The 72,089-nt window shown below is 44.9% G+C and overlaps 1 protein-coding gene across 4 annotated transcripts; it reads right to left on the bottom strand.

Annotated features, from left to right (window-relative positions):
• Positions 1–13,306: 13,306 nt before the first annotated feature.
• Positions 13,307–42,949, bottom strand: LOC306774048 (ras-related protein ralB-A-like). Of its 4 annotated transcripts, XM_079264028.1 has the most exons (6): positions 42,849–42,938; positions 41,948–42,107; positions 19,928–20,114; positions 19,639–19,847; positions 13,884–14,058; positions 13,307–13,811 (listed from the first exon to the last, which is right to left on the bottom strand). In XM_079264028.1, exons 3-6 carry the CDS (start codon positions 20,039–20,041, stop codon positions 13,707–13,709), a joined length of 603 nt encoding a protein of 200 aa, XP_079120154.1. In that variant the 5' UTR covers positions 20,042–20,114; positions 41,948–42,107; positions 42,849–42,938; the 3' UTR covers positions 13,307–13,706. The 4 variants fall into 4 exon arrangements, with proteins under 4 accessions (XP_079120154.1, XP_079120152.1, XP_079120155.1 ...); XM_079264026.1 differs by lacking the exon at positions 41,948–42,107 and having other exon boundaries at positions 42,849–42,949; XM_079264029.1 differs by lacking the exon at positions 41,948–42,107 and having other exon boundaries at positions 19,928–20,074; positions 42,849–42,941.
• Positions 42,950–72,089: the final 29,140 nt, after the last annotated feature.

Genomic DNA, 72,089 nt, shown 5'->3' with positions numbered 1-72,089 from the left:
GAGTCAGGTTGAAAGGAGTCGGACTGAAAGGAGTCAGGTTGAAAGGAGTCGGACTGAAACGAGTCGGAATGAAAGGAGTCAGGTTGAAAGGAGTCGGACTGAAAGGAGTCGGACTGAAAGGAGTCAGGTTGGAAGGAGTCAGGTTGAAAGGAGTCGGACTGAAACGAGTCAGACTGAAACGAGTCGGGTTGAAAGGAGTCAGACTGAAAGGAGTCAGTTTGAAAGGAGTCGGACTGAAAGGAGTCGGACTGAATGGAGTCGGACTGAATGGAGTCGGGTTGAAAGGAGTCGGACTGAAAGGAGTCGGACTGAAAGGAGTCAGGTTGAAAGGAGTCGGACTGAAAGGAGTCGGACTGAAAGGAGTCGGACTGAAACGAGTCAGGTTGAAAGGAGTCGGGTTGAAAGGAGTCAGGTTGAAAGGAGTCGGACTGAAAGGAGTCGGACTGAAAGGAGTCAGGTTGAAAGGAGTCAGGTTGAAAGGAGTCAGACTGAAAGGTGTCAGATTGAAAGGAGTCAGGTTGAAAAGAGTCAGACTGAAAGGAGTCAGGTTGAAAGGAGTCAGGTTGAAAGTAGTCAGGTTGAAAGGAGTCAGACTGAAAGGAGTCAGACTGAAAGGAGTCAGGTTGAAAGGAGTCGGACTGAAACGAGTCAGGTTGGAAGGAGTCAGGTTGAAAGGAGTCGGACTGAAAGGAGTCGAACTGAAAAGAGTCGGACTGAAACGAGACAGACTGAAACGAGTCGGGTTGAAAGGAGTCGGACTGAAACGAGTCGGACTGAAAGGAGTCGGACTGAAAGGAGTCAGACTGAAAGGAGTCAGACTGAAAGGAGTCGGACTGAAACGAGTCAGGTTGGAAGGAGTCAGGTTGGAAGGAGTCGGACTGAAAGGAGTCAGTTTGAAAGGAGTCAGGTTGAAAGGAGTCGGACTGAAAGGAGTCAGGTTGAAAGGAGTCGGACTGAAAGGAGTCAGACTGAAAGGAGTCAGACTGAAAGGAGTCGGACTGAAAGGAGTCAGACTGAAAGGAGTCAGGTTGAAAGGAGTCAGGTTGAAAGGAGTCAGGTTGAAAGGAGTCGGACTGAAAGGAGTCGGACTGAAAGGAGTCGGACTGAAACGAGTCAGGTTGAAAGGAGTCGGGTTGAAAGGAGTCGGACTGAAACGAATCAGAATGAAACGAGTCGGACTGAAACGAGTCAGGTTGGAAGGAGTCAGGATGAAAGGAGTCGGACTGAAAGGAGTCAGACTGAAACGAGTCGGACTGAAAGGAGTCAGGTTGAAAGGAGTCAGGTTGAAAGGAGTCAGGTTGAAAGGAGTCAGACTGAAAGGTGTCAGATTGAAAGGAGTCGGACTGAAAGGAGTCGGACTGAAAGGAGTCAGGTTGGAAGGAGTCAGGTTGAAAGGAGTCGGACTGAAACGAGTCAGACTGAAACGAGTCGGGTTGAAAGGAGTCAGACTGAAAGGAGTCAGTTTGAAAGGAGTCGGACTGAAAGGAGTCGGACTGAATGGAGTCGGACTGAATGGAGTCGGGTTGAAAGGAGTCGGACTGAAAGGAGTCGGACTGAAAGGAGTCAGGTTGAAAGGAGTCGGACTGAAAGGAGTCGGACTGAAAGGAGTCGGACTGAAAGGAGTCGGACTGAAACGAGTCAGGTTGAAAGGAGTCGGGTTGAAAGGAGTCAGGTTGAAAGGAGTCGGACTGAAAGGAGTCGGACTGAAAGGAGTCAGGTTGAAAGGAGTCAGGTTGAAAGGAGTCAGACTGAAAGGTGTCAGATTGAAAGGAGTCAGGTTGAAAAGAGTCAGACTGAAAGGAGTCAGGTTGAAAGGAGTCAGGTTGAAAGTAGTCAGGTTGAAAGGAGTCAGACTGAAAGGAGTCAGACTGAAAGGAGTCAGGTTGAAAGGAGTCGGACTGAAACGAGTCAGGTTGGAAGGAGTCAGGTTGAAAGGAGTCGGACTGAAAGGAGTCGAACTGAAAAGAGTCGGACTGAAACGAGAAAGACTGAAAGGAGTCGGGTTGAAAGGAGTCGGACTGAAACGAGTCGGACTGAAAGGAGTCGGACTGAAAGGAGTCAGACTGAAAGGAGTCAGACTGAAAGGAGTCGGACTGAAACGAGTCAGGTTGGAAGGAGTCAGGTTGGAAGGAGTCAGTTTGAAAGGAGTCAGGTTGAAAGGAGTCGGACTGAAAGGAGTCAGGTTGAAAGGAGTCGGACTGAAAGGAGTCAGACTGAAAGGAGTCGGACTGAAAGGAGTCAGGTTGAAAGGAGTCAGGTTGAAAGGAGTCAGACTGAAAGGAGCCGGACTGAAAGGAGTCGGACTGAAACGAGTCGGACTGAAAGGAGTCAGGTTGAAAGGAGTTAGACTGAAAGGAGTCAGACTGAAAGGAGTCGGACTGAAAGGAGTCAGGTTGAAAAGAGTCGGACTGAAAGGAGTCAGGTTGAAAGGAGTCGGACTGAAAGTAGTCAGGTTGAAAGGAGTCAGACTGAAAGGAGTCAGGTTGAAAGGAGTCGGACTGAAACGAGTCAGACTGAAACGAGTCGGGTTGAAAGGAGTCAGACTGAAAGGAGTCAGGTTGAAAGGAGTCGGACTGAATGGAGTCGGACTGAATGGAGTCGGACTGAAAGGAGTCGGACTGAAAGGAGTCAGGTTGAAAGGAGTCGGACTGAAAGTAGTCAGGTTGAAAGGAGTCAGACTGAAAGGAGTCAGGTTGAAAGGAGTCGGACTGAAACGAGTCAGACTGAAACGAGTCGGGTTGAAAGGAGTCAGACTGAAAGGAGTCAGGTTGAAAGGAGTCGGACTGAAAGGAGTCGGACTGAATGGAGTCGGACTGAAAGGAGTCGGATTGAAAGGAGTCGGATTGAAAGGAGTCAGGTTGAAAGGAGTCAGGTTGAAAGGAGTCAGGTTGAAAGGAGTCAGGTTGAAAGGAGTCGGACTGAAAGGAGTCGGACTGAAAGGAGTCGGACTGAAACGAGTCAGGTTGAAAGGAGTCGGGTTGAAAGGAGTCGGACTGAAACGAATCAGAATGAAACGAGTCGGACTGAAACGAGTCAGGTTGGAAGGAGTCAGGATGAAAGGAGTCGGACTGAAAGGAGTCAGACTGAAACGAGTCGGACTGAAAGGAGTCAGGTTGAAAGGAGTCAGGTTGAAAGGAGTCAGGTTGAAAGGAGTCGGACTGAAAGGAGTCGGACTGAAAGGAGTCGGACTGAAACGAGTCAGGTTGAAAGGAGTCGGGTTGAAAGGAGTCGGACTGAAACGAGTCAGACTGAAACGAGTCGGAATGAAAGGAGTCAGGTTGAAAGGAGTCGGACTGAAACGAGTCAGGTTGGAAGGAGTCAGGTTGAAAGGAGTCGGACTGAAAGGAGTCGAACTGAAACGAGTCGGACTGAAACGAGTCAGACTGAAACGAGTCGGACTGAAAGGAGTCGGACTGAAAGGAGTCGGACTGAAAGGAGTCAGGTTGAAAGGAGTCGGACTGAAAGGAGTCAGGTTGAAAGGAGTCGGACTGAAAGGAGTCAGGTTGAAAGGAGTCGGACTGAAACGAGTCGGAATGAAAGGAGTCAGGTTGAAAGGAGTCGGACTGAAAGGAGTCGGACTGAAAGGAGTCAGGTTGGAAGGAGTCAGGTTGAAAGGAGTCGGACTGAAACGAGTCAGACTGAAACGAGTCGGGTTGAAAGGAGTCAGACTGAAAGGAGTCAGTTTGAAAGGAGTCGGACTGAAAGGAGTCGGACTGAATGGAGTCGGACTGAATGGAGTCGGGTTGAAAGGAGTCGGACTGAAAGGAGTCGGACTGAAAGGAGTCAGGTTGAAAGGAGTCGGACTGAAAGGAGTCGGACTGAAAGGAGTCGGACTGAAACGAGTCAGGTTGAAAGGAGTCGGGTTGAAAGGAGTCAGGTTGAAAGGAGTCGGACTGAAAGGAGTCGGACTGAAAGGAGTCAGGTTGAAAGGAGTCAGGTTGAAAGGAGTCAGACTGAAAGGTGTCAGATTGAAAGGAGTCAGGTTGAAAAGAGTCAGACTGAAAGGAGTCAGGTTGAAAGGAGTCAGGTTGAAAGTAGTCAGGTTGAAAGGAGTCAGACTGAAAGGAGTCAGACTGAAAGGAGTCAGGTTGAAAGGAGTCGGACTGAAACGAGTCAGGTTGGAAGGAGTCAGGTTGAAAGGAGTCGGACTGAAAGGAGTCGAACTGAAAAGAGTCGGACTGAAACGAGACAGACTGAAACGAGTCGGGTTGAAAGGAGTCGGACTGAAACGAGTCGGACTGAAAGGAGTCGGACTGAAAGGAGTCAGACTGAAAGGAGTCAGACTGAAAGGAGTCGGACTGAAACGAGTCAGGTTGGAAGGAGTCAGGTTGGAAGGAGTCGGACTGAAAGGAGTCAGTTTGAAAGGAGTCAGGTTGAAAGGAGTCGGACTGAAAGGAGTCAGGTTGAAAGGAGTCGGACTGAAAGGAGTCAGACTGAAAGGAGTCAGACTGAAAGGAGTCGGACTGAAAGGAGTCAGACTGAAAGGAGTCAGGTTGAAAGGAGTCAGACTGAAAGGAGCCGGACTGAAAGGAGTCGGACTGAAACGAGTCGGACTGAAACGAGTCAGGTTGAAAGGAGTTAGACTGAAAGGAGTCAGACTGAAAGGAGTCGGACTGAAAGGAGTCGGACTGAAAGGAGTCGGACTGAAAGGAGTCAGGTTGGAAGGAGTCAGGTTGAAAGGAGTCGGACTGAAACGAGTCAGACTGAAACGAGTCGGGTTGAAAGGAGTCAGACTGAAAGGAGTCAGTTTGAAAGGAGTCGGACTGAAAGGAGTCGGACTGAATGGAGTCGGACTGAATGGAGTCGGGTTGAAAGGAGTCGGACTGAAAGGAGTCGGACTGAAAGGAGTCAGGTTGAAAGGAGTCGGACTGAAAGGAGTCGGACTGAAAGGAGTCGGACTGAAAGGAGTCGGACTGAAACGAGTCAGGTTGAAAGGAGTCGGGTTGAAAGGAGTCAGGTTGAAAGGAGTCGGACTGAAAGGAGTCGGACTGAAAGGAGTCAGGTTGAAAGGAGTCAGGTTGAAAGGAGTCAGACTGAAAGGTGTCAGATTGAAAGGAGTCAGGTTGAAAAGAGTCAGACTGAAAGGAGTCAGGTTGAAAGGAGTCAGGTTGAAAGTAGTCAGGTTGAAAGGAGTCAGACTGAAAGGAGTCAGACTGAAAGGAGTCAGGTTGAAAGGAGTCGGACTGAAACGAGTCAGGTTGAAAGGAGTCGGACTGAAAGGAGTCGAACTGAAAAGAGTCGGACTGAAACGAGAAAGACTGAAACGAGTCGGGTTGAAAGGAGTCGGACTGAAACGAGTCGGACTGAAAGGAGTCGGACTGAAAGGAGTCAGACTGAAAGGAGTCAGACTGAAAGGAGTCGGACTGAAACGAGTCAGGTTGGAAGGAGTCAGGTTGGAAGGAGTCAGTTTGAAAGGAGTCAGGTTGAAAGGAGTCGGACTGAAAGGAGTCAGGTTGAAAGGAGTCGGACTGAAAGGAGTCAGACTGAAAGGAGTCAGACTGAAAGGAGTCGGACTGAAAGGAGTCAGGTTGAAAGGAGTCAGGTTGAAAGGAGTCAGACTGAAAGGAGCCGGACTGAAAGGAGTCGGACTGAAACGAGTCGGACTGAAAGGAGTCAGGTTGAAAGGAGTTAGACTGAAAGGAGTCAGACTGAAAGGAGTCGGACTGAAAGGAGTCAGGTTGAAAAGAGTCGGACTGAAAGGAGTCAGGTTGAAAGGAGTCGGACTGAAAGTAGTCAGGTTGAAAGGAGTCAGACTGAAAGGAGTCAGGTTGAAAGGAGTCGGACTGAAACGAGTCAGACTGAAACGAGTCGGGTTGAAAGGAGTCAGACTGAAAGGAGTCAGGTTGAAAGGAGTCGGACTGAATGGAGTCGGACTGAATGGAGTCGGACTGAAAGGAGTCGGACTGAAAGGAGTCGGATTGAAAGGAGTCGGATTGAAAGGAGTAAGGTTGAAAGGAGTCAGGTTGAAAGGAGTCAGGTTGAAAGGAGTAGGTTGAAAGGAGTCAGGTTGAAAGGAGTCGGACTGAAAGGAGTCGGACTGAAAGGAGTCGGACTGAAACGAGTCAGGTTGAAAGGAGTCGGGTTGAAAGGAGTCGGACTGAAACGAATCAGACTGAAACGAGTCGGACTGAAACGAGTCAGGTTGGAAGGAGTCAGGATGAAAGGAGTCGGACTGAAAGGAGTCAGGTTGAAAGGAGTAGGTTGAAAGGAGTCAGGTTGAAAGGAGTCGGACTGAAAGGAGTCGGACTGAAAGGAGTCGGACTGAAAGGAGTCAGGTTGAAAGGAGTCGGGTTGAAAGGAGTCGGACTGAAACGAATCAGACTGAAACGAGTCGGACTGAAACGAGTCAGGTTGGAAGGAGTCAGGATGAAAGGAGTCGGACTGAAAGGAGTCAGACTGAAACGAGTCGGACTGAAAGGAGTCAGGTTGAAAAGAGTCGGACTGAAAGGAGTCAGGTTGAAAGGAGTCGGACTGAAAGGAGTCAGGTTGAAAGGAGTCGGACTGAAAGGAGTCAGGTTGAAAGGAGTCGGACTGAAAGGAGTCAGGTTGAAAGGAGTCGGACTGAAAGGAGTCAGGTTGAAAGGAGTCGGACTGAAAGGAGTCAGGTTGAAAGGAGTCAGACTGAAAGGAGTCAGACTGAAAGGAGTCAGACTGAAAGGAGTCGGAATTAAAGGAGTCGGAATGAAAGGAGTCGGACTGAAAAAAGTCGGACTGAAAGGAGTCAGGTTGAAAGGAGTCAGACTGAAAGGTGTCAGATTGAAAGGAGTCGGACTGAAAGGAGTCGGACTGAAAGGAGTCAGGTTGAAAGGAGTCAGGTTGAAAGGAGTCAGACTGAAAGGAGTAAGACTGAAAGGAGTCAGGTTGAAAGGAGTCGGACTGAAACGAGTCAGGTTGAAAGGAGTCGGACTGAAAGGAGTCGAACTGAAAAGAGTCGGACTGAAACGAGACAGACTGAAACGAGTCGGGTTGAAAGGAGTCAGACTGAAAGGAGTCGGACTGAAAGGAGTCGGACTGAAAGGAGTCGGACTGAAAGGAGTCAGACTGAAAGGAGTCGGACTGAAAGGAGTCAGACTGAAACGAGTCAGGTTGGAAGGAGTCGGACTGAAAGGAGTCAGTTTGAAAGGAGTCAGGTTGAAAGGAGTCAGGTTGAAAGGAGTCGGACTGAAAGGAGTCGGGTTGAAAGGAGTCGGACTGAAACGAGTCAGACTGAAAGGAGTCGGACTGAAAGGAGTCGGACTGAAAGGAGTCGGACTGAAAGGAGTCGGACTGAAAGGAGTCAGACTGAAAGGAGTCAGGTTGAAAGGAGTCAGACTGAAAGGAGCCGGACTGAAAGGAGCCGGACTGAAACGAGTCGGACTGAAACGAGTCGGACTGAAAGGAGTCAGGTTGAAAGGAGTCAGACTGAAAGGAGTCAGACTGAAAGGAGTCGGACTGAAACGAGTCAGGTTGAAAAGAGTCGGACTGAAAGGAGTCAGGTTGAAAGGAGTCGGACTGAAAGTAGTCAGGTTGAAAGGAGTCAGGCTGAAAGGAGTCAGGTTGAAAGGAGTCGGACTGAAACGAGTCAGACTGAAACGAGTCGGGTTGAAAGGAGTCAGACTGAAAGGAGTCAGGTTGAAAGGAGTCGGACTGAATGGAGTCGGACTGAATGGAGTCGGACTGAAAGGAGTCGGACTGAAAGGAGTCGGATTGAAAGGAGTCGGATTGAAAGGAGTCAGGTTGAAAGGAGTCAGGTTGAAAGGAGTCAGGTTGAAAGGAGTCAGGTTGAAAGGAGTCGGACTGAAAGGAGTCGGACTGAAACGAGTCAGGTTGAAAGGAGTCGGACTGAAACGAGTCGGAATGAAAGGAGTCAGGTTGAAAGGAGTCGGACTGAAAGGAGTAGGACTGAAAGGAGTCAGGTTGAAAGGAGTCGGACTGAAAGGAGTCGGACTGAAAGGAGTCAGGTTGGAAGGAGTCAGGTTGAAAGGAGTCGGACTGAAACGAGTCAGACTGAAACGAGTCGGGTTGAAAGGAGTCAGACTGAAAGGAGTCAGGTTGAAAGGAGTCGGACTGAAAGGAGTCGGACTGAATGGAGTCGGACTGAATGGAGTCGGATTGAAAGGAGTCGGACTGAAAGGAGTCGGACTGAAAGGAGTCAGGTTGAAAGGAGTCGGACTGAAAGGAGTCGGACTGAAAGGAGTCGGACTGAAACGAGTCGGACTGAAACGAGTCAGGTTGAAAGGAGTCGGGTTGAAAGGAGTCGGGTTGAAAGGAGTCAGGTTGAAAGGAGTCGGACTGAAAGGAGTCGGACTGAAAGGAGTCAGACTGAAAGGAGTCAGGTTGAAAGGAGTCAGGTTGAAAGGAGTCGAACTGAAACGAGTCAGGTTGGAAGGAGTCAGGTTGAAAGGAGTCGGACTGAAAGGAGTCGAACTGAAACGAGTCGGACTGAAACGAGTCGGACTGAAACGAGTCAGGTTGAAAAGAGTCGGACTGAAAGGAGTCAGGTTGAAAGGAGTCGGACTGAAAGGAGTCAGGTTGAAAGGAGTCGGACTGAAAGGAGTAAGGTTGAAAGGAGTCGGACTGAAAGGAGTCAGGTTGAAAGGAGTCGGACTGAAAGGAGTCAGGTTGAAAGGAGTCAGGTTGAAAGGAGTCGGACTGAAAGGAGTCAGAGTGAAAGGAGTCAGACTGAAAGGAGTCAGGTTGAAAGGAGTCAGACTGAAAGGAGCCGCACTGAAAGGAGCCGGACTGAAACGAGTCAGGTTGAAAAGAGTCGGACTGAAAGGAGTCAGGTTGAAAGGAGTCGGACTGAAAGTAGTCAGGTTGAAAGGAGTCAGACTGAAAGGAGTCAGGTTGAAAGGAGTCGGACTGAAACGAGTCAGACTGAAACGAGTCGGGTTGAAAGGAGTCAGACTGAAAGGAGTCAGGTTGAAAGGAGTCGGACTGAAAGGAGTCGGACTGAAAGGAGTCGGATTGAAAGGAGTCAGGTTGAAAGGAGTCAGGTTGAAAGGAGTAGGTTGAAAGGAGTCAGGTTGAAAGGAGTCGGACTGAAAGGAGTCGGACTGAAAGGAGTCGGACTGAAAGGAGTCAGGTTGAAAGGAGTCGGGTTGAAAGGAGTCGGACTGAAAGGAGTCGGACTGAAACGAGTCAGACTGAAACGAGTCGGAATGAAAGGAGTCAGGTTGAAAGGAGTCGGACTGAAACGAGTCAGGTTGGAAGGAGTCAGGTTGAAAGGAGTCGGACTGAAAGGAGTCGAACTGAAACGAGTCGGACTGAAACGAGTCGGAATGAAACGAGTCGGACTGAAAGGAGTCGGACTGAAAGGAGTCGGACTGAAAGGAGTCAGGTTGAAAGGAGTTGGAATGAAAGGAGTCAAGTTGAAAGGAGTCGGACTGAAAGGAGTCGGACTGAAAGGAGTCGGGTTGAAAGGAGTCAGGTTGAAAGGAGTAGGTTGAAAGGAGTCAGGTTGAAAGGAGTCGGACTGAAAGGAGTCGGAATGAAAGGAGTCGGACTGAAAGGAGTCGGACTGAAACGAGTCAGACTGAAACGAGTCGGGTTGAAAGGAGTCAGACTGAAAGGAGTCGGACTGAAACGAGTCAGGTTGGAAGGAGTCAGGTTGAAAGGAGTCGGACTGAAAGGAGTCGGACTGAAAGGAGTCAGGTTGAAAGGAGTCAGGTTGAAAGGAGTCGGACTGAAATGAGTCGGACTGAAATGAGTCAGGTTGAAAGGAGTCAGGTTGAAAGGAGTCAGACTGAAACGAGTCAGGTTGAAAGGAGTCGGACTGAAAGGAGTCGGACTGAAATGAGTCAGACTGAAACGAGTCGGGTTGAAAGGAGTCAGGTTGAAAGGAGTCAGACTGAAACGAGTCAGGTTGAAAGGAGTCAGACTGAAACGAGTCGGAGTGAAAGGAGTCGGACTGAAAGGAGCCGGACTGAAAGGAGTCAGACTGAAACGAGTCAGACTGAAAGGAGTCGGACTGAAAGGAGCCGGACTGAAAGGAGTCGGACTGAAAGGAGTCGGACTGAAATGAGTCAGGTTGAAAGGAGTCAGACTGAAACGAGTCAGGTTGAAAGGAGTCGGACTGAAAGGAGTCGGACTGAAAGGAGTCAGACTGAAACGAGTCAGACTGAAAGGAGTCGGACTGAAAGGAGCCGGACTGAAAGGAGTCGGACTGAAAGGAGTCGGACTGAAAGGAGTCGGACTGAAATGAGTCAGGTTGAAAGGAGTCAGGTTGAAAGGAGTCAGACTGAAACGAGTCAGGTTGAAAGGAGTCAGACTGAAAGGAGTCAGACTGAAAGGAGTCGGACTGAAAGGAGCCGGACTGAAAGGAGTCAGACTGAAAGGAGTCAGACTGAAAGGAGTCAGACTGAAAGGAGTCAGGTTGAAAGGAGCCGGACTGAAAGGAGCCGGACTGAAAGGAGTCAGACTGAAAGGAGTCAGGTTGAAAGGAGTCAGACTGAAACGAGTCAGACTGAAAGGAGCCGGACTGAAAGGAGTCAGACTGAAAGGAGTCAGGTTGAAAGGAGTCAGACTGAAAGGAGTCAGACTGAAAGGAGTCGGACTGAAAGGAGCCGGACTGAAAGGAGTCAGACTGAAACGAGTCAGGTTGAAAGGAGTCAGACTGAAAGGAGTCAGACTGAAAGGAGTCGGACTGAAAGGAGCCGGACTGAAAGGAGCCGGACTGAAAGGAGTCAGGTTGAAAGGAGTCAGACTGAAACGAGTCAGACTGAAAGGAGTCGGACTGAAAGGAGTCGGACTGAAAGGAGTCAGACTGAAACGAGTCAGGTTGAAAGGAGTCAGACTGAAACGAGTCAGACTGAAAGGAGTCGGACTGAAAGGAGCCGGACTGAAAGGAGTCAGACTGAAACGAGTCAGGTTGAAAGGAGTCAGACTGAAACGAGTCAGACTGAAAGGAGTCGGACTGAAAGGAGCCGGACTGAAAGGAGTCAGACTGAAACGAGTCAGACTGAAAGGAGTCAGACTGAAAGGAGCCGGACTGAAAGGAGTCGGACTGAAAGGAGTCGGACTGAAAGGAGCCAGACTGAAACGAGTCAGGTTGAAAGGAGTCAGACTGAAACAAAAGGGATTGAGACAAGTTGAACAGTAAAACGAGTCAGACTGACAGGTTGAATCAGTAAGAGAAAACGTGTTGACTGGAACACGTCGGCCTAAAACTAGTTGGACTGAAAAACGAGTCAACACTGACACATCTCATGATGTTCAGGCCCTTGGTTTTCTCAGGAAGCAAAACAAACTGCAATCTGAGCTGTTTTAAACTTTCTGGTTTCAGTCAGTAAAAACAGTTCTATGTTGTTCTGTTATCTGCTGACAGTTTTTCTCTCTAAAACATGACATCAGCAGTACAACAAGCTGTGTTTCATGTGAGACCTGGAAGCAGACTAGTAAATACACCCTGACTGATAGAAAACACTTCAGGACTTGTCTCCATCTAGTGGTCATCTGACCACAAAGCCTCTGAAGCTCCACCTGTCTGTACACACTTCAGACCAAACTTTGTTTCTGCTCGTAGAGAATAAATATAGAAAAGTACAGGTCTGGAACACGAAAGTGAATCCCTAAACAACTTCCACATGACATCAGGCCATCATTTCTTCACAGCAGAAGATAAACAACATCTTAGATGAAATGGCCATTTTACTATTTTATGGAAAATAAAAGAGCTGATTGTGACATCAGTAGCATCATGGAAGCAGTAATCCAGCAACAAGGTCCAGTAGAGCAGCTGGAGTCCTGCATCAGACCAGAACGGGTCAACATTCCTCTCCTGAACCTCCAGCAGCTGCTCTGCTCACTTCCAGATGTTACAGACAGATGTAAAAAAAAAGATGGGATGCTAAAGATAACCCTGGAAATACTTCTTACATATGCTAACAGATGCTAACAATGCTAAACATCATCCTGGAACTACTTTACTAACATGCTAAACATCATCCTGGAACTACTTTACTAACATGATAAACATCATCCTGGAACTACTTTTTACATATGTTAACAATGCTATACATCATCCAGGAAATACTTTTTATATATGCTAACAATGCTATACATCATCCAGGAACTACTTTTTACATATGTTAACAATGCTATACATCATCCAGGAAATACTTTTTATATATGCTAACAATGCTATACATCATCCAGGAACTACTTTTTACATATGCTAACAATGCTAAATATCATCCTGGAACTACTTTTTACATATGTTAACAATGCTATACATCATCCAGGAAATACTTTTTATATATGCTAACAATGCTATACATCATCCAGGAACTACTTTTTACATATGCTAACAATGCTAAATATCATCCTGGAACTACTTTTTACATATGCTAAAAAAGTACTACAAATCCCTCTGGAACTACTTTTCAAACATGCTAACATATGCTAAACATCCTGGAACTACTTTACAAACATGCTAACAATGCTAAACATCATCCTGGAACTACTTTACAAACATGCTAACAATGCTAAACATAATCCTGGAACTACTTTTTACATATGCTAACAGACGCTAACAATGCCAAACATCATCATGGAACTACCTTACAAACATACGAACAGATGCTAAACATAATCCTGGAACTACTTTTTACATCTGCTAACAGATGCTAACAATGCTAAACATCATCATGCAACTACTTTTCAAACATGCCAACAGATACTAAACATCATTCTGGAACTACTTTACAAACATAACATATGCTAACAATGCTAAACATTATCCTGGAACTACCTTACAAATATGCTAACAATGCTAAACATCATCCTGGAACTACCTTACAAATATGCTAACAATGCTAAACATCGTCCTGGAACTACCTTACAAATATGCTAACAATGCTAAACATCATCCTGGAACTACCTTACAAATTTGCTAACAATGCTAAACATCATCCTGGAACTACCTTACAAATTTGCTAACAATGCTAAACATCATCCTGGAAATACTTTAAAAACATGCTAACAATGCTAAACATCATCCTGGAACTACTTTACAAACATGCTAACAGATGCTAACAATGCTAAACATCCTAGAACTACTTTTTATCTATATCAAAGCAGGATAGATGTAAGATGAGTCGCACAGTTTTCGTCTCATCTTTTTACATAGTTTTGTGCTCAGATTGTTAAAAGGTTTCCAGGCTATTTGCAGCCCCTGGTCTCTTCCTGACCCCCTCCAACCCTGCTCCGTCTCGTTCGGTCCTTCTACGCGAAGGACCCGGCTTATTTATTCTGCAGCTCTGGAAATTGCTGTGGTTTCCTGCATCATGTTGGTTTTGCTCTTCGATGAACACAAACAGCATCAGTGATCAGATGGTCTTTTATTATGACATGGACAGAAAGTGTGTTCCTGTGAACAGGAAGACAAATAAACCCCAAACCAAAGAAACAGGTCATAAATACAACAGTGAGGAGGTACAATATGATACAGGTGATTTAAATAGATTCCCTTTGCAACCTGATTATAAATTATATGTTGGCCCATAAAGGAGGAGACGGACAGCGCGGAAGGAAGGACAGTCAGACAGCGGGAATGTGAAGACATCCTCGTAGAAAGGCTAAATACAGAGCGGGATTGTGTAGAAAAGCTTTCTGTGTTGGCCACGTCACAGGAAGCGGGTCAGGAGGTCTGGGAATGGGAGCGCACGGCGCCATGACGACGAGCGCCAGCTGCCGTTGGACTGTCCGTCTGAGCACGCTCCTCCGGGTTAAAGTATGCAGCAGTGCTTCTTCTTCTTCTTTCCGCTCGGCCCGTCCTGCCTCGTCTCGGACATCTTCTTCTTGCGCACCTCCCTCATCAGGTCGAAGAACACCTGGAGGACAGAAGACAGACGTGAGACGGGGTTGTGTCTGAGCCATCAACGTCAGCGCTGCTGTGGCTGCACCTTGTCCACGTTTCCTCTCGTCTTGGCCGACGTCTCCACATACTGGATGCCCCACTCCCTGGCTTTGGCTGCCGCGTCGTCTCCAGAAACCTGCCGCCGGTCCTCCAGGTCTGACTTGTTCCCCACCAGGAGGAGAGGTATGCCGTCCTCCTCTTTCACCCTCAGGATCTGCTCCCTGACACCAACCAGATGCTGAGTTAGGGAGCCGTGTTGTCCAGCCAGGACAGCTTCAGACGAGACACTGCAGGCAGGGACTTTCCATCACCCGCTCGGTTTGATTGTCCTCGCCAAATAAAATAAACACTTTTACAGAAGTGTGTGCAGGTTTCAGAACGGTCAGACCTGCATGTTTAGAGCACGACATTCCCGGTGGGGTGGGGGGTGGTGTCGTTTCATCACCACGTATGCAGCTACCTGATCACGGGGTGTCTGATTGTTAAGTTTGTCGTGTGAACACCACGTTATTGATCAATATGTGGTTCATTAGTCCCAATCCCCTGAATTGTCGGGTGTTGTCATGGTAACATGTTTACGTGTGTGCGATTTTCTTCTTTATACGGTATTTGCTAATGATCACAAATTGGCCACTTTGAGGGTGTTGGAGAGTTTTACACTTAACATCACAGCCAGTTGCCTGACTGGAAGACAGCGAGTTAAAACATGAATCATGACCATCTGGGAACTTTTTTTAAGCCTGAATGTTAAAGGTGGAGTATGTAAGATTTTCAATATTTTCTAAATAAATTAACTAATAACATAACTACAATCATAATTAGAAAGTTCTTTAAACATGTAGGTTCCAGTCTGTCCATATTTGGTGCGTTATTAAATTTAAGTTTAATTAATGACAAATGACAAAAAGCACTTTTTTTTACTGGTAGGCAAACATTTAAGAAGGGTCTTTGTCATTAATTAAACTTGTAATTTAATAACGCATCAAATATGGACAGACTGGAACCTACATGTTTAAAAAAACTATTATGATTGTAGTATTTTTTTTAGTTAATTTATTTTCAAAATATTGAAAATCTTACATACTCCACCTTTAAAGTTCTGCATGTTAGAAGATGCTGCAGGACACCTGTTTAATGCCGCTGTCTGCACACCAGTCGCTGACTCCACTGGGAATCTACAAAATGGCGGAGGTTGTCTGCTTCCTTTCTGGAGGGAATGCCTGCACTCCTCCTAAACATCCAGCAGAAACAGATCTGCTTCTAGTGACCATCCTGGCTCACAAATGTTCTGCCTCAGTCTCTGAATTGGTCGGAAATGACGTCTTTAAATATTTACCAGTAAAACGGAAGTTTCTACAAAGCAGTTTTACGTCTCGTTCACAGACTCCTTCATTAATCTAACAAACATGGAGCTTTTTCAGCTTGTTGGAAACTTTCTGACAAGAATGGAACAGTAATGAATCTGTAATGAATCAGATAACAAATCAGAAAAGAATCAGATAATGAATGAGAAAATGATCAGTAATGAATCAACTAATGAATCAGATAATCAGGAATGAATCGGATAATGAATCAGCTAATAAATCAGTAATGAATTAACCAATGAATCAGATAATGGAACAGTAAAGAATTAACTAATGAATCATATAATGAATCAGTAATGAATTAACTAATGAATTAGATAATGAATCAGTAATGAATCAACGAATGAATCAGTAATGAATCACATAATGAATTGATAATGAATCAGTAATGAATTAACTAGTGAATAAAAATAAATCAGTAATGAATTACTTAGTGAATAAGATAGTAAATCAGTAATAAATTAACTAATGAATCAGATAATTAATAAGTAAGGAATCAGATAATGAATCAGTAATGAATCAGATAATGAATCAGTACTGAATAAGATAATGAATCAGTAATGAATTAACTGACTCAGTAATGAATCAGGAATGAATTAACTAATGAATCAGATAATAAATCAGTAATGAATCAGTAATTAGACAGATAATGAATCAGATAATGAATCTAATAATAAATCAGTAATAAATTAACTAATGAATCAGTAATGAATCAGATAATGAATCAGTAATGTATCAAATAATGAATCAGATGATGAATCAGTACTGAATCAGATAATGAATCAGATAATAAATCAGTAATGAATTAACGAATGAGTCAGATAATGAATAAGTAATGACTTAACCAATGAATCAAATAATGAATCAGTACTGAATCAGATAATGGATAAGTACTGAATCAGATAATGAAACAGTAATGAATTAACTAATGAATCAGATAATGAATCAAGAATGAATTAACTAATGAATCAGATAATGAATCAGTAATGAATCAGATAATGAATCTGATAATGAATCAGTCAGAATTAACTAATGAATCAGAAAATGAATCTACTGAATACCATAATGAATCAGTACTGAATCAGATAATGAATCAGATAATGAATCAAGATTGAATTAACTAATGAATCAGATAATGAATCAGTAATGAATCAGATAATGAAACAGAACTGAATCAGATAATGAATCTGATAATCAGATAATGAATCAGTACTGAATAAGATAATGTATCAGTAATGAATTAACTAATGACTCAGTAGTGATTTAACTAATTAATCAGATAAATCAGCAATGAATTAACTAATGAATCAGATAATGAATCAAGAATGAATTAACTAATGAATTAGATAATGAATCAATAATGAATCAGATAATAAATCAGATAATGAATCAATAATTAACTAATGAATCAGAAATGAACTAACTAATGAATCAGATAATAAATCAGGAATGAATCAGTAATTAGTCAGATAATGAATCAGATAATAAATCAATAAAAAATTCACTAATGAATCAGATAATGAATCAGTAATGAATCAAATAATGAATCAGTGCTGAATGAGAATGAATCAGTAATGAATCAGATAATGAATCAAATGATGAATCAGTACTGAATCAGATCATGAATCAGATAATAAATCAGTAATGAATTAACTAATGAGTCAGATATTGAATCAGTAATGATTTAACTAATGAATCAAATAATGAATCAGATAATGAATCAGTACTGAATCAGATAATGAATCAGTACTGAATCAGATAATGAATAAATACTAAATCAGATAATGAATCAGGAATGAATTTACTAATGAATCAGATAATGAATCAGGAATGAATTTACTAATGAATCAGATAATAAATCAGGAATGAATCAGAAATGAATTAACTAATGAATCAGATAATGAATCAGTAATGAATCAGATACTGAATTAACTAATGAATCAGATAATAAATCAGTAATGAATTAACTAATGAATCAGTAATGCATTAACTAATGAATCAGATACTGAATAAACTCATGAATCAGATATTGAATAAACTAATGAATCAGATAATAAATCAGTGATGAATCAGATAATGAATCAGTAATGAATTAACTAATGAATCAGATAATGAATCAGGAATGAATTTACTAATGAATCAGATAATGAATCAGTACTGAATCAGACAGTGAATCTGACAATGAATCAGTAACGATTAACGAATGAATCAGATAATGAATCAGTAACGAATTAACTAAAGAATCAGATATTGAATTAACTAATAAATCAGATAATAAATCAGTGCTGAATCAGATAATGAATCAGTAATGAATCAGATAATGAATCAGATACGGAATTAACTAATGAATCAGATAATAAATCAGTAATGAATTACCTAATGAATCAGTAATGAATTAACTAATGAATCAGATAATGATTCAGAAATGAATTAACTAATGAATCAGTAATGAATCAGATACTGAATTAACTAATGAATCAGTAATGCATTAACTAATGAATCAGATACTGAATAAACTAATGAATCAGATACTGAATAAACTAATGAATCAGATAATAAATCCGTGCTGAATCAGATAATGAATCAGTAATGAAATAACTAATGAATCAGATAATGAATTAACTAATAAATCAGTAATGCATTAACTAATGAATCAGTAATGCATTAACTAATGAATCAGTAATGAATTAACTAATGAATCAGATACTGAATAAACTAATGAATCAGATAATAAATCAGTGCTGAATCAAATAATGAATCAGTAATGAATTAACTAATGAATCAGATACTGAATAAACTAATGAATCAGATAAATCAGTGCTGAATCAGATAATGAATCAGTAATGAATTAACTAATGAATCAGATAATGAATCAGATACTGAATCAGATAATAAATCAGTCATGAATTAACTAATGAATCAGATAATAAATCAGTAATGAATTAACTAATGAATCAGATATTGACTCAGTAATAAATCCGATAATGAATCAAATACTGAATAAGCTAATGGATCAGATACTGAATAAGCTAATGAATCAGATAATAAATCAGTGCTGAATCAGATAATGAATCAGTAATGAATTAACTAATGAATCAGATAATGAATCAGTAATGAATCAGATAATAAATCAGTCATGAATTAACTAATGAATCAGATAATAAATCAGTAATGAATTAACTAATGAATCAGATATTGACTCAGTAATAAATCCGATAATGAATCAGATACTGAATAAGCTAATGGATCAGATACTGAATAAGCTAATGAATCAGATAATAAATCAGTGCTGAATCAGATAATAAATCAGTAATGAATCAGATACTGAATTAACTAATGAATCAGATAATAAATCAGTAATGAATTAACTAATGAATCAGTAATGCATTAACTAATGAATCAGTAATGGATTAACTAATGAATCAGATACTGAATAAACTAATGAATCAGATAATAAATCAGTGCTGAATCAGATAATAAATCAGTAATGAATCAGATACTGAATTAACTAATGAATCAGATAATAAATCAGTAATGAATTAACTAATGAATCAGTAATGCATTAACTAATGAATCAGTAATGAATTAACTAATGAATCAGATAATGAATCAGTAATGAATTAACTAATGAATCAGATACTGAATAAGCTAATGAATCAGATAATAAATCAGTGCTGAATCAGATAATAAATCAGTAATGAATTAACTAATGAATCAGATAATGAATCAGTAATGAATCAGATACTGAATTAACTAATGAATCAGATAATAAATCAGTAATGAATCAGATAATAAATCAGTGCTGAATCAGATAATGAATCAGTAATGAATTAACTAATGAATCAGATAATGAATCAGTAATGAATTAACTAATGAATCAGATAATAAATCAGTAATGAATTAACTAATGAATCAGATATTGACTCAGTAATGAATCAGTAATAAATCTGATAATGAATCAGTAATGAATTAACTAATGAATCAGATAATGAATCAGACCATGAATCAGAATGAATAAGTAATGAATTAACTAATGAATCAGATAATAAATCAGTAATGAATTAACTAATGAATCAGTAATGAATCAGATAATGAATCAGACCATGAATCAGAATGAATAAGTAATGAAATAACTAACCAATCAGATACTAAATCAGAAATGAATTAACTAATGAATCAGATATTGACTCAGTAATGAATCAGATAATGAATCTGATAATAAATCGTATGAAGTCATTTTGCACACATGGCTGTGAAGTGCTGCCCCTCCCAGCAGAACCAAAGTGGGCATACAGATCGGGTCTAGAAAGAATCCAGCTCAGAGAAGCTGATGAGGATGGCGGAGCATGGATTCTGGATCAGAAGTGGTCCAGATACAGCAGGAAAACCTAAAGCAGAGTAAGCTTCTGTACAATCCAGGACCAGCTCTGACCCAACCTGAACTCCGACGTGGCCGTGAAGGACTCTTGCTCTGTGATGGAGAAGACCAGGAGGAAGCCCTCGCCGCTGCGGAAGTAGTTGTCCCTGATGGCGGCGTAGTCCTCCTGCCCCGCCGTGTCCAGGATGTCAATCTGGACGTCCTCGCCGTCCAGCACCACCTTTTTCCTGTAGCTGTCGGCCTTGGTGGGCTCGTAGTCCTCCACAAACTGTGGAAAAAGGACAGGGTCATGTGACCGGGCGCAGACAGAGAGGATGATGGAAAATGGAGTCCTGACTGAAGGCTCACCTCGTCATACATGAACTGCAAGGTGAGAGCGGACTTCCCCACGCCGCCGCTGCCCACCATGATTACCTTATGGAGGACCAGAGAGCTCAGGTTCGTTCTCCGGCCAGAGGACATGACTCTGGTCTGTCAGGGTTTCACCCTCAAGTCCTACAGAGACCAGAGGACACCAGTAAGGACCAGAGGAGACCTGCAGACAAAAAGGAAGACCAGTAAGGACATAAAGAGACCAATAAGGCCCAAAGAGGGACGTGTGGTGGGCAGACTACTAGAGAACAGCACAGTCCAGAGAAGACAGATGGGGAAAGCTACAGACCAGTAGAGTCCATTAGAGACAGATGGGGACAACTATAGACCAGTAGAGGATAGAGGAGACAGATGGGGAAAACTATAGATCAGTAGAGGACAGAGGAGATAGTTGGGGACAACTATAGACCAGTAGAGGATAGCGGAGACAGTTGGGGAAAACTATAGACCGATAGAGGAGACAGTTGGGGACAACTATAAACCAGTAGAGGACAGAGGAGACAGTTGGGGACTACTATAGACCAGTAGAGGATAGAGGAGACAGATGGGGACTACTAAAGACCAGAAGAGGATAGAGGAGACAGTTGGGGACAACTATAGACCAGTAGAGGATAGAGGAGACAGTTGGGGACCACTATAAACCAGTAGAGGATAGAGGAGAAAATTGGGGACTATTAAAGACCAGTAGAGGACAGAGGAGACAGATGGGGACTACTATAGACCAGTAGAGGACAGAGGAGAAAGATGGAGACAACTATAAACCAGTAGAGGATACAGTTGGGGACTACTAAAGAACAGTAGAGGATAGAGGAGACAGATGGGGACAACTATAGACCAGTAGAGGACAGAGGAGACAGATGGGGACTACTATAGACCAGTAGAGGACAGAGGAGACAGTTGGGGACAACTATAGACCAGTAGAGGATAGAGGAGACAGATGGGGACAACTATAGACCAGTAGAGGACAGAGGAGACAGATGGGGACTACTATAGACCAGTAGAGGACAGAGGAGACAGTTGGGGAGTCGGGACAACTATAGACCAGTAGAGGATACAGTTGGGGACAACTATAAACCAGTAGAGGACAGAGGAGACAGATGGGGACTACTAGAGGCCAGTAGAGGACAGAGGAGACAGTTGGGGAGTCGGGACAACTAGATGGGGACAACTATAGACCAGTAGAGGATACAGTTGGGGACTACTAAAGAACAGTAGAGGACATAGGAGACAGTTGGGGACAACTATAGACCAGTAGAGGATACAGTTGGGGACTACTAAAGAACAGTAGAGGACAGAGGAGACAGTTGGGGACAACTATAGACCAGTAGAGGATAGAGGAGACAGATGGGGACAACTATGGACCAGTAGAGGATAGAAGAGACAGACGGGGACAACTATAGAACAGTAGACGATAGAGGAGACAATTGGGGACTATTAAAGACCAGTAGAGGACAGAGGAGACAGCTGAGGACAACTATAAACCAGTAGAGGATAGAGGAGACAGATGGGGACTACTAGAGGCCAGTACAGGACAGAGGAGACAGATGGGGACAACTATAAACTAGTAGAGGATACAGTTGGGTACTACTAAAGAACAGTAGAGGACAGAGGAGACAGTTGGGGACAACTATAAACCAGTAGAGGATAGAGGAGACAGATGGGGACTACTAGAGGCCAATAGAGGACAGAGGAGACAGATGGGGACAACTATAGACCAGTAGAGGATACAGTTGGGGACTACTAAAGACCAGTAGAGGACAGAGGAGACAGTTGGGGAAAACTCAAGACCAGTAGAGGACAGAGGAGACAGTTGAGGACAACTAAAGACCAGTAGAGGACAGAGGAGACAGTTGGGGACAACTATAGACCAGTAGAGGATAGAGGAGACGGTTGGGGACTACTATAAACCAGTAGAGGATAGAGGAGACAATTGGGGACTATTAAAGACCAGTAGAGGACAGAGGAGACAGTTGAGGACAACTATAAACCAGTAGAGGATAGAGGAGACAGATGGGGACTACTAGAGGCCAGTACAGGACAGAGGAGACAGATGGGGGAACTATAAACCAGTAGAGGATACAGTTGGGGACTACTATAGACCAGTAGAGGACAGAGGAGACAGTTGGGGACAACTATAAACCAGTAGAGGATAGAGGAGACAGATGGGGACTACTAGAGGCCAATAGAGGACAGAGGAGACAGATGGGGACAACTATGGACAGGTAGAGGATAGAGGAGACAGACGGGGACAACTATAGACCAGTAGACGATAGAGGAGACAGTTGGGGACTACTATAAACCAGTAGAGGATAGAGGAGACAATTGGGGACTATTAAAGACCAGTAGAGGACAGAGGAGACAGATGGGGACAACTAAAGACCAGTAGAGGACAGAGGAGACAGTTGGGGACAACTATAGACCAGTAGAGGATAGAGGAGACAGTTGGGGACTACTATAAACCAGTAGAGGATAGAGGAGACAATTGGGGACTATTAAAGACCAGTAGAGGAGAGAGGAGACAGATGGGGACTACTAGAGGCCAGTAGAGGACAGAGGAGTCTGATGGGGACCACTCGAGACCAGTAGAGTCGAGAGGATACCGATAGGGACTACTTAAGACAAGTAGAAGATAGAGGAGACAGATGGGGACAACTATAGACCAGTGGAGACGAGAGAAGACAGATGGGGACAACTAGAGACCAGTAGAGGACATAGGAGACAGTTGGGGACAACTATAGACCAGTAGAGGACAGAGGAGACAGATGGGGACTACTAGAGGCCAGTAGACGACAGAGGAGACAGATGGGGACTACTAGAGACCGGTAGAGTCGACAGGAGACAGATGGGGACTACTATAAACCACTAGAGGATAGAGGAGACGGTTGGGGACTACTAAAGACCAGTAGAGGACAGAGAGACAGTTGGGGACAACTATATACCAGTAGAGGATAAAGGAGACAGTTGGGGACAACTATGGACCAGTAGAGGATAGAGGAGACAGTTGGGGACTACTATAAACCAGTAGAGGATAGAGGAGACAATTGGGGACTATTAAAGACCAGTAGAGGACAGAGGAGACGGTTGGGTACCACTATAAACCAGTAGAGGATAGAGGAGACAATTGGGGACTATTAAAGACCAGTAGAGGATAGAGGAAACAGTTGGGGACAACTCAAGTCCAGTAGAGGACAGAGGAGACATATGGGGACTACTATAGACCAATAGAGGACAGAGGAGACAGATGGGGACAACTATAGACCAGTAGAGGACAGAGGAGACAGATGGGGACAACTATAGACCAGTAGAGGAGACAGTTGGGGACTACCATAGACCAGTAGAGGACAGAGGAGACAGTTGGGGACAACTATAGACCAGTAGAGGACAGAGGAGACAGATGGGGACAACTATAGACCAGTAGAGGAGACAGTTAGGGACTACTATAGACCAGTAGAGGACAGAGGAGACAGATGGGGACAACTATAAACCAGTAGAGGATACAGTTGGGGACTACTATAGACCAGTAGAGGACAGAGGAGACAGATGGGGACAACTATAGCCCAGTAGAGGATAGAGGAGACAGTTGGGGACAACTATAGACCAGTAGAGGATAGCGGAGACAGATGGGGACAACTATAGACCAGTGGAGTCGACAGGAGACAGATGGGGAACACTAGAGACCAGTAGAAGACATAGGAGACAGTTGGGGACTACTTAAGACCAGTAGAGTCGAGAGGAGACAGATGGGGACTACTAGAGACCAGTAGAGTCGAGAGGAGACAGATGGGGACTACTTAAGACCAGTAGAAGATAGAGGAGACAGATGGGGACAACTATAGACCAGTAGAAGACATAGGAGACAGTTGGGGACTACTTAAGACCAGTAGAGCTGAGAGGAGACAGATGGGGACTACTAGAGACCAGTAGAGTCGAGAGGAGACAGATGGGGACAACTATAGACCAGTAGAGGACAGAGGAGAGAGATGGGGACAACTATAGACCAATAGAGGAGACAGTTGGGGACAACTATAGACCAGTACAGTCGAGAGGAGACAGATGGGGAAAACGAGAGACCAGCAGACGACATAGGAGACAGATGGGGACAACTAGAAACCAGTAAAGGATAGAGGAGACAGTTGGGGAACTCTCAAGACCAGTAGAGGAAAGAGGAGACAGATGGGGACTACTAAAGACCAGTAGAGGACAGAGGAGACAGTTGGGGACAACTATAGACCAGTAGAGGATAGAGGAGACAGTTGGGGACTATTAAAGACCAGTAGAGGATAAAGAAGACAGTTGGGGACTATAAAAGACCAGTAGAGGAAAGAGGAGACAGTTGGGGACTACTATAGACCAGTAGAGGACAGAGGAGACAGTTGGGGACAACTATAGACCAGTAGAGGATAGAGGAGACTGTTGGGGACTATTATAAACCAGTAGAGGATAGAGGAGACAATTGGAGACTATTAAAGACCAGTAGAGGATAGAGGAGACAGTTGGGGACTACTAAAGACAAGTAGAGGACAGAGGAGACAGTTGGGGACAACTATAGACCAGTAGAGGATAGAGGAGACAGTTGGGGACCACTATAAACCAGTAGAGGATAGAGGAGACAATTGGGGACTATTAAAGACCAGTAGAGGACAGAGGAGACAGTTGGGGACAACTCAAGACCAGTAGAGGACATAGGAGACAGATGGGGACTACTATAGACCAGTAGAGGATAGAGGAGACAGATGGGGACAACTATAGACCAGTAGAGGATAGCGGCGACAGTTGGGGACAACTATAAACCAGTAGAGGATAGAGGAGACAGTTGGGGACTGCTAAAGACCAGTAGAGGACAGAGGAGACAGATGGGGACAACTATAGACCAGTAGAGGATATAGGAGACAGATGGGGACAACTAAAGACCAGTAGAGGAGAGAGGAGACACTTGGGGACAACTATAGACCAGTAGAGGATACAGTTGGGGACTACTAAGAGAACAGTAGAGGACAGAGGAGACAGATGGGGACAACTATAGACCAGTAGAGGATAGAGGAGACAGATGGGGACAACTAAAGACCAGTAGAGGAGAGAGGAGACACTTGGGGACAACTATAGACCAGTAGAGGATACAGTTGGGGACTACTAAAGAAAAGTAGAGGACAGAGGAGACAGTTGGGGACAACTATAGACCAGTAGAGGATAGCGGCGACAGTTGGGGACAACTATAAACCAGTAGAGGATAGAGGAGACAGTTGGGGACTGCTAAAGACCAGTAGAGGTCAGAGGAGACAGATGGGGACAACTATAGACCAGTAGAGGATAGAGGAGACAGATGGGGACAACTAAAGACCAGTAGAGGAGAGAGGAGACACTTGGGGACAACTATAGACCAGTAGAGGATACAGTTGGGGACTACTAAAGACCAGTAGAGGACAGAGGAGACAGTTGGGGACAACTCTAGACCAGTAGAGGATAGAGGAGAGAGTTGGGGACTACTATAAACCTGTAGAGGATAGAGGAGACAATTGGGGACTATTAAAGACCAGTAGAGGATAGAGGAGACAGTTGGGGACTACTAAAGACCAGTAGAGGACAGAGGAGACAGTTGGGGACAACTATAGACCAGTAGAGGATAGAGGAGACAATTGGGGACCAATATAAACCAGTAGAGGATAGAGGAGACAATTGGGGACTATTAAAGACCAGTAGAGGATAGAGGAAAAAATGGGGACTACTAAAGACCAGTAGAGGACAGAGGAGACAGTTGGGGACAACTATAGACCAGTAGAGGATAGAGGAGAAGGTTGGGGACCACTATAAACCAGTAGAGGATAGAGGAGACAGATGGGGACTACTTTAGACCAATAGAGGACAGAGGAGACAGATGGGGACAACTATAGACCAGTAGAGGACAGAGGAGACAGATGGGGACAACTATAGACCAGTAGAGGACAGAGGAGACAGATGGGGACAACTATAGACCAGTAGAGGAGACAGTTGGGGACTACTATAGACCAGTAGAGGAAAGAGGAGACAGATGGGGACAACTATAGACCAGTAGAGGATACAGTTGGGGACTACTAAAGAACAGTAGGGGACAGAGGAGACAGTTGGGGACTACTATAGACCAGTAGAGGATAGAGGAGACAGATGGGGACAACCATAGCCCAGTAGAGGATAGAGGAGACAGTTGGGGACAACTATAGACCAGTAAAGGATAGCGGAGACAGATGGGGACAACTATAGACCAGTGGAGTCGACAGGAGACAGATGGGGACAACTAGAGACCAGTAGAAGACATAGGAGACAGTTGGGGACTACTTAAGACCAGTAGAGTCGAGAGGAGACAGATGGGGACTACTAGAGACCAGTAGAGTCGAGAGGAGACAGATGGGGACTACTTAAGACCATTAGAAGATAGAGAAGACAGATGGGGACAACTAGAGACCAGTAGAAGACATAGGAGACAGTTGGGGACTACTTAAGACCAGTAGAGTTGAGAGGAGACAGATGGGGACTACTAGAGACCAGTAGAGGAGACAGTTGGGGACTACTATAGACCAGTAGAGGACAGAGGAGACAGTTGGGGACAACTATAGACCAGTAGAGGACAGAGGAGACAGATGGGGACAACTATAGACCAGTAGAGGAGACAGTTGGGGACTACTATAGACCAGTAGAGGACAGAGGAGACAGTTGGGGACAACTATAGACCAGTAGAGGAAAGAGGAGACAGATGGGGACAACTATAGACCAGTAGAGGATACAGTTGGGGACTACTAAAGAATAGTAGGGGACAGAGGAGACAGTTGGGGACTACTATAGACCAGTAGAGGATAGAGGAGACAGATGGGGACAACTATAGCCCAGTAGAGGATAGAGGAGACAGTTGGGGACAACTATAGACCAGTAGAGGATAGCGGAGACAGATGGGGACAACTATAAACCAGTGGAGTCGACAGGAGACAGATGGGGACAACTAGAGACCAGTAGAAGACATAGGAGACAGTTGGGGACTACTTAAGACCAGTAGAGTCGAGAGGAGACAGATGGGGACTACTAGAGACCAGTAGAGTAAAGAGGAGACAGATGGGGACTACTTAAGACCAGTAGAAGATAGAGGAGACAGATGGGGACAACTAGAGACCAGTAGAAGACATAGGAGACAGTTGGGGACTACTTAAGACCAGTAGAGTTGAGAGGAGACAGATGGGGACTACTAGAGACCAGTAGAGTCGAGAGGAGACAGATGGGGACTACTTAAGACCAGTAGAAGATAGAGGAGACAGTTGGGCACAACTATAGACCAGTACAGTCGAGAAGTGACAGATGGGGACAACGAGAGACCAGCAGACGACATAGGAGACAGATGGGGACTACTAGAAACCAGTAAAGGATAGAGGAGACAGATGGGGACAACTCAAGACCAGTAGAGGAAAGAGGAGACAGATGGGGACAACTATAGACCAGTAGAGGATAGAGGAGACAGTTGGGGACTATTAAAGACCAGTAGAGGATAAAGAACACAGTTGGGGACTATTAAAGACCAGTAGAGGACAGAGGAGACAGTTGGGGACTACTAAAGACCAGTAGAGGACAGAGGAGACAGTTGGGGACAACTATAGACCAGTAGAGGATAGAGGAGACTGTTGGGGACTATTATAAACCAGTAGAGGATAGAGGAGACAATTGGGGACTATTAAAGACCAGTAGAGGATAGAGGAGAAAGTTGGGGAATACTAAAGACCAGTAGAGGACAGAGGAGACAGTTGGGGACAACTATAGACCAGTAGAGGATAGAGGAGAAGGTTGGGGACCACTATAAACCAGTACAGGATAGAGGAGACAGATGGGGACTACTATAGACCAATAGAGGACAGAGGAGACAGATGGGGACAACTATAGACCAGTAGAGGATAGAGGAGACAGATGGGGACAACTATAGACCAGTAGAGGAGACAGTTGGGGACTACTATAGACCAGTAGAGGACAGAGGAGACAGTTGGGGACAACTATAGACCAGTAGAGTACAGAGGAGAGAGATGGGGACAACTATAGACCAGCAGAGGAGATAGTTGGGGACTACTATAGACCAGTAGAGGACAGAGGAGACAGATGGGGACAACTATAGCCCAGTAGAGGATAGAGGAGACAGTTGGGGACAACTATAGACCAGTAAAGGATAGCGGAGACAGATGGGGACAACTATAGACCAGTGGAGTCGACAGGAGACAGATGGGGACAACTGGAGACCAGTAGAAGACATAGGCGACAGTTGGGGACTACTTAAGACCAGTAGAGTCGAGAGGAGACAGATGGGGACTACTAGAGACCAGTAGAGTTGAGAGGAGACAGATGGGGACTACTTAAGACCATTAGAAGATAGAGAAGACAGATGGGGACAACTAGAGACCAGTAGAAGACATAGGAGACAGTTGGGGACTACTTAAGACCAGAAGAGTTGAGAGGAGACAGATGGGGACTACTAGAGACCAGTAGAGGAGACAGTTGGGGACTACTATAGACCAGTAGAGGACAGAGGAGACAGTTGGGGACAACTATAGACCAGTAGAGGACAGAAGAGACAGATGGGGAAAACTATAGACCAGTAGAGGAGACAGTTGGGGACTACTATAGACCAGTAGAGGACAGAGGAGACAGTTGGGGACAACTATAGACCAGTAGAGGACAGAGGAGACAGATGGGGACAACTATAGACCAGTAGAGGAGACAGTTGGGGACTACTATAGACCAGTAGAGGAAAGAGGAGACAGATGGGGACAACTATAGACCAGTAGAGGATACAGTTGGGGACGACTAAAGAACAGTAGGGGACAGAGGAGACAGTTGGGGACTACTATAGACCAGTAGAGGATAGAGGAGACAGATGGGGACAACTATGGACCAGTAGAGGATAGCGGAGACAGATGGGGACAACTATAGACCAGTGGAGTCGACAGGAGACAGATGGTGACAACTAGAGACAAGTCGAAGACATAGGAGACAGTTGGGGACTACTTAAGACCAGTAGAGTCGAGAGGAGACAGATGGGGACTACTAGAGACCAGTAGAGTTGAGAGGAGACAGATGGGGACTACTTAAGACCATTAGAAGATAGAGAAGACAGATGGGGACAAGTAGAGACCAGTAGAAGACATAGGAGACAGTTGGGGACTACTTAAGACCAGTAGAGTTGAGAGGAGACAGATGGGGACTACTAGAGACCAGTAGAGGAGACAGTTGGGGACTACTATAGACCAGTAGAGGACAGAGGAGACAGTTGGGGACAACTATAGACCAGTAGAGGACAGAAGAGACAGATGGGGAAAACTATAGACCAGTAGAGGAGACAGTTGGGGACTACTATAGACCAGTAGAGGACAGAGGAGACAGTTGGGGACAACTATAGACCAGTAGAGGACAGAGGAGACAGATGGGGACAACTATAGACCAGTAGAGGAGACAGTTGGGGACTACTATAGACCAGTAGAGGAAAGAGGAGACACTTGGGGACAACTAAAGACCAGTAGAGGATACAGTTGGGGACTACTAAAGAACAGTAGGGGACAGAGGAGACAGTTGGGGACTACTATAGACCAGTAGAGGATAGAGGAGACAGATGGGGACAACTATGGACCAGTAGAGGATAGCGGAGACAGATGGGGACAACTATAGACCAGTGGAGTCGACAGGAGACAGATGGGGACAACTAGAGACAAGTCGAAGACATAGGAGACAGTTGGGGACTACTTAAGACCAGTAGAGTCGAGAGGAGACAGATGGGGACTACTAGAGACCAGTAGAGTCGAGAGGAGACAGATGGGGACTACTTAAGACCAGTAGAAGATAGAGGAGACAGATGGGGACAACTATAGACCAGTAGAAGACATAGGAGACAGTTGGGGACTACTTAAGACCAGTAGAGTTGAGAGGAGACAGATGGGGACTACTAGAGACCAGTAGAGTCGAGAGGAGACAGATGGGGACTACTTAAGACCAGTAGAAGATAGAGGAGACAGTTGGGCACAACTATAGACCAGTACAGTAGAGAGGAGACAGATGGGGACAACGAGAGACCAGCAGACGACATAGGAGACAGATGGGGACTACTAGAAACCAGTAAAGGATAGAGGAGACAGTTGGGGACAACTCAAGACCAGTAGAGGAAAGAGGAGACAGATGGGGACAACTATAGACCAGTAGAGGATAGAGGAGACAGTTGGGGACTATTAAAGACCAGTAGAGGATAAAGAAGACAGTTGGGGACTATTAAAGACCAGTAGAGGACAGAGGAGACAGCTGGGGACTACTAAAGACCAGTAGAGGACAGAGGAGACAGTTGGGGACAACTATAGACCAGTAGAGGATAGAGGAGACTGTTGGGGACTATTATAAACCAGTAGAGGATAGAGGAGACAATTGGGGACTATTAAAGACCAGTAGAGGATAGAGGAGACAGTTGGGGACTACTAAAGACCAGTAGAGGACAGAGGAGACAGTTGGGGACAACTATAGACCAGTAGAGGATAGACGAGACAGTTGGGGACCACTATAAACCAGTAGAGGATAGATGAGACAATTGGGGACTATTAAAGACCAGTAGAGGATAGAGGAGAAAGTTGGGGAATACTAAAGACCAGTAGAGGACAGAGGAGACAGTTGGGGACAACTATAGACCAGTAGAGGATAGAGGAGAAGGTTGGGGACCACTATAAACCAGTACAGGATAGAGGAGACAGATGGGGACTACTATAGACCAATAGAGGACAGAGGAGAAAGATGGGGACAACTATAGACCAGTAGAGGATAGAGGAGACAGATGGGGACAACTATAGACCAGCAGATGAGACAGTTGGGGACTACTATAGACCAGTAGAGGACAGAGGAGACAGTTGGGGACAACTATAGACCAGTAGAGGACAGAGGAGACAGATGGGGACAACTATAGACCAGCAGAGGAGACAGTTGGGGACTACTATAGACCAGTAGAGGACAGAGGAGACAGATGGGGACAACTATAGACCAGTAGAGGATACAGTTGGGGACTACTAAAGAACAGTAGAGGACAGAGGAGACAGATGGGGACAACTATAGCCCAGTAGAGGATAGAGGAGACAGTTGGGGACAACTATAGACCAGTAGAGGATAGCGGAGACAGATGGGGACAACTATAGACCAGTGGAGTCGACAGGAGACAGATGGGGACAACTAGAGACCAGTAGAAGACATAGGAGACAGTTGGGGACTACTTAAGACCAGTAGAGTCGAGAGGAGACAGATGGGGACTACTAGAGACCAGTAGAGTCGAGAGGAGACAGATGGGGACTACTTAAGACCAGTAGAAGACATAGGAGACAGTTGGGGACTACTTAAGACCAGTAGAGTTGAGAGGAGACAGATGGGGACTACTAGAGACCAGTAGAGTCGAGAGGAGACAGTTGGGGACTACTTAAGACCAGTAGAAGATAGAGGAGACAGTTGGGCACAACTATAGACCAGTACAGTCGAGAGGAGACAGATGGGGACAACGAGAGACCAGCAGACGACATAGGAGACAGATGGGGACTACTAGAAACCAGTAAAGGATAGAGGAGACAGTCGGGGACAACTCAAGACCAGTAGAGGAAAGAGGAGACAGATGGGGACTACTAAAGACCAGTAGAGGACAGAGGAGACAGTTGGGGACTATTAAAGACCAGTAGAGGATAAAGAAGACAGTTGGGGACTATTAAAGACCAGTAGAGGACAGAGGAGACAGTTGGGGACTACTAAAGACCAGTAGAGGACAGAGGAGACAGTTGGGGACAACTATAGACCAGTAGAGGATAGAGGAGACAATTGGGGACTATTATAAACCAGTAGAGGATAGAGGAGACAATTGGGGACTATTAAAGACCAGTAGAGGATAGAGGAGACAGTTGGGGACTACTAAAGACCAGTAGAGGACAGAGGAGACAGTTGGGGACCACTATAGACCAGTAGAGGATAGAGGAGACAGTTGGGGACCACTATAAACCAGTAGAGGATAGAGGAGACAATTGGGGACTATTAAAGACCAGTAGAGGACCGAGGAGACAGTTGGGGACAACTCAAGACCAGTAGAGGACATAGGAGACAGATGGGGACTACTATAGACCAGTAGAGGACAGAGGAGACAGATGGGGACAACTATAGACCAATAGAGGACAGAGGAGACAGATGGGGACAACTATAGACCAATAGAGGAGACAGTTGGGGACTACTATAGACCAGTAGAGGATATAGGAGACAGATGGGGACTACTATAGACCAGTAGAGGACAGAGGACACAGATGGGGACAACTAGAGACCAGTAGAGGATACAGTTGGGGACTACTAAAGAACAGTAGAGGACAGAGGAGACAGTTGGGGACAACTATAGACCAGTAGAGGATAGAGGAGACAGATGGGGACAACTATAGATCAGTAGAGGACAGAAGAGACAGTTGGGGACAACTATAGACCAGTAGAGGATAGGGGCGACAGTTGGGGACAACTATAAACCAGTAGAGGATAGAGGAGACAGTTGGGGACCGCTAAAGACCAGTAGAGGACAGAGGAGACAGATGGGGACAACTATAGACCAGTAGAGGATAGAGGAGACAGATGGGGACAACTCAAGACCAGTAGAGGATAGAGGAGAGAGTTGGGGACTACTATAAACCAGTAGAGGATAGAGGAGACAATTGGGGACCATTAAAGACCAGTAGAGGATAGAGGAGACAGGTGGGGACTACTAAAGACCAGTAGAGGACAGAGGAGACAGTTGGGGACCACTATAGACCAGTAGAGGATAGAGGAGACAATTGGGGACCACTATAAACCAGTAGAGGATAGAGGAGAAAGTTGGGGACTACTGAAGAACAGTAGAGGACAGAGGAGACAGTTGGGGACAACTATAGACCAGTAGAGGACAGAGGAGACAGATGGGGACAACTATAGACCAGTAGAGGAGACAGTTGGGGACTACTATAGAACAGTAGAGGACAGAGGAGACAGTTGGGGACAACTATAGACCAGTAGAGGATACAGTTGGGGACTACTAAAGAACAGTAGAGGACAGAGGAGACAGTTGGGGACTACTATAGACCAGTAGAGGAAAGAGGAGACATTTGGGGACAACTATAGACCAGTAGAGGATAGCGGAGACAGTTGGGGACAACTATGGACCAGTAGAAGAGACAGTTGGGGACTACTAAAGAACAGTAGAGGACAGAGGAGACAGATGGGGACAACTATAGACCAGTAGAGGATAGCGGAGACAGTTGGGGACAACTATAAACCAGTAGAGCATAGAAGAGACAGTTGGGGACTGCTAAAGACCAGTAGAGGACAGAGGAGACAGTTGGGGACAACTATAGACCAGTAGAGCATAGAGTCGACAGATGGGGAAAACTAAAGACCAGTAGAGGATAGCGGAGACAGTTGGGGACAACTATAAACCAGTAGAGCATAGAGGAGACAGTTGGGGACTGCTAAAGACCAGTAGATGACAGAGGAGACACTTGGGGAAAACTATATACCAGTAGAGGATAGAGGAGACACTTGGGGACTACTATAAACCAGTAGAGGATAGAGGAGACAATTGGGGACTAGTAAAGACAAGTAGAGGATAGAGGAGACAGTTGGGGACTACTAAAGACCAGTAGAGGACAGAGGAGACAGTTGGGGACAACTATAGACCAGTAGAGGATAAAGGAGACAGTTGGGGACCACAATAAACCATTAGAGGATAGAGGAGACAATTGCGGACTATTAAAGACCAGTAGAGGACAGAGGAGAGAGTTGGGGACAACTCAAGACGAGTAGAGGACAGAGGAGACAGATGGGGACAACTATAGACCAGTAGAGGATACAGTTGGGGACTACTAAAAAACAGTAGAGGACAAAGGAGACAGTTGGGGACAACTCTAGACCAGTAGAGGATAGAGGAGACAGATGGGGACTACTATAAACCAGTAGAGGATAGAGGAGACAATTGGGGACTATTAAAGACCAGTAGAGGATAGAGGAGACAGTTGGGGACTACTAAAGACCAGTAGAGGACTGAGGAGACAGTTGGGGACAACTATAGACCAGTAGAGGATAGAGGAGACAGTTGGGGACCACTATAAACCAGTAGAGGATAGAGGAGACAATTGGGGACTATTAAAGACCAGTAGAGGACAGAGGAGACAGTTTGGGACAACTCAAGACCAGTAGAGGACAGAGGAGACAGATGGGGACTACTAAAGACCAGTAGAGGACAGAGGAGACAGTTGGGGACAACTATAGACCGGTAGAGGATACAGTTGGGGACTACTATAGTCCAGTAGAGGACAAAGGAGACAGATGGGGACAACTATAGACCAGTAGAGGAGACAGTTGGGGACTACTATAGACCAGTAGAGGACAGAGGAGACAGATGGGGACAACTATAGACCAGTAGAGGATACAGTTGGGGACTACTGAAGAACAGTAGAGGACAGAGGAGACAGTTGGGGACAACTATAGACCAGTAGAGGACAGAGGAGACAGTTGGGGACAACTATAGACCAGTAGAGGATACAGTTGGGGACTACTGAAGAACAGTAGAGGACAGAGGAGACAGTTGGGGACAACTATAGACCAGTAGAGGACAGAGGAGACAGATGGGGACAACTATAGACCAGTAGAGGAGACAGTTGGGGACTACTATAGAACAGTAGAGGACAGAGGAGACAGTTGGGGACTACTATAGACCAGTAGAGGACAGAGGAGACAGTTGGGGACTACTATAGACCAGTAGAGGACAGAGGAGACATTTGGGGACAACTATAGACCAGTAGAGGATAGCGGAGACAGTTGGGGACAACTATGGACCAGTAGAAGAGACAGTTGGGGACGACTAAAGAACAGTAGAGGACAGAGGAGACAGATGGGGACAACTATAGACCAGTAGAGGATAGCGGAGACAGTTGGGGACAACTATAAACCAGTAGAGCATAGAAGAGACAGTTGGGGACTGCTAAAGACCAGTAGAGGACAGAGGAGACAGTTGGGGACTATTAAAGACCAGTAGAGGATAAAGAAGACAGTTGGGGACTATTAAAGACCAGTAGAGGACAGAGGAGACAGTTGGGGACAACTATAGACCAGTAGAGGACATAGGAGACTGTTGGGGACTATTATAAACCAGTAGAGGATAGAGGAGACAATTGGGGACTATTAAAGACCAGTAGAGGATAGAGGAGACAGTTGGGGACTACTAAAGACCAGTAGAGGACAGAGGAGACAGTTGGGGACAACTATAGACCAGTAGAGGATAGAGGAGACTGTTGGGGACTATTATAAACCAGTAGAGGATAGAGGAGACAATTGGGGACTACTAAAGACCAGTAGAGGACAGAGGAGACAGTTGGGGACTACTAAAGACCAGTAGAGGACAGAGGAGACAGTTGGGGACAACTCTAGACCAGTAGAGGATAGAGGAGACTGTTGGGGACTATTATAAACCAGTAGAGGATAGAGGAGACAATTGGGGACTATTAAAGACCAGTAGAGGATAGAGGAGACAGTTGGGGACTACTAAAGACCAGTAGAGGACAGAGGAGACAGTTGGGGACAACTATAGACCAGTAGAGGATAGAGGAGACAGTTGGGGACCACTATAAACCAGTAGAGGATAGAGGAGACAATTGGGGAAAACTATAGACCAGTAGAGGATACAGTTGGGGACTACTAAAGAACAGTAGAGGACAGAGGAGACAGTTGGGGACAACTATAGACCAGTAGAGGATAGAGGAGACAGTTGGGGACAACTATAGACCAGTAGAGGATAAAGGAGACAGTTGGGGACAACTATGGACCAGTAGAAGAGACAGTTGGGGACTACTAAAGAACAGTAGAGGACAGAGGAGACAGATGGGGACAACTATAGACCAGTAGAGGATAGCGGAGACAGTTGGGGACAACTATAAACCAGTAGAGCATAGAGGAGACAGTTGGGGACTGCTAAAGACCAGTAGAGGACAGAGGACACAGTTGGGGACAACTATAGACCAGTAGAGCATAGAGTCGACAGATGGGGACAACTAAAGACCAGTAGAGGATAGCGGAGACAGTTGGGGACAACTATAAACCAGTAGAGCATAGAGGAGACAGTTGGGGACTGCTAAAGACCAGTAGAGGACAGAGGAGACAGTTGGGGACAACTATAGACCAGTAGAGCATAGAGTCGACAGATGGGGACAACTAAAGACCAGTAGAGGATAGCGGAGACACTTGGGGACAACTCTAGACCAGTAGAGGATAGAGGAGACAGTTGGGGACTACTATAAACCAGTAGAGGATAGAGGAGAAATTGGGGACTAGTAAAGACAAGTAGAGGATAGAGGAGACAGTTGGGGACTACTAAAGACCAGTAGAGGACAGAGGAGACAGTTGGGGACAACTATAGACCAGTCGAGGATAAAGGAGACAGTTGGGGACCACAATAAACCATTAGAGGATAGAGGAGACAATTGGGGACTATTAAAGACCAGTAGAGGACAGAGGAGACAGTTGGGGACTGCTAAAGACCAGTAGAGGACAGAGGAGACAGATGGGGACAACTATAGACCAGTAGAGGATACAGTTGGGGACTACTAAAAAACAGTAGAGGACAAAGGAGACAGTTGGGGACAACTCTAGACCAGTAGAGGATAGTGGAGACAGTTGGGGACTACTATAAACCAGTAGAGGATAGAGGAGACAATTGGGGACTATTAAAGACCAGTAGAGGATAGAGGAGACAGTTGGGGACTACTAAAGACCAGTAGAGGACAGAGGAGACAGATGGGGACAACTATAGACCAGTAGAGGATAGAGGAGACAGATGGGGACAACTCAAGACCAGTAGAGGATAGAGGAGAGAGTTGGGGACTACTATAAACCAGTAGAGGATAGAGGAGACAATTGGGGACCATTAAAGACCAGTAGAGGATAGAGGAGACAGGTGGGGACTACTAAAGACCAGTAGAGGACAGAGGAGACAGTTGGGGACCACTATAGACCAGTAGAGGATAGAGGAGACAATTGGGGACCACTATAAACCAGTAGAGGATAGAGGAGAAAGTTGGGGACTACTGAAGAACAGTAGAGGACAGAGGAGACAGTTGGGGACAACTATAGACCAGTAGAGGACAGAGGAGACAGATGGGGACAACTATAGACCAGTAGAGGAGACAGTTGGGGACTACTATAGAACAGTAGAGGACAGAGGAGACAGTTGGGGACAACTATAGACCAGTAGAGGATACAGTTGGGGACTACTAAAGAACAGTAGAGGACAGAGGAGACAGTTGGGGACTACTATAGACCAGTAGAGGACAGAGGAGACATTTGGGGACAACTATAGACCAGTAGAGGATAGCGGAGACAGTTGGGGACAACTATGGACCAGTAGAAGAGACAGTTGGGGACTACTAAAGAACAGTAGAGGACAGAGGAGACAGATGGGGACTACTAAAGAACAGTAGAGGACAGAGGAGACAGATGGGGACAACTATAGACCAGTAGAGGATAGCGGAGACAGTTGGGGACAACTATAAACCAGTAGAGCATAGAAGAGACAGTTGGGGACTGCTAAAGACCAGTAGAGGACAGAGGAGACAGTTGGGGACAACTATAGACCAGTAGAGCATAGAGTCGACAGATGGGGAAAACTAAAGACCAGTAGAGGATAGCGGAGACAGTTGGGGACAACTATAAACCAGTAGAGCATAGAGGAGACAGTTGGGGACTGCTAAAGACCAGTAGATGACAGAGGAGACACTTGGGGAAAACTATATACCAGTAGAGGATAGAGGAGACACTTGGGGACTACTATAAACCAGTAGAGGATAGAGGAGACAATTGGGGACTAGTAAAGACAAGTAGAGGATAGAGGAGACAGTTGGGGACTACTAAAGACCAGTAGAGGACAGAGGAGACAGTTGGGGACAACTATAGACCAGTAGAGGATAAAGGAGACAGTTGGGGACCACAATAAACCATTAGAGGATAGAGGAGACAATTGCGGACTATTAAAGACCAGTAGAGGACAGAGGAGAGAGTTGGGGACAACTCAAGACGAGTAGAGGACAGAGGAGACAGATGGGGACAACTATAGACCAGTAGAGGAGACAGTTGGGGACTACTAAAAAACAGTAGAGGACAAAGGAGACAGTTGGGGACAACTCTAGACCAGTAGAGGATAGAGGAGACAGATGGGGACTACTATAAACCAGTAGAGGATAGAGGAGACAATTGGGGACTATTAAAGACCAGTAGAGGATAGAGGAGACAGTTGGGGACTACTAAAGACCAGTAGAGGACTGAGGAGACAGTTGGGGACAACTATAGACCAGTAGAGGATAGAGGAGACAGTTGGGGACCACTATAAACCAGTAGAGGATAGAGGAGACAATTGGGGACTATTAAAGACCAGTAGAGGACAGAGGAGACAGTTTGGGACAACTCAAGACCAGTAGAGGACAGAGGAGACAGATGGGGACTACTAAAGACCAGTAGAGGACAGAGGAGACAGTTGGGGACAACTATAGACCGGTAGAGGATACAGTTGGGGACTACTATAGTCCAGTAGAGGACAAAGGAGACAGATGGGGACAACTATAGACCAGTAGAGGAGACAGTTGGGGACTACTATAGACCAGTAGAGGACAGAGGAGACAGATGGGGACAACTATAGACCAGTAGAGGATACAGTTGGGGACTACTGAAGAACAGCAGAGGACAGAGGAGACAGTTGGGGACAACTATAGACCAGTAGAGGACAGAGGAGACAGTTGGGGACAACTATAGACCAGTAGAGGATACAGTTGGGGACTACTGAAGAACAGTAGAGGACAGAGGAGACAGTTGGGGACAACTATAGACCAGTAGAGGACAGAGGAGACAGATGGGGACAACTATAGACCAGTAGAGGAGACAGTTGGGGACTACTATAGAACAGTAGAGGACAGAGGAGACAGTTGGGGACTACTATAGACCAGTAGAGGACAGAGGAGACAGTTGGGGACTACTATAGACCAGTAGAGGACAGAGGAGACATTTGGGGACAACTATAGACCAGTAGAGGATAGCGGAGACAGTTGGGGACAACTATGGACCAGTAGAAGAGACAGTTGGGGACTACTAAAGAACAGTAGAGGACAGAGGAGACAGATGGGGACAACTATAGACCAGTAGAGGATAGCGGAGACAGTTGGGGACAACTATAAACCAGTAGAGCATAGAAGAGACAGTTGGGGACTGCTAAAGACCAGTAGAGGACAGAGGAGACAGTTGGGGACTATTAAAGACCAGTAGAGGATAAAGAAGACAGTTGGGGACTATTAAAGACCAGTAGAGGACAGAGGAGACAGTTGGGGACAACTATAGACCAGTAGAGGACATAGGAGACTGTTGGGGACTATTATAAACCAGTAGAGGATAGAGGAGACAATTGGGGACTATTAAAGACCAGTAGAGGATAGAGGAGACAGTTGGGGACTACTAAAGACCAGTAGAGGACAGAGGAGACAGTTGGGGACAACTATAGACCAGTAGAGGATAGAGGAGACTGTTGGGGACTATTATAAACCAGTAGAGGATAGAGGAGACAATTGGGGACTACTAAAGACCAGTAGAGGACAGAGGAGACAGTTGGGGACTACTAAAGACCAGTAGAGGACAGAGGAGACAGTTGGGGACAACTATAGACCAGTAGAGGATAGAGGAGACTGTTGGGGACTATTATAAACCAGTAGAGGATAGAGGAGACAATTGGGGACTATTAAAGACCAGTAGAGGATAGAGGAGACAGTTGGGGACTACTAAAGACCAGTAGAGGACAGAGGAGACAGTTGGGGACAACTATAGACCAGTAGAGGATAGAGGAGACAGTTGGGGACCACTATAAACCAGTAGAGGATAGAGGAGACAATTGGGGAAAACTATAGACCAGTAGAGGATACAGTTGGGGACTACTAAAGAACAGTAGAGGACAGAGGAGACAGTTGGGGACAACTATAGACCAGTAGAGGATAGAGGAGACAGTTGGGGACAACTATAGACCAGTAGAGGATAAAGGAGACAGTTGGGGACAACTATGGACCAGTAGAAGAGACAGTTGGGGACTACTAAAGAACAGTAGAGGACAGAGGAGACAGATGGGGACAACTATAGACCAGTAGAGGATAGCGGAGACAGTTGGGGACAACTATAAACCAGTAGAGCATAGAGGAGACAGTTGGGGACTGCTAAAGACCAGTAGAGGACAGAGGACACAGTTGGGGACAACTATAGACCAGTAGAGCATAGAGTCGACAGATGGGGACAACTAAAGACCAGTAGAGGATAGCGGAGACAGTTGGGGACAACTATAAACCAGTAGAGCATAGAGGAGACAGTTGGGGACTGCTAAAGACCAGTAGAGGACAGAGGAGACAGTTGGGGACAACTATAGACCAGTAGAGCATAGAGTCGACAGATGGGGACAACTAAAGACCAGTAGAGGATAGCGGAGACACTTGGGGACAACTCTAGACCAGTAGAGGATAGAGGAGACAGTTGGGGACTACTATAAACCAGTAGAGGATAGAGGAGAAATTGGGGACTAGTAAAGACAAGTAGAGGATAGAGGAGACAGTTGGGGACTACTAAAGACCAGTAGAGGACAGAGGAGACAGTTGGGGACAACTATAGACCAGTCGAGGATAAAGGAGACAGTTGGGGACCACAATAAACCATTAGAGGATAGAGGAGACAATTGGGGACTATTAAAGACCAGTAGAGGACAGAGGAGACAGTTGGGGACTGCTAAAGACCAGTAGAGGACAGAGGAGACAGATGGGGACAACTATAGACCAGTAGAGGATACAGTTGGGGACTACTAAAAAACAGTAGAGGACAAAGGAGACAGTTGGGGACAACTCTAGACCAGTAGAGGATAGTGGAGACAGTTGGGGACTACTATAAACCAGTAGAGGATAGAGGAGACAATTGGGGACTATTAAAGACCAGTAGAGGATAGAGGAGACAGTTGGGGACTACTAAAGACCAGTAGAGGACTGAGGAGACAGTTGGGGACAACTATAGACCAGTAGAGGATAGAGGAGACAGACGGGGACTGCTAAAGACCAGTAGAGGACAGAGGAGACAGTTGGGGACAACTAAAGACCAGTCGAGGACAGAGGAGACAGATGGGGACAACTAAAGACCTGTCGAGGACAGAGGAGACAGATGGGGACAACTAAAGACCAGTAGAGGACAGAGGAGACAGATGGGGACTGCTAAAGACCAGTCGAGGACAGAGGAGACAGTTGGGGACAACTAAAGACCAGTAGAGGCCAGGATCCTGGTCCTCTGTCTGGTCTTTGTGGGCGGTACAGGTGAACAGATACCAGACAGTACCAGGTACTGTGGCGGGAACTAGTTCCTCCTGGTTATGTTAAAGACTTCCACCATAGCAGAGTTCCCATGGCAACCAGCCAGAGCGAAAAACACACCTGAAAATAAGACTGACAGGTGTCAAAGTCTCCGTGAGGTCCTGGATCAGACTCCAGTCTCAGACTCCAGTCTCACTAGGAGACAGAGGAGTTTCCAGTTCCTGGGAAAAGTTATAAAACTTGAACTGCAAACATGAAAAAATATTGTTACTTGGACATTGAACCGGTTCCAGTGTGGAAATATCGGTAAACTCTTCACAAAGCTCTTCCTGAGATATAAGTTCCTGCTACTAGAAACAGCTGATTTTTATCTCCATTACTCCCACTGGAACTATGGCTGACATATAGATCTCCCAGTTCCACCAGTCTGCCAGTTCCACCGGTCTCCCAGTTCCACTGGTCTTCCAGTTCCACCTGTCTCCCAGTTCTCAGGTCCACCTCATAGATCTGCTTAGATCTCCCAGTTCCACCAGTCTGCCAGTTCCACCGGTCTCCCAGTTCCACCGGTCTCCCAGTTCCACTGGTCTTCCAGTTCCACCTGTCTCCCAGTTCTCAGGTCCACCTCATAGATCTGCTTAGATCTCCCAGTTCCACCAGTCTGCCAGTTCCGCCGGTCTCCCAGTTCCGCCGGTCTCCCAGTTCCGCCGGTCTCCCAGTTCCGCCGGTCTGCCAGTTCCACCAGTGGACAACGAGGCTCCTGGTTCTTCCACTGGTCAGTGTTCCTATAGAAGACAGGTACCGGGTGTCTGAAACCAGTTTGCCCAGTGCTGAAGTGCTTTGGGATAAACAGTGCCAGGAAACCTGTATGTCTGTAACCGCAACGCTGACTGGGAGTGCTGGAGGCTACAGGTGGACCACACTGGGAGTGCTGGAGGCTACAGGTGGACCACACTGGGAGTGCTGGAGGCTACAGGTGGACCACACTGGGAGTGCTGGAGGCTACAGGTGGACCACACTGGGAGTGCTGGAGGCTACAGGTGGACCACACTGGGAGTGCTGGAGGCTACAGGTGGACCACACTGGGAGTGCTGGAGGCTACAGGTGGACCACACTGGGAGTGCTGGAGGCTACAGGTGGCCCACGGCGTGAAGCCGTGGAGGCGGAACACCCCTGCCAAAGAGGAAGTAGCCCAGCTGCAGCTTCCTCTCCGTGTAAACCAGCTGACAACTGGAAACCAGTTTCTACATGATGACATGAAACAGACACTTCTGCTCTTCCCCATTCCCGCCTCCAAACGCAGCTCTGCCTCTGATTGGTTGATGCCGCCAGCAGGAGCCCCTTCTGCGGCAGCCATTGGTTGCTAACGCTGTCAGTCACGGCTCTGGCAGCTAGCCGCTGAGGCAGCGACAGATAACGCTTTCCTGGGGGGGGGGGTTCAGTGAAAACAGCCGTAAACCCCCCGCAGGGGAGCGGACGCGCCCTAAAAGAGTTTAAAACACGCACCGTGAACTCCGCTGACTCACCTGCGGACCTGTTTTCCTGTCCTTCCCTCAAAAACAGACCAAGCCAAACTTTTACAAGTTGATCAGTTCAGCGCGCGCCCCACCTTTCCTCGGACATTCGAAGATTGTCTTCATATGCGAAGAGGAGTCACTCTGAGGCCAGAAAGTTAAAGAGAACAGGATTCAGAGCTCCGCTGATAATTACAAACCCAAATAGCAAGTTATAATAATCACATGTAGGCGGTGTTTGAGCGTGTTGACGTTTAAATTAGAAAAATACCCAAAATATTTTATGTCTGGAGTAGAAGGTGTTCTTAAAAATTCAGGAATTTCATACAGAGTAAGATGTCTTAATATTTTCCTGATCTCAGTATCTCTAACAGGATGTAACGTCACGGAATTCCTCTATTTCGTCAGCAAAACTTTGTCCTGCGTGTAATTCATTTTAATATAGATGCGAGCAATAAAGGAAAACTAGAATTTTTTTTTTTTTTATCATTTAAATATGTCAAACTATAACATGTAAAGCTGTTTTCTGAAGGTTCGTGTTTAAACAACAAATAAAGACGATCCCATTGTTTTCCTTCAAGCACGTCTCCATGTACTGTTTAGTGTCATACACACAAGCAGTTACATGTTGGTGTTAAAAACAAATGGGGAACTAAATAAACACAAAAGTAAAAGTTGGCTCACCGTGCTGAACTCCTGCACAGTTCATGTGTTTTGTGTTAGAAATTGTTATTTTCCTGGCAGGGCCAGCCTTAGGCAAGACAGGAGTTTTCCTGCAGCATTTCACCAGAATATCAGTAATGAATGTTTGCTACACGTGCTTCAGCTGGTTCATCTGTGGCACGACACATAACACTGCCACAGTCACAGCAAAATATGTTCTTCATTCACATAAGCAGAAACATTTAGAATAATAAAGTAAGAAAATATTAAATACTGAAAACAACTGTTTATAATGAAATGTGTGTCATGCAGGTGGACCAGTCAGTGACTGGACAAGCTGCCTCACACATCAAGCTGCATCTCCTCCCGTGAAGCAGCTTCCTGCTGTCTTGCTTCACCTGCATCCCTGAGGAGCATCTGCATGTGCTGATCCTGCTGGGTCCAGTTCAGCTCAGCCTTCATCTCCGCAGGACAGAACCAGGTCCAATGAGGAGTTGGGTTTTTTTCTCTTACCTGGTCGCATGGCAAGAAAAAGGCAGTTGAAAATTAAGCTAAGGAATACGTCTGGTTCCTGTTCTGAATACACGATAGGTCTGAGGAGGAGAGGAAAGCCGGGAGGTGGAAGAGGACCGCTTTAACATGTCACCCTGCAGATCATGGATGTCCTGCAGAAAAGGGCCATCTGCCTGTCTGTCTGCATAAGAAACATGCTTATGTTAAACAGCACACTGCTGAAATAGCGGCTTCATCAGAAGCAGGTATTGATGTTGGCTAAAGAGTGGGAGCATCAAGATAAAAAGTTGTGTCTCCACGGAGAAGGTTCTGTTTTCACTGTGATGGTCTCAGCTGGAAGTCTGCTTCAATGTAAAAAGTCCCATCTTGGACACGTGACCGGAAAATGGTGCAATAGACTGGATGTACAGCAGATGCCCAGCTGGAGAGGGGCGGGGACCTGTGGGGGACCGAACTGGAACACTGGACAACCAATACGTTAAAATCTACTTAATATCTTATCAGTTCGTTGTGAGGAATCAGTAATTCCAACGATCCCATTGATGGAGCCTCATGACACCTGCTGGGAATAAACTTGATATTTCCCACATACATAGCTGCTCATGCTGCAGGTACAACAGGAGCACCGCAAAGCAGGATGCGAAATATGCAAATGAGCTGCTCAGAGGGCCAATCAGAGCAACTGCTACTGCAGCAGAGCATCCAACAGAGTTAAAGGAGGGAGACGGACCAGAAACGTTTTGGTCAGACGCTCCTTTTGAGACATGTGGAAATATTTATCATGTCATGCCAGTCTACATGGTGAGACCACCGTCTGTCCTGGACTACCATTCAATTCAATTCAACTTTATTTATATAGCATGAAATCACGGCAATGCCATCTCAAGACGCTTTACAGAGAAGAAAACATAATGAAGGCCAATTCATAACAGCCTATACAAGGAAACCAACAGACTGAGTTGAGTCCAACTCAATCTCCCATCCTGAGCAAGCACACTGGCGACAGTGGGAAGGAAAAAACTCCCTTTTAACAGGAAGGAAACCTCCGGCAGAACCCGGCTCAGGACAGGCAGCCATCTGCCTCTGCTGTGTGGGGGGAAGAGGACAGAAAGACAACAGCCAACAGGAACTGCTACTCCCGGCCAGGGAGACCTGCTGAGACAGGAGACATACATGTTAATGATGCTACACTGTTATGGGGGGGGGGGGGGGGGGGGGGGTAAAAGAGAGAAATAAAGAGAAAGAAGCTCAGTGTATCAGGAAATGTCCCTCAGCAGTCTAAACCTATAGCAGCATAACTAAAGGATGCTAACCATCCCTAGCTATAGGACTTATCAAAAAGATAAGTCTTCAGCCTAGTGTTAAAGGTGGGGAGGGTGTCTGCTTCCCTAACACTAACTGGGAGCTTATTCCATAAGAGAGGGGCCTGATAACCAAAGGCTCTGCCTCCTGCTCATGTATCATACATACATAGACGTCATACATACATAGACATCATGTATACATAGACATCATATATACATAGACATCATACATACATAGACATCGTATATACATAGACATCATACATACATAGACATCATATATACATAGACATCATATATACATAGACATCGTATATTCATAGACATCATATATACATAGACATCATGTATACATAGACATCATATATACATAGACATCGTATATACATAGACATCATGTATGCATAGACATCGTATATACATAGACATCGTATATACATAGACATCATGTATACATAGACATCATATATACATAGACATCGTATATACATAGACATCATATATACATAGACATCGTATATACATAGACATCATACATACATAGACATCGTATATACATAGACATCATACATACATAGACATCGTATATACATAGACATCATACATACATAGACATCATATATACATAGACATCGTATATACATAGACATCATATATACATAGACATCATGTATACATAGACATCATATATACATAGACATCGTATATACATAGACATCATGTATACATAGACATCGTATATACATAGACATCGTATATACATAGACATCATGTATACATAGACATCATATATACATAGACATCGTATATACATAGACATCATACATACATAGACATCATGTATACATAGACATCATATATACATAGACATCATACATACATAGACATCGTATATACATAGACATCATACATACATAGACATCATATATAATTAGACATCATATATACATAGACATCATACATACATAGACATCATATATACATAGACATCGTATATACATAGACATCATGTATACATAGACATCATATATACATAGACATCATATATACATAGACATCATGTATACATAGACATCATATATACATAGACATTGTATATACATAGACATCATGTATACATAGACATCGTATATACATAGACATCGTATATACATAGACATCATGTATACATAGACATCATATATACATAGACATCGTATATACATAGACATCATATATACATAGACATCGTATATACATAGACATCATATATACATAGACATCGTATATACATAGACATCATACATACATAGACATCATATATACATAGACATTGTATATACATAGACATCATGTATACATAGACATCGTATATACATAGACATCGTATATACATAGACATCATGTATACATAGACATCATACATACATAGACATCATATATACATAGACATCGTATATACATAGACATCATACATACATAGACATCATATATACAGAGACATCGTATATACATAGACATCATACATACATAGACATCATATATACATAGACATCGTATATACATAGACATCATGTATACATAGACATCATATATACATAGACATCATATATACATAGACATCATGTATACATAGACATCATATATACATAGACATCGTATATACATAGACATCATGTATACATAGACATCGTATATACATAGACATCATATATACATAGACATCGTATATACACAGACATCATACATACAAAGACATCGTATATACATGGACATCATACATACAAAGACATTTTATATACATAGACATCATACATACATAGACATCATACATACATGGACATCATACATACAAAGACATCGTATATACATAGACATCATACATACATAGACATCATACATACATGGACATCATACATACAAAGACATCATATATACATAGACATCATATATACATAGACATCGTATATACATAGGCATCATATATACATATACATTGTATATACATAGGCATCGAATATACATAGACATCGCATATACATAGGCATCATATATACATATACATTGTATATACATAGGCATCGAATATACATAGGCATCATATATACATAGACATCATATATACATGTACATTGTATATACACAGACATCGTATATACATAGACATCATATATACATAGACATCATACATACATAGACATTATGTATACATTGACATCGTATATACATAGACATCTAGTATACATAGACATCATACATACATAGACATCATATATACATAGACATCATATATACATAGACATTATGTATACATAGACATCATACATACATAGACATCATATATACATAGACATCGTATATACATAGACATTATGTATACATAGACATCATACATACATAGACATCATATATACATTGACATCGTATATACATAGACATTATGTATACATAGACATCGTATATACATAGACATCATGTATACATTGACATCGTATATACATAGACATTATGTATACATAGACATCGTATATACATAGACATCATGTATACATAGACATCATACATACATAGACATCATACATACATAGACATCATATATACATATACATCGTATATACATAGACATTATGTATACATAGACATCGTATATACATATACATCGTATATACATAGACATTATGTATACATAGACATCGTATATACATAGACATCATGTATACATAGACATCATACATACATAGACATCATATATACATAGACATCATATATACATATACATCGTATATACATAGACATTATGTATACATAGACATCATACATACATAGACATCATATATACATAGACATCGTATATACATAGACATTATGTATACATAGACATCATACATACAAAGACATCGTATATACATGGACATCATACATACAAAGACATTGTATATACATAGACATCATACATACATAGACATCATACATACATGGACATCATACATACAAAGACATCGTATATACATAGACATCATACATACATAGACATCATACATACATAGACATCATACATACAAAGACATCATATATACATAGACATCATATATACATAGACATCGTATATACATAGGCATCATATATACATATACATTGTATATACATAGGCATCGAATATACATAGACATCGTATATACATAGGCATCATATATACATATACATTGTATATACATAGGCATCGAATATACATAGGCATCATATATACATAGACATCATATATACATGTACATTGTATATACACAGACATCGTATATACATAGACATCATGTATACATAGACATCATACATACATAGACATCATATATACATAGACATCGTATATACATAGACATTATGTATACATTGACATCGTATATACATAGACATCATGTATACATAGACATCGTATATACATAGACATTATGTATACATAGACATCGTATATACATAGACATCATGTATACATAGACATCATACATACATAGACATCATGTATACATAGACATTGTATAGACATAGGCATCATACATACATTACTTCATATATACATGGACATCATACATACACAGATGCCGCGCTGTATCAAAGCCGCCTATACAAACTGATGTCATCATGCCGCCATCTTGGATGGGTCTCTATGCGCCTCCAATGCATTTAATTATAAAGTGTAGGTCCAACCATAACAATAACTTCACCAATTTTTACCTGATTTTTATCCCAATTTGATTTGTTACAAAGGGCAGAGATATTGTTATGATACATATCACTGTAAAACATTAAAACTATGTGCTTCCATGCTGAAATATATTTTATATTTCTATTCATCTAAGACATAAGTTAGCTACAATATAGATAAATGTATAAATGAATTTGATCCTAACATGTTGAATTGACAATGCATTTTGATTTATCTATTTTTATCTGGTCAAATAGAAAATTATTTTTCAACCTTGTGAAATGTAATTCCACATGATCTGCTTTCAATATTTTGCCGGTTGTTGCAACCGTATGCTGAACCAAATACGGGAATAGTTGCTGCTTTCTCTTGACTACGGTTGACTCAAATATGGCGGCGATCTGTCCAATATGGTGGCGATCCATCCAATATGGCGGCGACGCTGGTTCACTCTCCAGTGCACAACGAAGTGTCTACATATATATATATGATGTGTGTGTGTGTGTGGAAGGGGCTGCACATGTAGCTGCATGATTTGGACCAGAGATGGCGCCATGTTCCTGCTTTCTGAGCTGCTGATGGCTCAGGAGGAGGCTGATCTCCTGACATCTCTGGACTGAAGCGCTTCAGCAGGACGGACACCAGGCAGCCTGTGTGTGATGCTGATCGTCATCGCAGAGGTCAGAGGTGACCTCGGCCCGCCTCCTCCTGCTGAGTTGAGCTGATTTCGGCTTTTTACTGTCCTGCCGAGTCCTGCAGCCTCTCTGGGAGGAGCTGACGTTGCGTTTGAAGCCTCGTTTGGATGTTTGGATGCAGCTCTCATGTTTCATTGTTCTGGCTTTTTCTAAAACACATTTTCAGTTTGAGGTATTTTAGTTCCTTACAGACCTACACGCCTGCTTCCTTCAGAGACGATGGGGTATTGAGAAGAAGTCAGAGCAGGTACATGAATTAATAAAACATTTTACAACACGGACAGAAAACACAACCAAACACACACAGCTGAGCCAAAAAACATGTTGCATATAAATAGAGTTGTAAAGAGACGAAAGGAGTGATGAGCTCCAACTGGAAAGGACGTTAGACGGTAACTGGCTGGTTGTAGTGGGGGGGGGGGGGGTTCAAAGAGAGGCATGGTGCATGTTGGACGTCTTACTGCAGCATTACATATCAGCAGGTGGAATGCTGCCTCTGTGTGGTGTCCAGCTTCTTCACACATCTTCCAGGTTCTGATTCATATCAGTCTACTGGGTGTGCATGTGCATGATGCACGTGCATGTGCATGGCTGAATAACCTGGCTATAGAACAAAAGGCTAAACTGTTGAAAGTGGCAGATTATGAAAGACTGGAACAGGTAAAACCATTATGACCAGTTCTAGGTTCTGGAAGCAGTGGTCCGGCATATTCTAACACTGAGGAAGACTCCTCTCCACTCCACACACTCCATCCTTCACTTTAGGACGTTTTCTCCCACCTGAACTTCTATAGATGTTCTAGATGTTTTCTCCCACCTCAATTTCTGGAGATGTTCTACACGTTTCCTCCCACCTGAACATCTGGAGATGTTCCAGATGTTTCCTCCCACCTGAACATCTGGCAATGTTCTACACGTTTCCTCCCACCTGAACATCTGGAGATGTTCTAGATGTTTCCTCCCACCTGAACATCTGGAGATGTTCTAGATGTTTCCTCCCACCTGAACATCTGGAGCTTTTCTAGACATTTCCTCCCACAAGAACATCTGGAGATGTTCGAGATGTTTCCTTCTACCTGAACATCTGGAGATGTTCTAGATGTTTCCTCCCTCCTGAACATCTGGAGATGTTCCAGATGTTTTCTCCCACCTGAACATCTGGAGATGTTCTACACGTTTCCTCCCACCTGAACATCTGGAGATGTTCTAGACGTTTCCTCCCACGTGAACATCTGGAGCTGTTCCAGACGTTTCCTCCCACCTGAACATCTGGAGATGTTCTGGACGTTTACTCCCACCTGAACATCTGGAGATGTTCTAGACGTTTCCTTCCACCTGAACATCTGGAGATGTTCTAGATGTTTCTTCCCACCGGAAAATCTGGAGCTGTTCTAGACATTTCCTCCCACAAGAACATCTATAGCTGTGCGAGATGTTTCCTCCCACCTGAACATCTGGAGATGTTCTAGATGTTTCATCCCCACCTGAACATCTGGAGATGTTTGAGATGTTTCCTCCCTCCTGATCATATGGACATGTTCTAGATGTTTCCTTCCACCTGAACATCTGGAGATGATCTAGATGTTTCCTCCGTCCTGAACATCTGGAGCTGTTTTAGATGTTTCCTTCCACCTGAACTTCTGGAACTGTTCCAGACGTTCCCTACCTACTGAACATCTGGAGCTGTTTTAGATATTTCCTCCCTCCTGAACATCTGGAGCTGTTTCAGATGTTTCCTCCCAACTGAACATTTGCAGATGTTCTAGATGTTTCCAACCACCTGAATATCTGGAGATGTTCAACACGTTTCCTCCCACATGAACATCTGGAACTGTTCTAGATGTTTCGTCCAACCTGAAAATCTGGAACAGTTCCAGATGTTTCCTCCCTCCTCAACATCTGGAGATGTTCTAGATGTTTCCTCCCACAAGAACATCTGGAGATGTTCGAGATGTTCCCTTCTACCTGAACATCTGGAGATGTTCTAGATGTTTCCTCCCTCCTGAACATCTGGAGATGTTCTAGATGTTGCCTCCCACCTGAACATGTGGAGCTGTTTTAGATGTTTCCTCCCACGGGAACATCTGGAACTGTTCTAGATGTTTAATCCCACCTGAACATCTGGAGATGTTCCATACATTTCCTCCCACCTGAACATCTGGAGCTGTGCGAGATGTTTCCTTCCACCTGAACATCTGGAGATGTTCTCGATGTTTCCTCTCACCTGAATATCTGGAGATGTTCTAGATGTTTCCTCCCACCTGAACATCTGGGGATGTTCTAGATGTTTCCTCCCACCTGAACATCTGGAGCTGTTCTAGACATTTCCTCCCACCTGAACATCTGGAACATCTGGAGATGTTCTAGATGTTTCCTCCCACCTGAATATCTGGAGCTGTTCTAGATGTTTCATCCCACCTGAACATCTGGAGGTGTTCTAGATGTTTCCTACCAATTGAACATCTGGAACTCTTCCCGACATTTCCTCTCACCTGAACATCTGGCGAAGTTCCAGACGTTTCCTCCCACCTGAACATCTGGAGCTGTTCTAGATGTTTCTTCCCACCTGAACATCTGGAGATGTTCTAGACGTTTCCTCCAACCTGATTATCTGGAGATGTTCCAGATATTTTCTCCCACCTGAACATCTGGAACTGTTCTAGATGTTTCCTCCCACCTGAACATCTGGAACATCTGGAGATGTTCTATATGTTTCTTCCCACCTGAATATCTGGAGATGTTCTAGATGTTTCCTCCCACCTGAACATCTGGAACATCTGGAGATGTTCTATATGTTTCTTCCCACCTGAATATCTGGAGATGTTCTAGATGTTTCCACCCACCTGAACATCTGGAGGTGTTCTAGATGTTTCCCACCAATTGAACATCTGGAACTGTTCCCGACATTTACTCCCACCTGACCATCTGGAGCTGTTCTAGATGTTTCCTCCCACCTGAACATCTGGAGCTGTTCTAGATGTTTCCTCCCACCTGAGCATCTGGAGATGTTCAACACGTTTCCTCCCACATGAACATCTGGAACTGTTCTAGATGTTTTGTCCAACCTGAAAATCTGGAACAGTTCCAGACGTTTCCTCCCTCCTCAACATCTGGAGATGTTCTAGATGTTTCCTCCCACAAGAACATCTGGAGATGTTCGAGATGTTCCCTTCTACCTGAACATCTGGAGATGTTCTAGATGTTTCCTCCCTCCTGAACATCTGGAGATGTTCTAGATGTTGCCTCCCACCTGAACATGTGGAGCTGTTTTAGATGTTTCCTCCCACGGGAAAATCTGGAACTGTTCTAGATGTTTAATCCCACCTGAACATCTGGAGATGTTCCATACATTTCCTCCCACCTGAACATCTGGAGCTGTGCGAGATGTTTCCTTCCACCTGAACATCTGGAGATGTTCTCGATGTTTCCTCTCACCTGAATATCTGGAGATGTTCTAGATGTTTCCTCCCACCTGAACATCTGGGGATGTTCTAGATGTTTCCTCCCACCTGAACATCTGGAGCTGTTCTAGACATTTCCTCCCACCTGAACATCTGGAACATCTGGAGATGTTCTAGATGTTTCCTCCCACCTGAATATCTGGAGCTGTTCTAGATGTTTCATCCCACCTGAACATCTGGAGGTGTTCTAGATGTTTCCTACCAATTGAACATCTGGAACTCTCCCCGACATTTCCTCTCACCTGAACATCTGGCGAAGTTCCAGACGTTTCCTCCCACCTGAACATCTGGAGCTGTTCTAGATGTTTCTTCCCACCTGAACATCTGGAGATGTTCTAGACGTTTCCTCCAACCTGATTATCTGGAGATGTTCCAGATATTTTCTCCCACCTGAACATCTGGAACTGTTCTAGATGTTTCCTCCCACCTGAACATCTGGAACATCTGGAGATGTTCTATATGTTTCTTCCCACCTGAATATCTGGAGATGTTCTAGATGTTTCCTCCCACCTGAACATCTGGAACATCTGGAGATGTTCTATATGTTTCTTCCCACCTGAATATCTGGAGATGTTCTAGATGTTTCCACCCACCTGAACATCTGGAGGTGTTCTAGATGTTTCCCACCAATTGAACATCTGGAACTGTTCCCGACATGTCCTCCCAACTGAACATTTGGAGATGTTCTAGATGTTTCTTTCCACCTGAACAACTGGAACATCTGGTGATGTTCTAGATGTTTCCTCCCACCTGAATATCTGGAGCTGTTCTGGATGTTTCCTCCCACCTGAACATCTGGAGGTGTTCTAGATGTTTCCTCCCACCTGAACATCTGGAGATGTTCTTGACCTTTCCTCCCACCTGAACATCTGGAGCTGTTCTAGACATTTCCTCCCACGTGAACATCTGGAGATGTTCTGGATGTTTCCTCCCACCTGAACATCTGGAGCTGTTCTAGACGTTTCCTCCCACCTGAACATCTGGAGATGTTCTAGACGTTTCCTCCCACCTGAACATCTGGAGATGTTCTACACGTTTCCTCCCACCTGAACTTCTGGAGATGTTCTGGATCTTTCCTCCCACCTGAACATCTGGAGATGTTCGAGATATTTACTCCCACCTGAACATCTGGAGCTGTTCTGGATGTTTCCTCCCACCTGAACATCTGGAGCTGTGCGAGATGTTTCCTTCCACCTGAACATCTGGAGATGTTCCAGACGTTTCCTCCCACCTGAATATCTGGAGATGTTCTAGATGTTTCCTCCCACCTGAACATCTGGAGATGTTCGAGACGATTCCTCCCACCTGAACATCTGGAGCTGTTCTGGATGTTTCCTCCCACCTGAACATCTGGAGCTGTGCGAGATGTTTCCACCCACCTGAACATCTATAGCTGTGCGAGATGTTTCCTTCCACCTGAACATCTGGAACTGTTCCAGACGTTCCCTACCTACTGAACATCAGGAGATGTTTTAGATGTTGCCTCCCACCTGAACATCTGGAGATGTTCGACATGTTTCCTCCCTCCTTAACATCTGTAACTGCTCTAGACGTTTCTTCCCACCTGAACATCTGGAGAAATTCTAGACGTTTCCTGTCACCTTAACATCTGGAGATGTTCTAGATGTTTCCTCCCTCCTGAACATCTGGAGCTGTTTCAGATGTTTCCTCCCAACTGAACATTTGCAGATGTTCTAGATGTTTCCAACCACCTGAATATCTGGAGATGTTCAACACGTTTCCTCCCACATGAACATCTGGAACTGTTCTAGATGTTTCGTCCAACCTGAAAATCTGGAACAGTTCCAGATGTTTCCTCCCTCCTCAACATCTGGAGATGTTCTAGATGTTTCCTCCCACAAGAACAGCTGGAGATGTTCGAGATGTTCCCTTCTACCTGAACATCTGGAGATGTTCTAGATGTTTCCTCCCTCCTGAACATCTGGAGATGTTCTAGATGTTGCCTCCCACCTGAACATGTGGAGCTGTTTTAGATGTTTCCTCCCACGGGAACATCTGGAACTGTTCTAGATGTTTAATCCCACCTGAACATCTGGAGATGTTCCATACATTTCCTCCCACCTGAACATCTGGAGCTGTGCGAGATGTTTCCTTCCACCTGAACATCTGGAGATGTTCTCGATGTTTCCTCTCACCTGAATATCTGGAGATGTTCTAGATGTTTCCTCCCACCTGAACATCTGGGGATGTTCTAGATGTTTCCTCCCACCTGAACATCTGGAGCTGTTCTAGACATTTCCTCCCACCTGAACATCTGGAACATCTGGAGATGTTCTAGATGTTTCCTCCCACCTGAATATCTGGAGCTGTTCTAGATGTTTCATCCCACCTGAACATCTGGAGGTGTTCTAGATGTTTCCTACCAATTGAACATCTGGAACTCTTCCCGACATTTCCTCTCACCTGAACATCTGGCGAAGTTCCAGACGTTTCCTCCCACCTGAACATCTGGAGCTGTTCTAGATGTTTCTTCCCACCTGAACATCTGGAGATGTTCTAGACGTTTCCTCCAACCTGATTATCTGGAGATGTTCCAGATATTTTCTCCCACCTGAACATCTGGAACTGTTCTAGATGTTTCCTCCCACCTGAACATCTGGAACATCTGGAGATGTTCTATATGTTTCTTCCCACCTGAATATCTGGAGATGTTCTAGATGTTTCCTCCCACCTGAACATCTGGAACATCTGGAGATGTTCTATATGTTTCTTCCCACCTTAATATCTGGAGATGTTCTAGATGTTTCCACCCACCTGAACATCTGGAGGTGTTCTAGATGTTTCCCACCAATTGAACATCTGGAACTGTTCCCGACATTTACTCCCACCTGACCATCTGGAGCTGTTCTAGATGTTTCCTCCCACCTGAACATCTGGAACATCTGGAGATGTTCTAGATGTTTCCTCTCACCTGAATATCTGGAGATGTTCTAGATGTTTCCTCCCACCTGAACATCTGGAGCTGTTCTAGATGTTTCCTCCCACCTGAGCATCTGGAGATGTTCAACACGTTTCCTCCCACATGAACATCTGGAACTGTTCTAGATGTTTTGTCCAACCTGAAAATCTGGAACAGTTCCAGACGTTTCCTCCCTCCTCAACATCTGGAGATGTTCTAGATGTTTCCTCCCACAAGAACATCTGGAGATGTTCGAGATGTTCCCTTCTACCTGAACATCTGGAGATGTTCTAGATGTTTCCTCCCTCCTGAACATCTGGAGATGTTCTAGATGTTGCCTCCCACCTGAACATGTGGAGCTGTTTTAGATGTTTCCTCCCACGGGAACATCTGGAACTGTTCTAGATGTTTAATCCCACCTGAACATCTGGAGATGTTCCATACATTTCCTCCCACCTGAACATCTGGAGCTGTGCGAGATGTTTCCTTCCACCTGAACATCTGGAGATGTTCTCGATGTTTCCTCTCACCTGAATATCTGGAGATGTTCTAGATGTTTCCTCCCACCTGAACATCTGGGGATGTTCTAGATGTTTCCTCCCACCTGAACATCTGGAGCTGTTCTAGACATTTCCTCCCACCTGAACATCTGGAACATCTGGAGATGTTCTAGATGTTTCCTCCCACCTGAATATCTGGAGCTGTTCTAGATGTTTCATCCCACCTGAACATCTGGAGGTGTTCTAGATGTTTCCTACGAATTGAACATCTGGAACTCTCCCCGACATTTCCTCTCACCTGAACATCTGGCGAAGTTCCAGACGTTTCCTCCCACCTGAACATCTGGAGCTGTTCTAGATGTTTCTTCCCACCTGAACATCTGGAGATGTTCTAGACGTTTCCTCCAACCTGATTATCTGGAGATGTTCCAGATATTTTCTCCCACCTGAACATCTGGAACTGTTCTAGATGTTTCCTCCCACCTGAACATCTGGAACATCTGGAGATGTTCTATATGTTTCTTCCCACCTGAATATCTGGAGATGTTCTAGATGTTTCCTCCCACCTGAACATCTGGAACATCTGGAGATGTTCTATATGTTTCTTCCCACCTGAATATCTGGAGATGTTCTAGATGTTTCCACCCACCTGAACATCTGGAGGTGTTCTAGATGTTTCCCACCAATTGAACATCTGGAACTGTTCCCGACATGTCCTCCCAACTGAACATTTGGAGATGTTCTAGATGTTTCTTTCCACCTGAACAACTGGAACATCTGGTGATGTTCTAGATGTTTCCTCCCACCTGAATATCTGGAGCTGTTCTGGATGTTTCCTCCCACCTGAACATCTGGAGGTGTTCTAGATGTTTCCTCCCACCTGAACATCTGGAGATGTTCTTGACCTTTCCTCCCACCTGAACATCTGGAGCTGTTCTAGACATTTCCTCCCACGTGAACATCTGGAGATGTTCTGGATGTTTCCTCCCACCTGAACATCTGGAGCTGTTCTAGACGTTTCCTCCCACCTGAACATCTGGAGATGTTCTAGACGTTTCCTCCCACCTGAACATCTGGAGATGTTCTACACGTTTCCTCCCACCTGAATTTCTGGAGATGTTCTGGATCTTTCCTTCCACCTGAACATCTGGAGATGTTCGAGATATTTACTCCCACCTGAACATCTGGAGCTGTTCTGGATGTTTCCTCCCACCTGAACATCTGGAGCTGTGCGAGATGTTTCCTTCCACCTGAACATCTGGAGATGTTCCAGACGTTTCCTCCCACCTGAATATCTGGAGATGTTCTAGATGTTTCCTCCCACCTGAACATCTGGAGATGTTCGAGACGATTCCTCCCACCTGAACATCTGGAGCTGTTCTGGATGTTTCCTCCCACCTGAACATCTGGAGCTGTGCGAGATGTTTCCACCCACCTGAACATCTATAGCTGTGCGAGATGTTTCCTTCCACCTGAACATCTGGAACTGTTCCAGACGTTCCCTACCTACTGAACATCAGGAGATGTTTTAGATGTTGCCTCCCACCTGAACATCTGGAGATGTTCGACATGTTTCCTCCCTCCTTAACATCTGTAACTGCTCTAGACGTTTCTTCCCACCTGAACATCTGGAGAAATTCTAGACGTTTCCTGTCACCTTAACATCTGGAGATGTTCTAGATGTTTCCTCTCACCTGAATATCTGCAGATGTTCTAAATGTTTCCTCCCACCTGAACATCTGGAGATGTTCTAGATTTTTCCTCTTACTTGAAAATCTGGAGATGTTCGAGATGTTTCCTCCCACCTGAACACCTGCAGATGTTCTAGATGTTTCCTCCCACCTGAACATCACGAGAAATTCTAGACGTTTCCTCTCACCTTAACATCTGGAGCTGTTCTAGATGTTTCCTCTCACCTGAATATCTGCAGATGTTCTAAATGTTTCCTCCCACCTGAACATCTGGAGCTGTGTGAGATGTTTCCTCCCACCTGAACATTTGGAGATGTTCTAGATGTTTCCTCTCACCTGAATATCTGGAGATGTTCTAGATCTTTTCTTCCACCTGAACATCTGGAGATATACGAGAGGTTTCCTCCCTCCTGAAAATCTGAAGATGTTCTAGATGTTTCCTTCCACCTGACCATCTGGAGATGTTCTAGATGTTTCCTCCCACCTTAACATCTGGAGAGGTTCTAAATGTTTCCTCCCACCTGAACATCTGGAGATATTCAAGATGTTTCCTCCCTCCTGAACATCTGGAGATGTTCTAGATGTTTCCTTCCACCTGACCATCTGGAGATGTTCTAGATGTTTCCTCCCTCCTGAACATCTGGAGATGTTCGAGATGTTCCCTCCCACCTGAACATCTGGAGCTGTGCGAGATGTTTCCTTCCACCTGAACATCTGGAACTTTTCCAGACGTTTCCTCCCACCTGAACATCTGGAGATGTTCTAGACGTATCCTCCCACCTGAACATCTGGAGATGTTCCAGATGTTTTCTCCCACCTTAACATCTGGAGATGTTCTACACGTTTCCTCCCACCTGAACATCTGGAGATGTTCTAGATGTTTCCTCCCACCTGAACATCTGGAGATGATCTAGATGTTTCCTCCCACCGGAACATCTGGAGATGTTCTAGACGTTTCCCCCCACTTGAACATCTGGAGAAGTTCTAGATGTTTCCTCCCACCTGAACATCTGGAGCTGTTCTAGACATTTCCTCCCACGTGAACATCTGGAGATGTTCTGGATGTTTCCTCCCACCTGAACATCTGGAGCTGTTCTAGACGTTTCCTCCCACCTGAACATCTGGAGATGTTCTAGACGTTTCCTCCCACCTGAACATCTGGAGATGTTCTACACGTTTCCTCCCACCTGAACTTCTGGAGATGTTCTGGATCTTTCCTCCCACCTGAACATCTGGAGATGTTCGAGATATTTACTCCCACCTGAACATCTGGAGCTGTTCTGGATGTTTCCTCCCACCTGAACATCTGGAGCTGTGCGAGATGTTTCCTTCCACCTGAACATCTGGAGATGTTCCAGACGTTTCCTCCCACCTGAATATCTGGAGATGTTCTAGATGTTTCCTCCCACCTGAACATCTGGAGATGTTCGAGACGATTCCTCCCACCTGAACATCTGGAGCTGTTCTGGATGTTTCCTCCCACCTGAACATCTGGAGCTGTGCGAGATGTTTCCACCCACCTGAACATCTATAGCTGTGCGAGATGTTTCCTTCCACCTGAACATCTGGAACTGTTCCAGACGTTCCCTACCTACTGAACATCAGGAGATGTTTTAGATGTTGCCTCCCACCTGAACATCTGGAGATGTTCGACATGTTTCCTCCCTCCTTAACATCTGTAACTGCTCTAGACGTTTCTTCCCACCTGAACATCTGGAGAAATTCTAGACGTTTCCTGTCACCTTAACATCTGGAGATGTTCTAGATGTTTCCTCCCTCCTGAACATCTGGAGCTGTTTCAGATGTTTCCTGCCAACTGAACATTTGCAGATGTTCTAGATGTTTCCAACCACCTGAATATCTGGAGATGTTCAACACGTTTCCTCCCACATGAACATCTGGAACTGTTCTAGATGTTTCGTCCAACCTGAAAATCTGGAACAGTTCCAGATGTTTCCTCCCTCCTCAACATCTGGAGATGTTCTAGATGTTTCCTCCCACAAGAACATCTGGAGATGTTCGAGATGTTCCCTTCTACCTGAACATCTGGAGATGTTCTAGATGTTTCCTCCCTCCTGAACATCTGGAGATGTTCTAGATGTTGCCTCCCACCTGAACATGTGGAGCTGTTTTAGATGTTTCCTCCCACGGGAACATCTGGAACTGTTCTAGATGTTTAATCCCACCTGAACATCTGGAGATGTTCCATACATTTCCTCCCACCTGAACATCTGGAGCTGTGCGAGATGTTTCCTTCCACCTGAACATCTGGAGATGTTCTCGATGTTTCCTCTCACCTGAATATCTGGAGATGTTCTAGATGTTTCCTCCCACCTGAACATCTGGGGATGTTCTAGATGTTTCCTCCCACCTGAACATCTGGAGCTGTTCTAGACATTTCCTCCCACCTGAACATCTGGAACATCTGGAGATGTTCTAGATGTTTCCTCCCACCTGAATATCTGGAGCTGTTCTAGATGTTTCATCCCACCTGAACATCTGGAGGTGTTCTAGATGTTTCCTACCAATTGAACATCTGGAACTCTTCCCGACATTTCCTCTCACCTGAACATCTGGCGAAGTTCCAGACGTTTCCTCCCACCTGAACATCTGGAGCTGTTCTAGATGTTTCTTCCCACCTGAACATCTGGAGATGTTCTAGACGTTTCCTCCAACCTGATTATCTGGAGATGTTCCAGATATTTTCTCCCACCTGAACATCTGGAACTGTTCTAGATGTTTCCTCCCACCTGAACATCTGGAACATCTGGAGATGTTCTATATGTTTCTTCCCACCTGAATATCTGGAGATGTTCTAGATGTTTCCTCCCACCTGAACATCTGGAACATCTGGAGATGTTCTATATGTTTCTTCCCACCTGAATATCTGGAGATGTTCTAGATGTTTCCACCCACCTGAACATCTGGAGGTGTTCTAGATGTTTCCCACCAATTGAACATCTGGAACTGTTCCCGACATTTACTCCCACCTGACCATCTGGAGCTGTTCTAGATGTTTCCTCCCACCTGAACATCTGGAACATCTGGAGATGTTCTAGATGTTTCCTCTCACCTGAATATCTGGAGATGTTCTAGATGTTTCCTCCCACCTGAACATCTGGAGCTGTTCTAGATGTTTCCTCCCACCTGAGCATCTGGAGATGTTCAACACGTTTCCTCCCACATGAACATCTGGAACTGTTCTAGATGTTTCGTCCAGCCTGAAAATCTGGAACAGTTCCAGATGTTTCCTCCCTCCTCAACATCTGGAGATGTTCTAGATGTTTCCTCCCACAAGAACATCTGGAGATGTTCGAGATGTTCCCTTCTACCTGAACATCTGGAGATGTTCTAGATGTTTCCTCCCTCCTGAACATCTGGAGATGTTCTAGATGTTGCCTCCCACCTGAACATGTGGAGCTGTTTTAGATGTTTCCTCCCACGGGAACATCTGGAACTGTTCTAGATGTTTAATCCCACCTGAACATCTGGAGATGTTCCATACATTTCCTCCCACCTGAACATCTGGAGCTGTGCGAGATGTTTCCTTCCACCTGAACATCTGGAGATGTTCTCGATGTTTCCTCTCACCTGAATATCTGGAGATGTTCTAGATGTTTCCTCCCACCTGAACATCTGGGGATGTTCTAGATGTTTCCTCCCACCTGAACATCTGGAGCTGTTCTAGACATTTCCTCCCACCTGAACATCTGGAACATCTGGAGATGTTCTAGATGTTTCCTCCCACCTGAATATCTGGAGCTGTTCTAGATGTTTCATCCCACCTGAACATCTGGAGGTGTTCTAGATGTTTCCTACCAATTGAACATCTGGAACTCTTCCCGACATTTCCTCTCACCTGAACATCTGGCGAAGTTCCAGACGTTTCCTCCCACCTGAACATCTGGAGCTGTTCTAGATGTTTCTTCCCACCTGAACATCTGGAGATGTTCTAGACGTTTCCTCCAACCTGATTATCTGGAGATGTTCCAGATATTTTCTCCCACCTGAACATCTGGAACTGTTCTAGATGTTTCCTCCCACCTGAACATCTGGAACATCTGGAGATGTTCTATATGTTTCTTCCCACCTGAATATCTGGAGATGTTCTAGATGTTTCCTCCCACCTGAACATCTGGAACATCTGGAGATGTTCTATATGTTTCTTCCCACCTGAATATCTGGAGATGTTCTAGATGTTTCCACCCACCTGAACATCTGGAGGTGTTCTAGATGTTTCCCACCAATTGAACATCTGGAACTGTTCCCGACATTTACTCCCACCTGACCATCTGGAGCTGTTCTAGATGTTTCCTCCCACCTGAACATCTGGAACATCTGGAGATGTTCTAGATGTTTCCTCTCACCTGAATATCTGGAGATGTTCTAGATGTTTCCTCCCACCTGAACATCTGGAGCTGTTCTAGATGTTTCCTCCCACCTGAGCATCTGGAGATGTTCAACACGTTTCCTCCCACATGAACATCTGGAACTGTTCTAGATGTTTTGTCCAACCTGAAAATCTGGAACAGTTCCAGACGTTTCCTCCCTCCTCAACATCTGGAGATGTTCTAGATGTTTCCTCCCACAAGAACATCTGGAGATGTTCGAGATGTTCCCTTCTACCTGAACATCTGGAGATGTTCTAGATGTTTCCTCCCTCCTGAACATCTGGAGATGTTCTAGGTGTTGCCTCCCACCTGAACATGTGGAGCTGTTTTAGATGTTTCCTCCCACGGGAACATCTGGAACTGTTCTAGATGTTTAATCCCACCTGAACATCTGGAGATGTTCCATACATTTCCTCCCACCTGAACATCTGGAGCTGTGCGAGATGTTTCCTTCCACCTGAACATCTGGAGATGTTCTCGATGTTTCCTCTCACCTGAATATCTGGAGATGTTCTAGATGTTTCCTCCCACCTGAACATCTGGGGATGTTCTAGATGTTTCCTCCCACCTGAACATCTGGAGCTGTTCTAGACATTTCCTCCCACCTGAACATCTGGAACATCTGGAGATGTTCTAGATGTTTCCTCCCACCTGAATATCTGGAGCTGTTCTAGATGTTTCATCCCACCTGAACATCTGGAGGTGTTCTAGATGTTTCCTACCAATTGAACATCTGGAACTCTCCCCGACATTTCCTCTCACCTGAACATCTGGCGAAGTTCCAGACGTTTCCTCCCACCTGAACATCTGGAGCTGTTCTAGATGTTTCTTCCCACCTGAACATCTGGAGATGTTCTAGACGTTTCCTCCAACCTGATTATCTGGAGATGTTCCAGATATTTTCTCCCACCTGAACATCTGGAACTGTTCTAGATGTTTCCTCCCACCTGAACATCTGGAACATCTGGAGATGTTCTATATGTTTCTTCCCACCTGAATATCTGGAGATGTTCTAGATGTTTCCTCCCACCTGAACATCTGGAACATCTGGAGATGTTCTATATGTTTCTTCCCACCTGAATATCTGGAGATGTTCTAGATGTTTCCACCCACCTGAACATCTGGAGGTGTTCTAGATGTTTCCCACCAATTGAACATCTGGAACTGTTCCCGACATGTCCTCCCAACTGAACATTTGGAGATGTTCTAGATGTTTCTTTCCACCTGAACAACTGGAACATCTGGTGATGTTCTAGATGTTTCCTCCCACCTGAATATCTGGAGCTGTTCTGGATGTTTCCTCCCACCTGAACATCTGGAGGTGTTCTAGATGTTTCCTCCCACCTGAACATCTGGAGATGTTCTTGACCTTTCCTCCCACCTGAACATCTGGAGCTGTTCTAGACATTTCCTCCCACGTGAACATCTGGAGATGTTCTGGATGTTTCCTCCCACCTGAACATCTGGAGCTGTTCTAGACGTTTCCTCCCACCTGAACATCTGGAGATGTTCTAGACGTTTCCTCCCACCTGAACATCTGGAGATGTTCTACACGTTTCCTCCCACCTGAACTTCTGGAGATGTTCTGGATCTTTCCTCCCACCTGAACATCTGGAGATGTTCGAGATATTTACTCCCACCTGAACATCTGGAGCTGTTCTGGATGTTTCCTCCCACCTGAACATCTGGAGCTGTGCGAGATGTTTCCTTCCACCTGAACATCTGGAGATGTTCCAGACGTTTCCTCCCACCTGAATATCTGGAGATGTTCTAGATGTTTCCTCCCACCTGAACATCTGGAGATGTTCGAGACGATTCCTCCCACCTGAACATCTGGAGCTGTTCTGGATGTTTCCTCCCACCTGAACATCTGGAGCTGTGCGAGATGTTTCCACCCACCTGAACATCTATAGCTGTGCGAGATGTTTCCTTCCACCTGAACATCTGGAACTGTTCCAGACGTTCCCTACCTACTGAACATCAGGAGATGTTTTAGATGTTGCCTCCCACCTGAACATCTGGAGATGTTCGACATGTTTCCTCCCTCCTTAACATCTGTAACTGCTCTAGACGTTTCTTCCCACCTGAACATCTGGAGAAATTCTAGACGTTTCCTGTCACCTTAACATCTGGAGATGTTCTAGATGTTTCCTCTCACCTGAATATCTGCAGATGTTCTAAATGTTTCCTCCCACCTGAACATCTGGAGATGTTCTAGATTTTTCCTCTTACTTGAAAATCTGGAGATGTTCGAGATGTTTCCTCCCACCTGAACACCTGCAGATGTTCTAGATGTTTCCTCCCACCTGAACATCACGAGAAATTCTAGACGTTTCCTCTCACCTTAACATCTGGAGCTGTTCTAGATGTTTCCTCTCACCTGAATATCTGCAGATGTTCTAAATGTTTCCTCCCACCTGAACATCTGGAGCTGTGTGAGATGTTTCCTCCCACCTGAACATTTGGAGATGTTCTAGATGTTTCCTCTCACCTGAATATCTGGAGATGTTCTAGATCTTTTCTTCCACCTGAACATCTGGAGATATACGAGAGGTTTCCTCCCTCCTGAAAATCTGAAGATGTTCTAGATGTTTCCTTCCACCTGACCATCTGGAGATGTTCTAGATGTTTCCTCCCACCTTAACATCTGGAGAGGTTCTAAATGTTTCCTCCCACCTGAACATCTGGAGATATTCAAGATGTTTCCTCCCTCCTGAACATCTGGAGATGTTCTAGATGTTTCCTTCCACCTGACCATCTGGAGATGTTCTAGATGTTTCCTCCCTCCTGAACATCTGGAGATGTTCGAGATGTTCCCTCCCACCTGAACATCTGGAGCTGTGCGAGATGTTTCCTTCCACCTGAACATCTGGAACTTTTCCAGACGTTTCCTCCCACCTGAACATCTGGAGATGTTCTAGACGTATCCTCCCACCTGAACATCTGGAGATGTTCCAGATGTTTTCTCCCACCTTAACATCTGGAGATGTTCTACACGTTTCCTCCCACCTGAACATCTGGAGATGTTCTAGACGTTTCCACCCACCTGAACATCTGGAGATGTTCTAGACGTTTCCTCCCACCTGAACATCTGGAGATGTTCTAGATGTTTCTTCCCACCTGAACATCTGGAGATGTTCTAGATGTTTCCTCCCACCTGAACATCTGGAGATGTTCTAGATGTTTCCTCCCACAAGAACATCTGGAGATGTTCGAGATGTTTCCTCCCACCTGAACATCTGGAGCTGTGCGAGATGTTTCCTCCCAACTGAACATTTGGAGATGTTCTAGATGTTTCCTTACACCTGAACATCTGGAGATGTTCTAGATGTTTCCAACCACCTAAATATCTGGAGATGTTCAACACGTTTCCTCCCACGTGAACATCTGGAACTGTTCTAGATGTTTCGTCCCACCTGAAAATCTTGAACAGTTCCAGATGTTTCCTCCCTACTGAACATCTGGAGCTGTTCTAGATGTTTCCTTCCTCCTGAACGTCTTGAACTGTTCCAAACGTTTCCTCCCCACTGAACATCTGGAGCTGTTTTACATGTTTCGTCCCACCTGAACTTCTGGAGATGTTCTAGATGTTTCCTCCCACCTGAACATGTGGAGCTGTTTTAGATGTTTCCTCCCATGGGAACATCTGGAACTGTTCTAGATGTTTCCTCCCACCTGAACATCTGGAGATCTTCTAGATGTTTCCTCCCACTTGAACATCTGGAGATATTCTAGATGTTTCCTCTCACCTGAATATCTGGAGCTGTTCTAGATGTTTCCTCCCACCTTACCATCTGGAGCTGTTCCAGACGTTTCCTCCCACCTGAACATCTGGAGATGTTCTAGACGTTTCCTCCCCCCTGAACATCTCGAGATGTTCTAGACGTTTCCTCCCACCTGAACATCTGGAGATGTTCCAGATGTTTTCTCCCACCTGAACATCTGGAGATTTTCTAGCTGTTTCCTCTCACCTGAACATCTGGAGATGTTCTAGATGTTTCCTCCCACCTTGAAATCTGGAGATGTTCTAGATGTTTCCTCCCACCTGAACATCTGGAGATGTTCTAGATGTTTCCTTCCACCGGAACATCTGGAGATGTTCTAGATGTTTCTAACCACCTGACTATGTGGAGATGTTCAACATCTTTCCTCCCACCTGAACATCTGGAACTGTTCTAGATGTTTCGTCCCACCTGAAAACCTGGAACTGCTCCAGACGTATCCTCCCTACTGAACATCTGGAGTTGTTCTAGATGTTTCCTCCCACCTGAACATCTGGAGATGTTCTAGACGTTTCCTCCCACCTGAAAATCTGGAGATCTTCTAGACGTTTCCTTCCACCTGGATATCTGGAGCTGTTCTAGACATTTCCTCCCACCTGAACATCTGGAGATGTTCTAGATGTTTCCTTCCACCTGAAAATCTGCAGATGTTCTAGATGTTTCTTCCCACCTGAACATCTGGAGATGTTCAAGATGTTTCCTCCCACCTGACCATCTGGAGATGTTCTAGATGTTTCCTTCCACCGGAACATCTGGAGATGTTCTAGATGTTTCTAACCACCTGACTATGTGGAGATGTTCAACATCTTTCCTCCCACCTGAACATCTGGAACTGTTCTAGATGTTTCGTCCCACCTGAAAAGCTGGAACAGCTCCAGACGTATCCTCCCTACTGAACATCTGGAGTTGTTCTAGATGTTTCCTCCCACCTGAACATCTGGAGATGTTCTAGACGTTTCCTCCCACCTGAACATCTGGAGATCTTCTAGATGTTTCCTCCCACCTGAATATCTGGAGCTGTTCTAGACATTTCCTCCCACCTGAACATCTGGAGATGTTCTAGATGTTTCCTTCCACCTGAACATCTGCAGATGTTCTAGATGTTTCTTCCCACCTGAACATCTGGAGATGTTCAAGATGTTTCCTCCCACCTGACCATCTGGAGATGTTCTAGACGTTTCCTCCCACCTGAACATCTGGAGAAGTTCTAGATGTTTCCTCCCACCTGAACATCTTGAGATGTTCTAGACGTTTCCTCCCACCTGAACATTTGGAGATGTTCTAGACGTTTCCTCCCACGTGAACATCTGGAACTGTTCTAGATGTTTCGTCCCTCCTGAACGTCTTGAACTCTTCCAAACGTTTCCTCCCCACTGAACATATGGAGCTGTTTTACATGTTTCCTCCCACCTGAACTTCTGGAGATGTTCTAGACGTTTCCTCCCACCTGAACATCTGGAGATGTCTAGATGTTTCCTCCCACCTGAACATGTGGAGCTGTTCTAGATGTTTCCTCCCATGGGAACATGTGGAACTGTTCTAGGTGTTTCCTCCCACCTGAACATGTGGAGATGTTCTAGATGTTTCCTCTCACCTGAATATCTGGAGCTGTTACAGACGTTTCCTCCCACCTGAACTTCTGGAGATGTTCCAGGCGTTTCCTCCCACCTGAACATCTGGAGATGTCTAGATCTTTCCTCCCACCTGAACATGTGGAGCTGTTCTAGATGTTTCCTCCCACCTGAACATCTGGAGATGTTCTAGATGTTTCCTCTCACCTGAATATCTGGAGCTGTTCTAGATGTTTCCTCCCACCTGAACATCTGGAGCTGTTCCAGACGTTTCCTCCCACCTGAACATCTGGAGATGTTCTAGACGTTTCCTCCCTCCTGAACATCTCGAGATGTTCTTGACATTTCCTCCCACCTGAACATCTGGAGATGTTCCAGATGTTTTCTCCCACCTGAACATCTGGAGATGTTCTAGATGTTTCCTCCCACCTGAACTTCTGGAGATGTTCTAGACGTTTCCTCCCACCTGAACATCTGGAGAAGTTCTAGATGTTTCCTCCCACCTGAACATCTGGAGATGTTCTAGATGTTTCCTCCCACCGGAACATCTGGAGATGTTCTAGATGTTTCTAACCACCTGACTATGTGGAGATGTTCAACATCTTTCCTCCCACCTGAACATCTGGAACTGTTCTAGATGTTTCCTCCCACCTGAAAACCTGGAACAGTTCCAGACGTATCCTCCCTACTGAACATCTGGAGATGTTCTAGATGTTTCCTCCCACCTGAACATCTGGAGCTGCTCTAGATGTTTCCTTCCACCTTAACATCTGCAGATGTTCTAGATGTTTCTTCCCACCTGAACATCTGGAGATGTTCAAGATGTTTCCTCCCACCTGACCATCTGGAAATGTTCTAGACGTTTCCTCCCACCTGAACATCTGGAGATCTTCTAGATGTTTCCTCCCACCTTAATATCTGGAGCTGTTCTAGACATTTCCTCCCACCTGAACATCTGGAGATGTTCTAGATGTTTCCTTCCACTTGAACATCTGCAGATGTTCTAGATGTTTCTTCCCACCTGAACATCTGGAGATGTTCAAGATGTTTCCTCCCACCTGACCATCTGGAGATGTTCTAGATGTTTCCACCCACCTGAACATCTGGAGATGTTCTAGACGATTCCTCCCACATGAACATCTGGAGAAGTTCTAGATGTTTCCTTCCACCTGAACATCTTGAGATGTTCTAGACGTTTCCTCCCACCTGAACATTTGGAGATTGTTCTAGACGTTTCCTCCCACATGAACATCTGGAGATGTTCGAGATGGTTCCTCCCAACTGAACATTTGGAGATGTTCTAGATGTTTCCTTACACCTGAAAACCTGGAACAGTTCCAGATGTATCCTCACTACTGAACGTCTGGAGATGTTCTAGATGTTTCCTCTCACCTGAACATCTGGAGATGTTCTAGATGTTTCATTCCACCGGAACATCTGGAGATGTTCTAGATGTGTCTAACCACCTGACTATGTGGAGATGTTCAACATCTTTCCTCCCACCTGAACATCTGGAACTGTTCTAGATGTTTCGTCCCACCTGAAAACCTGGAACAGTTCCAGACGTATCCTCCCTACTAAACATCTGGAGATGTTCTAGGTTTTTCCTCCCACCTGAACACCTGGAGCTGTTTTACATATTTCCTCCCACCTGAACTTCTGGAGATGTTCTAGACGTTTCCTCCCACCTGAACATCTGGAGAAGTTCTAGATGTTTCCTCCCACCTGAACATCTGGAGATGTTCTAGATGTTTCCTTCCACCGGAACATCTGGAGATGTTCTAGATGTTTCTAACCACCTGACTATGTGGAGATGTTCAACATCTTTCCTCCCACCTGAACATCTGGAACTGTTCTAGATGTTTCGTCCCACCTGAAAACCTGGAACAGTTCCAGACGTATCCTCCCTACTGAACATCTGGAGATGTTCTAGATGTTTCCTCCCACCTGAACATCTGGAGCTGCTCTAGATGTTTCCTTCCACCTGAACATCTGCAGATGTTCTAGATGTTTCTTCCCACCTGAACATCTGGAGATGTTCAAGATGTTTCCTCCCACCTGACCATCTGGAGATGTTCTAGATGTTTCCACCCACCTGAACATCTTTAGATGTTCTAGACGTTTCCTCCCACCTGAACATTTGGAGATGTTCTAGACGTTTCCTCCCACATGAACATCTGGAGATGTTCGAGATGGTTCCTCCCAACTGAACATTTGGAGATGTTCTAGATGTTTCCTTACACCTGAACATCTGGAGATGTTCTAGATGTTTCCTTCCACCTGAACATCTTGAGATGTTCTAGACGTTTCCTCCCACCTGAACATTTGGAGATGTTTTAGATTTTTCGTCCCTCCTGAACGTCTTGAACTCTTCCAAACGTTTCCTCCCCACTGAACATCTGGAGCTGTCCTAGATTTTTCCTCCCACCTGAACATCTGGATATGTTCAAGATGTTTCCTCCCACCTGAACATCTGGAGATGATCTAGATGTTTCCTCCCACCGGAACATCTGGAGATGTTCTAGACGTTTCCCCCCACTTGAACATCTGGAGAAGTTCTAGATGTTTCCTCCCACCTGAACATCTGGAGATGTTCTAGATGTTTCCTCCCACCTGAACATCTGGAGATGATCTAGATGTTTCCTCCCACCGGAACATCTGGAGATGTTCTAGACGTTTCCCCCCACTTGAACATCTGGAGAAGTTCTAGATGTTTCCTCCCACCTGAACATCTGGAGATGTTCTAGATGTTTCATTCCACCGGAACATCTGGAGATGTTCTCGATGTGTCTAACCACCTGACTATGTGGAGATGTTCAACATCTTTCCTCCCACCTGAACATCTGGAACTGTTCTAGATGTTTCGTCCCACCTGAAAACCTGGAACAGTTTCAGACGTATCCTCCCTACTGAACGTCTGGAGATGTCCTAGATGTTTCCTCTCACCTGAACATCTGGAGATGTTCTAGATGTTTCATTCTACCGGAACATCTGGAGATGTTCTAGATGTGTCTAACCACCTGACTATGTGGAGATGTTCAACATCTTTCCTCCCACCTTAACATCTGGAGATGTTCTAGATGTTTCGTCCCACCTGAAAACCTGGAACAGTTCCAGACGTATCCTCCCTACTAAACATCTGGAGATGTTCTAGGTGTTTCCTACCACCTGAACATGTGGAGCTGTTTTAGATGTTTCCTCCCATGGGAACATCTGGAACTGTTCTAGATGTTTCCTCCCACCTGAACATGTGGAGATGTTCTAGAGGTTTCCTCCCACCTGAACATCTGGAGATCTTCTAGATGTTTCCTCCCACTTGAACATCTGGAGATGTTCTAGATGTTACCTCCCACCTGAACATCTGGAGCTGTTCCAGACGTTTCCTCCCACCTGAACATCTGGAGATGTTCTAGAAGTTTCCTCCCACCTGAACATCTGGAGATCTTCTAGATGTGTCCTCCCACTTGAACATCTGGAGAAGTTCTAGATGTTTCCTCCCACCTGAACATCTGGAGATGTTCTCGATGTTTCCTTCCACCGGAACATCTGGAGATGTTCTAGATGTTTCTAACCACCTGAACATCTGGAGATGTTCAACATCTCTCCTCCCACCTGAACATCTGGAACTGTTCTAGATGTTTCGTCCCACCTGAAAACCTGGAACAGTTCCAGACGTATCCTCACTACTGAACATCTGGAGATGTTCTAGATGTTTCCTCCCACCTGCACATCTGGAGATGTTCTAGACGTTTCCTCCCACCTGAACATCTGGAGATGTTCTAGATGTTTCCTCCCACCTGAACATCTGGAGCTGTTATAGACATTTCCTCCCACCTGAACATCTGGAGATGTTCTAGATATTTCCTCCCACCTGAACATCTGGAGCTGCTCTAGATGTTTCCTCCCACCTGAACATCTGGAGATGGTCTAGACGTTTCCTCCCACCTGAACATCTGGAGAAGTTCTTGACGTTTCCTCCCACCTGAACATCTGGAGATGTTCTAGACGTTTCCTCCCACCTGAACATCTGGAGATGTTCTAGATGTTTCTTCCCACAGGAAAATCTGGAGCTGTTATAGACATTTC

This window comes from Telmatherina bonti (assembly GCF_933228915.1).
Source record: "Telmatherina bonti genome assembly, chromosome: 24".
NCBI lineage: Eukaryota > Metazoa > Chordata > Actinopteri > Atheriniformes > Telmatherinidae > Telmatherina > Telmatherina bonti.
The sequence above is the reverse complement of the archived record's forward strand: the minus strand, read 5'-3'. Positions and strand labels throughout refer to the sequence as shown.

What these genes read in the sequence shown, in the direction of transcription:
- LOC306774048 (XM_079264026.1), bottom strand. Translation starts at nt 20,041, where the DNA reads ATGTCCTCTGGCCGGAGAACGAACCTGAGCTCTCTGGTCCTCCATAAG. An exon ending in TGCAGTTCATGTATGACGAG is followed by an intron (nt 19,848 to 19,927) that starts GTGAGCCTTCAG and finishes CTTTTTCCACAG; the next exon opens with TTTGTGGAGGACTACGAGCC. An exon ending in CGAGAGGAAACGTGGACAAG is followed by an intron (nt 13,812 to 13,883) that starts GTGCAGCCACAG and finishes TCTGTCCTCCAG; the next exon opens with GTGTTCTTCGACCTGATGAG.